Genomic DNA, 72,089 nt, shown 5'->3' on the forward strand with positions numbered 1-72,089 from the left:
ATTCAATCAATGTTCATGTCTTTAATAGTTGTATAAATGTCATAAATTATTTTTTACAGTTTGTTTAAAATCAAATCCACATAAGGTTCACACATAGTTTTTTAATTTATTTTAAAGTTTATGCTCTATAATGAGAAGACATTTTAACAACTTATTTGGTCAAATCTGTTCATCTTTTTCCTAATAACTGGCGATTTTTATTTAAAACACAACTCCTGACAGATCATTTAGTAAGAAACATCTGGCTGATATGAGAGAAGTACTTGATACAGTTAATTTTAGATCCAATTTAAGACGATGTAACTTAGAGCCTACCTCCACTCCAGCTGCAGCCAAGAGCCACCGGATGGATTCCATTCTGCCCCGTCCATCGAAGTAGTGAAGCTTGGGCTTCCCCGCCATGATAGCAGTCTCCTGGCTTCTCTAAGCCTGAATGAATGATTGAAACCATGGAATCAAAGATGTACTGTAGGATGCATGGTTGAACAGCACCAACAATACTGAAGAACTTTCTGCTTGTTTATGGCTGGGCTGGATGAGTTCCTGCAATGTTTTCCTTAGCCCAAATTGTGATCTATCAGTTATCACCCTCAGATTGCACCAAATCAGTCCTATGTCCTGATTGGTTAAAATGTGAATGTTTTTGGCAGGCTAATAGGTGAGCATACATGGTAATAATGTACATAAGGGAGTTAGTGGAAAGAGGAAGAATTAGAGAACTAATATTTATTGAAAACTTCCTACAGATCTCATCTCAATGCTAGTCCCTTTCAATATGTTATTTCTTTACTTCTCATAATAACCCCACAAACTGGTTGCAATTATCTCCATTATGAAGTTAATGAAATGAGGCTCAGAGAGTTTAGTTGCAATGCCCACAGTTAGTGATGGACATGAAAATCCACACCCAGGACTAAAAAGAAGGTAGGTCTGGAACCCAGACAACTCAAGGCCCCAGGAACATGTGAGGTGGCCTTGAAAGCAGAGGATGTTACTGACAGGGAGGAGCAGTTTGGAGCAAAGTCACTCTTCAGCTCTTTGGCTGTTGAGCTGCATTTGAACAAGAATAGAAATGAGGCCTCAGACTTGCTTCACTTAGCTCAAAGGTCCAAAATTTTTCCACAGCGAGAGGATGCTCATTCTGTGATTCTTTGGAATTCTTTATTCTACCTCTACTGGGTGCATTTGATTTTATAATCTAGAATAGGAAGTGTTGCTGCATTAACTTTACACTATGTGGAATGGAGCTAACATTTGTTCAAGGTCAGTCACACACTGCACATTCTCACAAATCTGTATTTTATCCTACAAAAATCACCAGGTGAATCTTGTTATTCTCATTTTACAATTGGGGATACTGAAGTTTCTAGTCTAACTTGCCCAAAGTATGTGGTAGGCCTGGGATTCAAACCCCCCTCTGTTCAGCTTCTGGTCAAGATGGCAGAGTAGAAAGTTCCTAGCATCACTCTCACCCACAAATCAACCAATTTGCAACTATTAAAAAGCAACAACAGGAGTCCTGAGAGCTACACCGGAACAGGCAGGAGCCACATGCTGCAGGACCCCCAGCCCAGGCCAGTGCCTGCCGCCCAGAGAGGCCTGAGAGCTGCCAGGCCCACATGCCCAAGTCAGCCATGGCAGAAGAGGCAGGTGCCATGGGACCTCCAGCCCAGGTCAGTCCCTGCTTCTTAGAGAGGCCCGAGAGCTGCCAGGCCCACACTCCCCGATTCAGCCGCACTGGAACAGGTAGGCACTGCAGGATCCCCAGCCCAGGCCAGTGCCTGCCACCCAGAGAGACCTGAGATCTACCAGGCCCACACGCCCCAAGTCAGCCACAGCAGAAGAGGCAGGTGCCATGGAACCCCCGCCCAGGTCAGTCCCTGTCACACAAAAAGGCCTGAGAGCTGCTGGGCCCACAGGCCCCAAGTCAGCTATGCTGAAACAGGCATGTGCTGTGGGACCCTCAGTCCAGGCTAGTCCCTGCTACCCAGAGAGGCCCGAGAGCCACCGGGCCCACACACCCTGAGTCAGCTGTACTGGAACAGGCAGGTGCCATGGGACCCCCAGCCCAGGCTAGTCCCTGCTGCCCAGAATTCACAGTCCCTTCTGGATCCAGGCAGGACATCAGGGTGGAACGAGTGGACCATGATACCCCCACCGCAATGACAAAACACCAAAGGTAAGACACCAGAAATATGAAAAATCAAGAATGTACATCACCGCCAAAGGAAAATAATAGCTCTCAAGCTCTAGATCCCATAGAACAGGAAGTCATTGAAATGACTTACAAGGGATTTTGAGCAACAATTCTAAGGAAACTAAATGAGATACAAGAAAACTCAGTTAGACAACACAATTAAATGAGAAAAAATATACAGGAACTGAAAGAAGAAATGTACAAAGAAATCAATACCCTGAAAAAAATGTAGCAGAGCTTGTGGAGATAAAGGATTCACTCAATGAAATAAACACAACTGAGAGTCTAACCAGCAGGCTAGAAACAAGCAGAAGAGAGAATTTCCAACCTTGAAGACAGGCTGTTTGAATTAACACAAGCAGACCAGAAAAAAGAAAAAAGAATTTAAAAACTTGAAGAAAATCTAAGAGAGAGAACAGACAACCTTAAGTGCTCAAATATCCAAATCATGGGTATTCCAGAAGGGGAGGAAAAAAGAAATGGCACTGAAAACATATTCAGTGAAATAATAACAGAAAACTTCCCAGGGATAGGGAAAGTCACAGATCTACAGATTTAGGAGGCCCAAAGATCCCCAAACATATTCAACCCACAAAGGTCCTCTCCAAGATATGTTGTAGTCAAACGGCAAAACTCAAAGACAAAGAGAGAATCTTAAAAGCTTCAAGAGAGAAGCGTCAAATCACCTCTAAGGGAGCCCCAATCAGACTAACATCAGACTTTTCATCAGAAACCTTAAAAGCAAGAAAAGAATGGGATGATATATTCAAAATACTAAAGGACAAAAATTGACAGCCAAGAATACTTTACCCAGCAAGGCTATCCTTCTGAAATGAAGGACAAATAGTATATTTCTCAGACAAACACAAGCTGTGGGAGTCCACTACCACACAAGCAGCCTTACAAGAAATTCTCAAGGGAGTACTGGGTTTGCTACCTGAAAAACAACCATCACTGCCATGAATACTCAAGAAAGAACAAAACCTACCAGTAAAACAAAAATGCCAACAAATAAAGAGAAAAAATAGTTTATCTACCACTCCAAGAAACCAACAAACATAGAAGACAAACAGAAAATCAGAAAGAAAGGAATGAAAGATACTTAAGACATCTAAACAAAAATCAATAAAATGCTAGGAGTAAAGAAACAACTTTCAATAATAACTCTAAATGTAAAAGGATTAAATTCCCCACTCAAAAAACACAGACTGACTGACTGGATTAAAAGGATGGACCCAGCAATATGCTGCCTTCAAGAGACTCACCTCACCTGTAAAGACACAATAGACTAAGAGTGAAAGGATGGGAAAAGATATACCATGCAAACAGAAATGAAAAACGAGCTGGAGTAGCTATTCTTATATCAGATAATATAGGCTTCAAACCAAAAATCATAAAAAGAGATAAAGAAGGCCACTATATAATGATAAAAGGATCTACCCATCAAGAAGACATAAGAATCATAAATATATACACACCCAACATCAGAACAGCCAGATTTATAAAGTAAATACTATTAGATTGAGAGAATGAGATAGACACTAACATCATAATAGCAGGGGACCTGAACAACCCACTCTCAACATTGGACAGATCGTCTAGGCAAAAAATCAATAGAGAAACACAAGATCTAAATAACCACTTTAGACCAATTGGATCTGGCAGATATCTACAGAACATTCCATCCGACAACCTCAGAATATTCATTCTCATCAGCTCATGGAACATTCTCCAGGATAGAACACATGTTAGGTCACAAATCGAGTCTCAACAAATTCAAAAAAATTGGAAGTATTTCATGTATTTTTTCAGATCACAATGGATTAAAATTAGAAATTAATAACAAGTGAAACTCTGGAAATTATACAAACATATGAAAATTAAACAACATTCTACTTAATGACATATGGGTCCAAGTATAAATTAAACAGGAAATCAAAAAATTTCCTGAAACTAATAAAAATAATGACACATCATACCAAAACCTGTGGGATACTGCAAAAGCAGTACCAAGGGAAATTTATCACATTAAATGCTTACTTCAGAACAATGGAAATATGGCAAATAAACAACCTAACACTTCACCTTAAAGAACTAAAAGAACAGGAACAATCCAAACCCAAAGTTAGTGGATGGAAAGAAATAATTAAGATCAGAGCCAAACTTAATGAAATTGAAACCCAAAAAACAATACAAAAGATCAATGAAACAAAAAGTTGTTTTTTTGAAAAGATAAATAAAATTGACAAACCTTAAGCAAGGCTAACTAGGAAAAGAAGAGAGAAAACCCAAATAAAAATTAGAAAAGAAAAAGGTGATATTACAAATGATACCTCAGAAATAAAAGAAATCATTAGAGACTACTATAAACAACTATATGCCAGCAAATTTGAAAATCCGAGGAAATGGATAAATTTCTGGACACACACAAACTACCAAAACTGAGCCAAGAAGATATAGAAAATCTGAACAAACCAAAAACAATAAAAGAGATTAAAGCTCTTATGAGAAGTCTCCCAACAAAGAAAAGCCCAGGACCAGACAGGTTCACTGCAGAGTTCTACCAAACCTTCAAAGAGGAACTGATACCAATTCTCTACAAACCATTCCAAAAGATTGAAACAGAGGCCATTCTCCCAAACTCATTCTGTGAGGCAAACATCACCCTGATACCAGAAGGGGACAAAGATAAATCAAAAATAGAGAACTACAGGCCAATATCCTTGATGAATATAGATGCAAAAATCTTCAATAAAATTGTAACTAACAGAATACAGCAACACATACACAAAATTATATACCATGACCAAGTGGGATTCATCCCAGGAATGCAAGGTTGGTTCAACATATGCAAATCAATAAATGTGATAAACCACATCAATAAAAGCAAAGATGAAAACCATATGATCATCGCTGTAGACGCTGAAAAAGCATTTGACAAAATTCAACATTCACTCATGATAAAGACTCTCTACAAGTTAGGTATAGATGGAAAGTATCTCAACACAATTAAAGCCATATATGATAAGCCACTGCCAGTATCATCCTAAATAGGGAAAGGCTGAAAGCATTTCCCTTAGGAACAGGAATTAGACAAGGATGCCCACTCTCACCACTCCTATTCAACATAGTGTTGGAAGTACTAACCAGAGCAATCCGAGAAGAGAAGGAAATAAACGACATCCAGATTGGAAAAGATGAAGTCAAACTATCCCTGTCTGTGGATAATATGATCTTATATATTGAACAGCCTAAAGCCTCTACAAAAAAAACTCTTAGAGTTGATAAATGATTTCAGCAAAGTTGCAGGATACAAAATCAACACAAAAAATCAGTAGCATTTCTCTACTCCAACAGTGAACATGCAGAAAAAGAAATAAAGGAAGCTAGCCCATTTACAATAGCCACCAAAAAAAAAAAAAAACTTAGGAATAAAGTTAACCAAGGATGTGAAAAATCTCTATGAAGAGAAATACAAATCACTGTTGAGAGGAATGAAAGAGGACACAAGAAGATGTAGATATTCCATGCTCTTAGATCAGAAGAATTAACATTGTGCAAATGCCCATATTACCCAAAATGATCTACAGATTCAATGCAATCCCCATTAAAATTCCAATGACATTTTTCTCAGAAATGGAAAAAACTATCCAGATATTTATATGGAATAACAAAAGACCATGCATAGCCAAAGCAATCCTGAGCAAAAAAAATAATAAAGCTGGAGGCATAACACTACCTGGCTTTAAATTATATTACAAAGCTATAATAACCAAAACAGCATGGTACTGGCATAAAAAACAGACATGTGGATCAATGGAATAGAATAGAGAATCCAGAAATCAACCCATACACCTACAGCCACCTGATCTTTGACAAAGGCAGCAAGTCTACACACTGGGGAAGAGACTGCCTCTTCAGCAAATGGTGCTGGGAAAACTGGATATTCATATGTAGGAGAATAAAACTAGACCCATACCTCTCACCATATTCCAAAATCAAGTCAAAATGGATTAAAGAAATAAATATTCATCCTGAAACAATATAACTCCTTAAAGAAAACATGGGGGAAACACTCCAGGAAGTAGGAGTGGGTACAGACTTCATGAATATGACCCCAAAAGCACAGGCAACTAAAGGAAAAATAAACAAATAGGATTATATCAAACTAAAAAGCTTCTGCACAGCAAAAGAAACAATCAACAGAGTAAAAAGACAACCAACAGAGTGGGAGAAAATATTTGCAAAATATACATCTGACAAAGGATTAATATCCAGAATATACAAGGAACTCAAACAACCTTACAGCAAAAAACAAATAACCCAATTAAAAATGGTCAAAGGAGCTGAATAGGCATTTCTCAAGGGAAGATATACGAATGGCCAACAGAAACATAAAAAAATGCTCAACATCACTCACCATTCGGGAAATGCAAATCAAAACCACACTGAGATACCATCTCACCCCAGTTAGGATGGCTAATATCCAAAAGATTGAGAATGATAAATGCTTATGAGGTTACGGAGAAAAAGGAACTCTCATACACTGTTGGTGGGACTGCAAAATGGTGCAGCCTCTATGGAAAATGGTATGGAGATTCCTCAAACAATTGCAGATAAATCTACCTTATGACCCAGCTATTCCACTGCTGGGAATGTACCCAAAGGAAGGGAAATCATCATCCCAAAGGTATATCTGTACTCCAATATTTATTGCAGCACTATTTACAATAGCTAAGAGTTGGAACCAGCCCAAATGTCCATCATCAGATGAGTGGATACGGAAAATGTGGTACATCTACACAATGGAATACTACTCAGCTATAAAAAAGAATGAAATACTACCATTCACACATGGATGGACTTAAAGAAAATTATATTAAGTGAAACAAGTCAGGCACAGAAAGAGAAATACCACATGTTCTCACTTATTGGTGGGAGCTAAAAATAAATAAATAAATTCACACACACACAAACTGGGAGTGGGAGGAAGAAGACATAACAACTACAATTCCTTGAAGTTGGTACGACAAGCAAACAGAAAGGACATTGTCGGGAGGGAGGGGGGAAAGGGAGGAGGGAGGGAGGTATCGGTAATGGGCCACAATAATCAACCACATTGTATATTGATAAAATAAAATTAAGGAAAAAAAAAAAAAACTTGCTTATCTTGGCTTCTATATAACCAGCTTGCTTTAGGCCTTGTGAAACCCCTCTCTCCCTTTCACACCAGGAGAGGATGTAACTTTGGCTGTGTGACTATGCGATTTTTTGCCTTTAAAAACCCCTCAAACTTAGGCTCGGGGCTGCTCTCTCACCAGAATATCTGGGGAAGCAGTCGCCGGCTGGCTTATAAAGACCCTGCTGTATTTTTCTTATTTTTATTTTTTTTTTATTTTTTATTTTTTAAATTTTATTTTGTCGATATACATTGTAGCTGATTATTGCTCCCCATCACCAAAACCTCCCTCCCTTCTCCCTCCCCCCTCCCCCCCAACAATGTCCTTTCTGTTTGCTTGTTGTATCAACTTCAAATAATTGTGGTTGTTATATCTTCTCCCCCCCCCCCCGGTTTGTGTGTGTGTGTGTGTGTATGTGTGTGTGTGAATTTATATATTAATTTTTAGCTCCCTCCAATAAGTGAGAACATGTGGTATTTCTCTTTCTGTGCCTGACTTGTTTCACTTAATATAATTCTCTCAAGGTCCATCCATGTTGTTGCAAATGGCAGTATTTCATTCGTTTTTATAGCTGAGTAGTATTCCATTGTGTAGATGTACCACATTTTCCGTATCCACTCATCTGATGATGGGCATTTGGGCTGGTTCCAACTCTTGGCTATTGTAAAGAGTGCTGCGATGAACATTGGGGAACAGGTATACCTTCGACTTGATGATTTCCATTCCTCTGGGTATATTCCCAACAGTGGGATGGCTGGGTCGTATGGTAGATCTATTTGCAATTGTTTAAGGAACCTCCATACCATTTTCCATAGAGGCTGCACCATTTTGCAGTCCCACCAACAATGTATGAGAGTTCCTTTTTCTCCGCAGCCTCGCCAGCATTTATCGTTCATAGTCTTTTGGATTTTAGCCATCCTAACTGGGGTTAGATGGTATCTCAATGTGGTTTTGATTTGCATTTCCCGGATGCTGAGTGATGTTGAGCATTTTTTCATATGTCTGTTGGCCATTTGGATATCTTCCTTAGAGAAATGCCTACTTAGCTCTTTTGCCCATTTTTTAATTGGGTTGCTTGTTTTCTTCTTGTAAAGTTGTTTGAGTTCCTTATATATTCTGGATATTAATCCTTTGTCAGATGTATATTTTGCAAATATTTTCTCCCACTCTGTTGGTTGTCTTTTAACTCTTTTAATTGTTTCTTTTGCTGTGCAGAAGCTTTTTAGTTTGATATAATCCCATTTGTTTATTTTTCCTTTGGTTGCCCGTGCTTTTGGGGTCGTATTCATGAAGTCTGTGCCCAGTCCTATTTCCTGAAGTGTTTCTCCTATGTTTTCTTTAAGAAGTTTTATTGTCTCAGGGTGTATATTTAAATCCTTAATCCATTTTGAGATGATTTTAGTATACGGTGAGAGGTACGGATCTAGTTTCATTCTCCTGCATATGGATATCCAGTTATCCCAGCACCACTTGCTGAAGAGGCAGTCCCTTCCCCAGTGAATAGGCTTGGTGCCTTTGTCAAAGATCAGATGGAAGTAAGTGTGTGGGTTGATTTCTGGATTCTCTATTCTATTCCATTGGTCAGTGTGTCTGTTTTTATGCCAGTACCATACTGTTTTGGTTATTATAGCTTTGTAGTATAGCTTAAAGTCAGGTAGTGTTATGCCGCCAGCTTTATTTTTTTTGCTGAGCATTGCTTTGGCTATTCGTGGTCTTTTATTGTTCCATATAAATGTCTGAATAGTTTTTTCCATTTCTGAGAAAAATGTCTTTGGAATTTTGATGGGGATTGCATTGAATTTGTATATCACTTTGGGTAGTATGGACATTTTCACTATGTTGATTCTTCCAATCCAAGAGCATGGAATATCTTTCCATCTTCTTGTATCCTCTCTAATTTCTCTCAGCAGTGGTTTGTAGTTCTCATTATAGAGATTTTTCACCTCCTTGGTTAACTCAATTCCTAAGTATTTTATTTTTTTGGTGGCTATTGTAAATGGGCAAGCTTTCTTGATTTCTCCTTCTGCATGTTCACTATTGGAGAAAAGAAATGCTACTGATTTTTGTGTGTTGATTTTGTATCCTGCTACTGTGCTGAAATCATTTATCAATTCCAACAGTTTTTTTGTAGAGGTTTTAGGCTGTTCGATATATAGGATCATGTCATCTGCAAACAGGGACAGTTTGACTTCATCTTTTCCAATCTGGATGCCCTTTATTTCCTTCTCTTCTCTGATTGCTCTGGCTAGTACTTCCAACACTATGTTGAATAGGAGTGGTGAGAGTGGGCATCCTTGTCTAGTTCCTGTTCTTAAAGGAAAAGCTTTCAGCTTTTCCCCATTCAGGATGATATTGGCAGTGGGTTTGTCATATATGGCTTTAATTATGTTGAGATACTTTCCCTCTATACCTAACTTATAGAGGGTCTTTGTCATGAATGAGTGCTGAACTTTATCAAATGCTTTTTCAGCATCTATACAGATGATCATATGGTCCTGGTGTTTGAGTTTATTAATATGGTGTATCACATTTATTGATTTGCGTATGTTGAACCAACCTTGCATCCCTGGGATGAATCCCACTTGATCGTGATGAATAATTTTTCGTATGTGTTGCTGTATTCTGTTTGCTAGTATTTTAGTGAGGATTTTTGCATCTATATTCATCAAGGATATCGGCCTGTAGTTTTCTTTTTTGGTTATATCTTTACCTGGTTTTGGTATCAGGATGATGTTTGCTTCATAGAATGAGTTTGGGAGATTTGCGTCCATTTCAATCTTTTGGAATAGTTTGTAAAGAATCGGTGTCAATTCCTCTTTGAATGTTTGGTAAAATTCCGCTGTGAATCCATCTGGTCCTGGGCTTTTCTTTGTTGGGAGCCTTCTGATAACAGCTTCAATCTCCTTTATTGTTATTGGTCTGTTCAAATTTTCTACATCTTCACGGTTCAGTTTTGGGAGCTTGTGTGTGTCCAGAAATTTATCCATTTCCTCCAGATTTTCAAATTTGTTGGCGTATAGTTGTTTATAGTAGTCTCGAATGATTCCTTGTATTTCAGATGAATCAGTTGTAATATCGCCTTTTTCATTTCTAATTTTTGTTATTTGAGTCTTCTCTCTTCTTTTTTTTGTTAGCCATGCTAATGGTTTGTCAATTTTATTTATCTTTTCAAAAAAACAACTTTTTGATTCGTTGATCTTTTGAATTGTTTTTTGGTTTTCAATTTCATTCAGTTCTGCTCTGATCTTAATGATTTCTTTCCGTCTGCTAACTTTAGGATTGGATTGTTCTTGTTTTTCTAGTTCTTTAAGGTGAAGTGTTAGGTTGTTCACTTGCCATCTTTCCATTCTTCTGAAGTGAGCATTTAATGCAATAAATTTTCCCCTCAATACTGCTTTTGCAGTATCCCACAGGTTTTGGTATGATGTATCATTGTTTTCATTAGTTTCAATAAACTTTTTGATTTCCTGCTTGATTTCTTCTTGGACCCATATGTCATTAAGTAGAATGCTGTTTAATTTCCATGTGTTTGTATAGTTTCCAGAGTTTTGTTTGTTATTAATTTCTAGTTTTAATCCATTGTGGTCTGAGAAGATACATGGGATAATTCCAATTTTTTTGAATTTATTGAGACTTGATTTGTGACCTAATATGTGATCTATCCTGGAAAATGATCCATGTGCTGATGAGAAGAATGAATATTCTGAGGTTGTTGGGTGGAATGTTCTGTAGATATCTGCCAATTCCAATTGGTCAAGAGTCTTGTTTAGATCTTGTATTTCTCTACTGATTCTTTGCCTAGATGATCTGTCTAATATTGACAGTGGAGTGTTCAGGTCCCCTGCTATTATGGTATTAGTGCCTATTTCCTTCTTTAGGTCTAATAGAGTTTGTTTTATAAATCTGGCTGCTCCAACATTGGGTGCGTACATATTTATGATTGTTATGTCTTCTTGATGGATCAGTCCTTTTATCATTAAGTAGTGTCCCTCATTGTCTCTTTTTATGGTTTTTAGTTTAAAGTCTATTTTGTCAGATATAAGAATAGCCACTCCAGCTCATTTTTCTTTTCTGTTTGCATGGTAAATCTTTTTCCATCCTTTCACTCTTAGTCTGTGTGAATCTTTATGGGTGAGGTGGGTCTCTTGTAGGCAGCATATAGTTGGGTCCTGCTTTTTGATCCAGTCAGCCAGTCTGTGTCTTTTAATTGGGGAATTTAAGCCTTTTACATTAAGAGTTGTTATTGAAAGGTGTTGATTTATTCCTAGCATTTTATTGGTTGTTTGGTTGTCTTAGGTGTCTTTTGTTCCTTGCTTTCTGATTTACTGTTTGGTTTCTTTGTTTGTTGGTTCCTTAGGTTGTAGATAGTGTTTTTGTTAGCTTGTTTTCTCTTCATGAATGCCATTTTTATTGTACTAGCGGGTTTAGATTTTTCTTAGGTTTTTATGGCAGTGGTAGTTATTTTTCAGGAACCAAACCCAGTACTCCCTTGAGGATTTCTTGTAAGGGTGGTCTTGTGGTAGTGAACTCCCGCAGTTTTTGTTTGTCTGAGAAATATACTATTTGCCCCTCATTTCGGAAGGATAGCTTTGCAGGGTAGAGTATTCTTGGCTGGCAATCTTTGTCTTTTAGTATTTTGAAAATATCATCCCATTCCTTTCTAGCTTTTAGGGTTTGTGATGAAAAGTCTGATGTTAACCTGATTGGGGCTCCCTTATAGGTGATTTGACGCTTCTCTCTTGCAGCTTTTAAGATTCTCTCTTTGTCTCTGAGTTTTGCCAATTTGACTATGACATGTCTTGGAGAAGGCCTTTTTGGGTTGAATACGTTTGGAGATCGTTGAGCTTCCTGGATCTGAAGATCTGTGATTTTTCCTATACCTGGGAAGTTTTCTGCCACTATTTTGTTGAATATGTTTTCAATGGAATCTCCATTTTCCTCCCCTTCTGGAATACCCATGACTCGGATATTTGAGCGCTTGAGGTTGTCTGATATCTCTCTCAGATTTTCTTCCATGTCCTTGATTCTTTTTTCTTTCTTTTTGTCTGCTTGTGTTATTTCAAACAGCCCATCTTCAAGTTCAGAGGTTCTCTCTTCAACTTCGACAAGCCTGCTGGTTAAACTCTCCGTTGTGTTTTTTATTTCGCTGAATAACTTCTTCAGCTCAGCAAGTTCTGCTACATTTTTTTTCAGGACATTGATTTCCTTGTATATTTCCTCTTTCAGATCCTGTATACTTTTCCTCATTTCATCATGATGTCTAGCTGAGTTTTCTTGTATCTCATTCAGTTTCCTTAGAATTATCACTCGAAATTCCTTGTCAGTTATTTCAAGGGCTTCTTGTTCTATAGGATCTAGAGTATGAGATTTATTAACTTTTGGTGGTGTACTTTCTTGATTTTTTGTATTTCTGGTGTCTTTTTTTTGGTGTTTATTCATTGTGGCAGGGGGTTTCACAGTCCACCGGTTTGAGACTAATGACTAACTAGGATGTTGCTGTGGTTGCCAATTTGGTATGGCTCCCGCCGTGACTGCTCAGTTGGCCTCTAGTGTCTTGTGTGTGTGGTTGCCTCGGGTCTTGGGCTTCTCCGGGGATCCACCTTTCTGGTCAGCTTGTACTCTGCTAGGCTGGTGGATCACGTACCACAGGGTGTGTGATCTCTGTTGAGCTTTCACTTTCTGTACAGGACTTCTCCCCGTTTCGTGTGTTCTGGCCCAGGCTGTTAGATCGTGCAGTGGCGACCCCACCGGGTGTGTGGTTTCTGTCGAGTCTCCGCCTCCCTGGCCGCACGTCTCCCCCCTCTGTGCACACTGTGCTGGGCTGGGGTGTGTCTTCTGCACCCCTCGTCTATCAGCTGGGCATTCAAGACCCTGCTCAGCACCGCCTCGCCCAGGAAGTCTACCAGGTTTCTGCTAGGCACAGACGACCGGTCTCTCTGGGTGCCTTTGTAGCACTGTGTAGATCTTTCTCGGGTCTTGTTCACCTTTGTATCCCCCCGGTATAAACCGAGTCTAGTGCCCGCCTGCAGCCTGCTCTCCGGCAGGTTCAAGCGGACCTGGGAACTCTCCTACCACACTATTCCCAACCAGAAATTCGTTAGGCTTTTTTCCAAACTGGTGGTCGCAGAGATGGTATCTGCCTCCCAGTAACAGGAAGTTTACCGGGGCCGGAGTCCAGGGTGTGGTGGAGTGACAGTCGGCCCGCCCGTACTTCCTAGCCCTCCCAACACTGGTCGGGATGCCCCACACCCCCAGTCCCACCAGAGAACCGCGGAGGGAGTGGGGGAGGGAGTGGGAGAGGAGGCCGGCCCGCAGGGTCCGGAAAGCCCCGCGCCAGGCCAAGCAAATGGGCTCAGTGATGGCCGAGCAGGGCGGAGCTGCCCGCACCTGGGAAAATGGAGGCAGCACCTGGGCAGTGAGTGGCCTGGTGGTGCAGGCGGAAGCCGCGTGGGCATCCACCCCCCGAACAGAGCTGTGCCAGGGATCACTCACAGTGCTGTGCCAGGTCGGGCGCTCGCTCTGTCTCTGGTTTGTTGCCTTCCGTGTTCTCGGCGCTGCCGCCTCGGGCTGTTCAGTCGCGGCGCCGCTCAGGCCCTCCCAGGAATCTTCTTTAATGCCGGCCTGAAACCTCGAATCCTGAATAGGGCAGCTGGCCGCCTTCAGTGCGGCCCCAGCCTCCGGGATCCTGGCTGCATCCACAGCAGCCCTGGCGCCGTGTTCCCTGTTTCAAGACTCGCTTTTGCAGCTAAGAATCAGTTCTTTTCCTGCTCCACACTTCAAAGCTGTTGCCTGTAAATGAGGCAGCCTCTCCTGCCAGGGGCAAAGTGGCGTTGAGCCCCCACGACCGGCCAGCAGCAGCAGTCCTCCCTTAAGAGATGGCCAGAGGAAGGTCCACAAGTTTCCCGGCTGCCTGAGGCCCAGTGGCCACCTTTTCCACCTCAGCTACTCCGCGCCAGCCGCCGCAGCCGCCGCCATCTTGCCCAGTCCTCCCTGCTGTATTTTTCAATCGAGTGTTTGGTTCCTTTCTTGAGCCACGACCTCACAACAAGGTGAACAGATGTGATGTAGTGGGTGGGGAGGGGAGAGAGGAAGTGGGGAAAGGAGAACGGGTAAAGGGTCATGAAAATCAACTGCAATGATATTGAGAAGTTAAAAAAAAACCAACTTGTATTTGAAACGAAAGCCTGGGCTTTATTTGCTATGTTGGTGTTTTTCAAAATAAGCATGACAATCCTTCAGTGGATTATGAAATACACTACTTTGTTAAAAGGAATAGAAAAGAACAGAAAATAGGAGAGTGCATTACATGTAGAAAGGGTAAGTAGTGTTCCATGAGTTTTTAGTCTCAGTGAGTGTATGTTGCCTACTGGACGTATCCGTGCGCATTCGGTCATTGTAGATTTTAAGAGATACATTGATTGGGTTGAGTTAAGGAAAATTTGATAGCTCTTGCTCTACCCCAGGCTGCTTGGGAGGTGGAACATAGCAGAGAACCCGGGAATGTAACAGCATGGCCCCAGGGATGAAGGTAACTAATTGTAAATAACACACAGGACTCACTAAAAAAGTAAAATTTCCAATTCCAGGATTTAGAGAGAAACAGTTGCACTTTCTCGCCAAACCCCAAACTCTGTTATAAAACATTAACATTCTTCTTGCAAAGTATTGTTGTTGAATTTTGAACAAAAATATGCTTGTCTTTACCAACAGATGAATTTCTGAAAATGTATGTATGACTTGAATTTTAAACATCAAAATGTTTTAAATACCCACATTTTTAAATGTGGAACTCTACAGTCTAACGTTTATAAAGAATCTTTTATTTATTTATTTATTTATTTTTCTAATCAATATTATTTATTGCTTCTTTGGAGGTAACATTATTTTTCTTTTTGGGGGGGTAACATGGTTGTACACATCTGTGGGGTACAGAGTTGAGTATCAATACCTGTGTACAGTATGTGACATTCAAATCAGGATAATTAGTATACTCAACAATATACAATGTAATCATTCTTTGTGGTCCTTTACCAATTCCTTCTTTCCCCTCCTCCCCCTCCCCCTTTCCCCACCTCTGATAACCTGAGTTCCATTCTCAGTTCAAGGTATTGTTGTGATTGTTGTATCTTTCTTTCTTCTTTTTCATCATGTCAAGGAGATACCTGCACTCCCATGTTTATTGCAGATCTATTTCCAATAGCAAGAGTTGGAATGAACCTAAATGCCCATGGCTGAACGGCTGGATAAAGGAAAATGTGGTATATTTACACAATGGAATGCTATTCTGCTATAAAAAAGAATGAAATACTGTCATTCGCAGCAACATGGATGAACTTGGAGAAATTCATGTTAAGTGAAATAAACCAGGCACAGAAAGAGGAATACCGCAGGTCCTCACCCATAAGTGGGAGCTAAAAAATAAACAAGTAAATATTTTTAAAAAGAGAATCTTTGAGAAACACACTTAATCAACGCATCTGTCTTATAATTGGAGATTTTGCATATTGTCCTTTCTTACCAGGGAAAGGGAGGTGGCGTGATTCAGCAGAATGAAAGGGACAGCCCAGCTCACAGCAGTGTGTGAAGTGTCCAATTATCATGGACCAGAGTTCACAGAGCCAGGAGATTCTAATCCTCATGCTAAGCTCCCTTAGCCATTGACTGAGGGTCATGTTATGTTTATCTTACTAATACTGTATTATAACTCTCTTCCTGATAGGTAACTTGCTCCAACTTCTGATTATGAGGTTTCAAAGACTGGGGTGAATGTTACCATAAAGCTCTGCTGGATCAACAGAAAAGGGAACAAGGACAACTCGATTTGCCATGGGTCATACATGTTTTCCTCATTCACAGTCAGTAGGGAGTCTGTGTACCCTCTACAACAACCCTGGGAAATAGGTCCTGCTTCCCTATTTAAAGATGAGTACACTGAAGTTCAGAGAGATACAGCAACCTCCCACACTCACACACTTTGTGAGTCTGGGCTAGTGTGGACTCCTTCTGACTTCAGGCCCAGAGCTTTTCCCCTCGGCCACATAACCCACCCTCTGAGAACCTATTATATTTTGCTATTGGGAGCCCATTAGCCAACTAAAGGCTAGAAAGGGAGGGAGAGAAGGGAACGTCTAATTCACGAGCTCCTTCCTGTTAGCAGCTTTTCACGGGCTTACAGGAAGAAAAAAGAATAAAAGTGTGCCTTCCTTTACTTGGACAAGCTAAAAAACTGAGTGAGTCAAGAACTAGTGTAACTGTAGTTATTTACTTCGATAAGAAGACAAGCTTGTTACCAAAGCAATGTAATGGCAAAATGTACCCCAAAGACAGACCAAATGGACTCACTGTAGCTAAAAGAAACATTCAAATGGTTAATCAGAACGAAACGGCCTCAACAGGAGGAAAAGGGCAGAAAAGTATTTCTCAGCCTGCAAGTATGTATCTTACTAACTGTTAAGAAGTTTTCTTTTCTGTAACTAAAGAAAGACAACTCTCAGAAGATAAGGCGAAACCAGCTATAGCTGGGGATTCCACACTGACCTTCCACAAGCCCACCCGGCACCAGCCACCGACCCCCTCCTTCTCATTCTTGGGACCCCCCCTAGGGCTCCAATTAGACAAAAATGGACTCCAAGGACATTTTTTCCTCTCGTCTCTGATAAGAGAGGCAAAACCAGCCAAGGCCAGTCTACGGAGCTTGCACAGTAACACTCACTGAGCAGGCTGCTAGCCTTCTCCATGAATATTCATAGCATTTCTCTAGGTTCACTGAATATGAATGTGAACCCTGATCCTAGGAGGCATAAACAGTAGCCTTCTCCCCTACCCAGGCAGAGTGCTTATCTTTGGACCTGCAGAGGTTGAGGTTCAAGGTCCGAGGTCCGAGGTCCGTGCTCCCAGATCTACAGATTGTTTTTTCTGGAAGATAAAGTGCCCTTTTTCTCTCTCTAGTGGATCTTGTGGGCCTCTTTTGTTAGCAATAACGTATGATAATTCCAGTAGTAAATGAAAGGAGTTATGTCCCTGAGGTGGTCCTCATTATACTATTTCTTAGCAGAGAGAAGAGAGACGTGCAGCTAAATCACAGCTCCTTCCATTAGGAGGTGCATAAACTTGGTACGTTGTTTAATCTCCGAGCCTCAATTTTCTCCTCTGAAAACGGAGATAGTTATATCTAGTTTTGAGGGCTGTTGGCAAAATTAAATGAGATAATGTACATAAAATTTATAATAGGGGCTTGGCAAATGGAAGTTCACTCTTGCCACATTCCTGGGAGATGTTTGAGTATCTGAGCACACTAGGTAGGATATAGTCCTCTCTCTTCTATCTGTCTTCTACCTGTCTCATTTTATCTATCGATTCTTCTATGTACCTATGTATCAATGTATTTTTGTATCTGATGACTTTAGCTACAGAAACAGTTCTCTAAAAAACAAATCAATTGCCTTGAATGAGGGCCTTATGACTTGGGTGAGACGTCCTGTTCCTAAGTGAAGAATCATGTAAATTCTTAAAATTGTTGATGTGACAATTAAAGTATAGCCTGCTAACTCTGAGTAAGCCACCAATTTATCGTGAAGATTAGCTGAAGCATTGTCTGGCCCATAGATGCTCCTTCCACACATAGACATTTCTTGTTTATGTGCTGTAATCTGTAACCAATGGTTGTAACTTCTCTATTTTATGCACCAATGAAAATGGGACAACTCTAGTACAGGAAGTCACCCTTCCTTTTCCAAACTTTCACATAAAATCTTTCAGCTAGTAATAGACTTTGAAGCATTTCTCAACTTTGTTGGTTTGTATTTCCTGGTTCAATCCTCATATTTGGTTCTCAAAAAACCTTCATAAAATTATTTCTGCCTTAACAGCCTTAATTTTGGTCCACATATCTATCATCTACTGTCTTCTATCCATCTCTCAGTTTTTCTCATTGAGCTCCAGTAGGAATAAGATTTGATATGTATTCAGAGTTTTTAAAAACATATCACATAATGGCTCTTTTTTTTCTTTTTTTGTACCTCCTGTGCAGAGGTTGATGATATTCACTAGTCAGTTAAACCTAGACTAGCAGGAAGTTTTCAGTGAAGGCTCAGGGAGGCTTGGCACATCATTAACACTGCCTTGCTTAGCCCAAAGATTTCAGAAAAGCCCTGGTTCCCACCCATTTTACCCTGTGTGCTGTGTCCAACAGGCCTTTCTCCTCAGGCCAGGCCCTGGCTGCCACTCAGCACTAGTTAGGGACTCAACCTTTCCTGTCCCCAGGCCACCTTTCCACGGATTCCACCCGCGCCACTGGGAGACCCACTGCCGTCTCTCTCCAGCTGTTCATAGCACTAGTACAGGGGCTCACTGTGAACATCTGATGAAAGTGTCAGATTCTCTCTGACATCCTGCTCCTTGCCTGGAAATGCAGACGTTTCATGGATCCTTCTTCCATTCCTTGTTTTGGTATACATGTAAATGTATTTCCTCCTTTTAAAAAGTTTCATTCAAACTTCCTAACTCACACTGATTGAGCAGTTTCTGTGTAACAAGCAATGGTGATGTCTGCTGGGGAAGAAGATACAAGTATAATTTGGTCCCTGCCCTAAAGGGGGTTTCGATCTAGTCAGAAAAATAGGCTTATGGAGAACAGATGGAGCAGAACGTGCCCAGAAGTGACTTCATGTTTTGGGTTCCTGGGAATCCCAACCCAAGGATCATGGCTCTCTTAGCCAAGCAAGTTAGAGCAAGGTGAGAAGGCTGCCAGACTAGGGAAACTGAGGACCCTGTCCGTTTGCCCAGGTGGAATCCGTCCTTCCAGGGTACCATCTCAGTTCTCCAGCTTTAGTGGACTTTGTACTCCCAAGTGTCTGCCCTCTTACTCTTCAGATGAGGATCGCACGTCACCCTCGTCAAAATATGAGGGCACTTCAAAGAGTTATAGAAAGATTCACATTACCTTTCCATTCTGCTTGCTCATGAACTTTATGAAGTACCCTTGTATCACTCTCTCTAGGATCTTGTGACATGATTTTCTCTATTGTCCCTTCAGTATTCTCTCCCATAAGTGCTGTATTTTTCCTTGTAAGTTCTGTTAGATCCTGGTTGCTCCAATGCCTGGATTTTCAGAGAATCTCACTGAAACTCTCAGTCTCTCTTTTATAAGAACTTTTCCTTTCTCCCAAATTAACATTTATTCCAGGGGACTGTTGACACTTATATTCTAATTCTAATGACCCCATTCATCCACGCTGGGTGACTTTAGATGCTTTTTAAAAACTAGTTACATGCTCCAGCGATTATTTAGTTGTCCCATCCCGACTTCTGAGTTTTAACACTCAGGAAGTCTTGTAGTCCAGTGATTCTTGACTAGGGGTGATTTACTCCCCCACCCCAGAGGATCTTTAGCAAAGTCTGAAGACATTTTTGGTTGTCATAACCTGGGGAAATGGACGCTACAGCCTCAAGTGGCTAGAGCCAGGGATGTCTTAAACATCGTACAATGGTCAGGACAGCCCCCCATGCAGACAATTACTCAGTCCAACAGGACAGAAGTGCCAAGGTTGAGAAACTCTGCCTTCCCATTCATTGAAACCCAGAGAGAGAATGTGACTTGTCATGTAGCTAATTAACGGCAAAGACTGAATTAGAATCTTGATCTTCTGACAGTCAGACAAGTTTATTCCTGTTAAAATACATTCTATTTTGAATTTTCACAGCCTAAGTAGTATTACGGTATCCCAATTCACAACAGTCATGTGTTTTCTACATCGATAGACAAAGCACCTTTAGCATAAACTCCCACATTCTTCTTGCAATAGACATATTCTCAGTTTGCCTAAATGCTACCATCCTTTTTTTCTCCTCATGCTAATAATTTTTCTCATACCAATGAATTATCATGCCCTAATTTTTCAAATTCCTCATTTTTACATTTCTATGGTGATGTATCCAACAGAAACTGAATAAACGAATCTTGAACTCTCATCTAACACCAAGCACACCAGGAAGGCCCAAAGTGAGTATAAAACAGAGTTTTCCTTGTGCTAAAAACATATTTTAATGTATTTTTCTAGGAACCTAGAGGAGAGCACCTGAGGAGGTGTAGGAAAGTGTATAAGATCAGAACTTACCTTGTTAAAGGCTGTCACCCTCCTGGCTCAGCAACTTAATATGAATTCCTGATTGTTTATAAGCCCTTTATCTGAATAAACCCTCCCACTAAAGTGGGCAGAGTCCAGTTAGGGAAAAGCGACTCCTGAAGGTTTCAGGACCACAGTGTTCTATACTAGATTATAAGAAAAATGATAGTTCATCCTCTTATTACAAAACCGTTGATCAACATGTTCCTTTTCAAGGTTGGAGATAAAAGTTTAAAACAAAATTTAAACAAAAAACTCTAGGTAAGTTTAACTCTCTCTGTGATTTAATGGGGACTGGCTTTCTGAAGAAACTTACTGTGAGGTTTTCATGAATTAAATGCGAGGACTAAGGCAGATGAAAAACCTCTCCTGTGAGCAAAACCACAGGAGGTGATATCTGTAAAGAGCCAGCTGATGGCACTCTGGAATGCTTTTCATATTGGGTTGTGAGAAAAATATGGGACACCCAGTTAAATGTGAATTTCTGACAAGTAATCCATACCTTTTTAGTATAAGTATGCTCCAAACATTGTATGAAACATGATTCTACTGAGAAAGTATTGATTGTTTCTCTGAACTTCACATTCACCTGGGTGTTCTATATTTTTTCTGCTAAATCTGGCAACCCTGTTTGCATACTTTTTCCTTTCTCCCTCACTCAAATTAGCCTCCCCTTCCTCTGGGCCTTTGCACAAGCTATTTGTTCTGGCTGGAATACTCTACCCTTTATACTGTTGACATTATGTATTTAATATAAATTTCCCACATATAGTCTGAGCTCCTGGGGTAAAGCTTTCATCTGGTTTAAATCAAGTCCTCATGGTCTGGCACAGACCTGGCCATAGTAGGAGCTCAATAAATAAGACAGATTTTAAATTTTTTAAATGGAAAAATTCCAAAAAGTATAAAGAACAGTATAACAAAACCTGAAGCACCCATCACTCTGCTTCAACAATTGCCAGCAGTCTTTCTTCATCTACATCCTGTAGTGAGTTAATATATGGTGGTCCCCCAAAACATAGGTCTACATCCAAATTCCTGGATCCTGTGAACATGACCTTACCTGGAAAAAGGGTCTTTGCAGGTGTAATTAAGTGAAGGAAACTGCGATGAGATCATTCTGGATTATCTGGTCAGGCCCTAAATCCAACGATGAGCATCCCCATGACAGAGAGAAGAGGTGACACTGACACACAGAGGGTGAGGTGTGGAGGACAGAGGCAGAGATTAGAGTGTTGTGGCCATGGTCCACAGATAGCGAGGGATTCCGAGAGTCACTGGAAGCTGGAAGAGGTGGGAAAGGATTCTCCCCTGGAGCTTCCAGGGTGTGTGGCGCTGCCAAAACCCTCACTGCAGACTTGGGGCCTGCACAAGGGGGATAGAATATGCTTCTGTTGTTTCAAGCCACCTAGTTTGTGGTAATCTGTTATGGGAGCCACGAGAAACTAATACACACTCCCACCTTCTCCCCACTACCACAGGATTATTTTGAAGCAAATGCCAGACACCATATAATTTCATCAAAAAATACAGAATTTATCTCTCAAAAATAAGAACTTTTCTCAACATAATCACACTAGTCTCTTATCACATTGAAATTTTATTTTATAATTTCTGGATTTCATCTTATTATTTATTAATTTCGTCAAATATTTTGCATTCTAATTCCTCTGATAGTCACATGAAGATTTCTTTGCATTTAGGTCATTTACATCAACATCCAAGCAAGGTCGATACATAGCATTGGAAGGACATGAATACACATATTTGTCGAAATGGATGAATCAAGCAGACAGGGTCAGGCAGGGGGTGTGAGGATATGTGAGGAGTGCTGAAAGCCAAGATTCCTACCCCTGGGTCCTCAAAGTGTCCATGGAGTTGTGCACTGCATCATGATCTGCTTGTGATGAAGCACTGGAGACTCAGCAGGGCCTGCCACACACCAGGAGCTCACAGGACAGTGGAGGAGACACAGTGGCTTTTAGGTGTTGTTAGAGGTTTGCTGGGGCTCTGTGGAGGGCACAGAGGAGAGAGCAGCGCTCCCTGGGAAGCGACGAGGTGGGGACTTAAGTGTGGCCAGGCGGGAAAGAGCTTGCCAGGCAGGGCTAGCAAATGTGCCCAGGCACAGAGGCAAGAGGCCCCCCCATGCTCAGGGGGTTGCTTGGGCTGGAGATCAGGGAGTGAGGTGGGGTGTGAGGGCTCTTTGAGCAGGCAATGGGGATGCACTAAAGAATTTAAAGAAAGGCAGTGATATTCAGATTTGCATTCTAGAAAAGCCACTCTGGTTGTAAGTAGAGAACTGGCTAGAGCAGAGTATAGCTACAGTCGGGGAGCACCCCCCCACCCCAGAGCCGGTCGGCTGCCTCCCACCTCCCCATCCCCCAACTGTGGGGAAGCTCACTCCGAGAGAAGGAGAACTAAATACACCAAAGCCCAGATTTCCTGAGACAGATTAACAGTGTAGGCTTTTATGCAGCTGAAGCCAGAAATCACTCCTAATCCAAGCACTCTGGCACAGTGACACACAGGGGAAAATGATTTTACCTATATTCCTTTATATATAATTCACATCTATCATCTGTATCTTGGAAGCCCAGGTCTGAGCAGCACTGAGAGAACTGAGAGCAAGGCTCATGCCAGGCCCCACAGAACGTTACGGAATGGAGTGCAGATGTGCTGGGGTGCGTGCACTGTCAGGGACACAGGGTCACCTAAGAACAGAGGTTGACTGGGTTTTGTTGTCATTAATTCACCACCTCCTAGAACACTGATGTGTCTACTCATGGTAGACATAATTGCTGTCTGAAAAATGCGTAAGAAAAAATATTTTTATTATCAGAAATAAGATAGCTCTCCAAGAAAACAAGAAAATTTCATAATGCCAGTACCCAGAAAGGTTACTATGTCCCTGTGTGTACTTGAGAATGTCAGAAGTAATTTCTACACTTGACTCTTTGATAAGCTATATGACAGATGTAAATTCTTGGAAAAGTCAAACAAACCACACAATCTACATTTTCCTTTTTTTATTAAACTTTTAATTCCAAGAAAAAGACAGGTTAAATGTGATTAGAAATTTGATTTCATATCAGATCCTAATAAAAAGGAATAGATTTTAACTAAGCCTCCTCATACGAGTTTGATTTTTTATTTAGCATATATAATTTGGAAAACATTAATTAGCTTCATAATAGCCAGTATCAACATTTAGGTGAGGCATTCTTTTGTGGTAAATCTCGACAAGTTCCATTGGCATGTGCTTGGCATCCATGCCTGTTTTATTAAAACCTGAAAATCTTCCTTGCCTCTTCTAAACCTTTTTCATCTATGGGAGGCTTCCTCTGGCTGCCAGGCTGTAGAAACTTCTTCACAGTGGGGAGGTTGCTGATTCTGGTTTTCAGAGCCTGCAATCCACAAGAACATAGCATCAGAGTGAAACTCAAAGCTCAACCCATTGTTGACATAACCCATGCGATCAGAGACCCTCCTAGAAAAAGACTCACTGAGTCCGCTCCACCAGCACCAGTACAGGGGCTGGAAAACAGACTCCGGTGAGAAATGAAGGTAGGAGGAAGAAAACATAGCTCAGTAGCATTTCCCCGGAGGGTGTCTTTCAGACATTATGCACTTCACAGTCTTCCCCTTTTTCCTTACACTATTAATCCTATTGATTCATGGCTCTTGTGCAATACAGAGAACAATGAGTCTGTCGGATATTGACACAGATAAGTCTCCAAGCAAGAGAAATGAAGATGTGGAAAAATTGAGATGGAAAAGAAGACACAAAATAAAAGGGGGGTGGGGGGTGTGGACAGTGAAGGCTGGAGAGGGCTGGGGTCAGAATGTCACCAGCCCAAGGGTCCAAATATGAGATTCCAAGATGGGAGATGTGGGGCTGCCTCTCTAGGGGCATAAAGCAGATCACCTTCAGCAGAGGGAAGTTGCTGATAAGGCTGGGGTCAAGCTCTTCTACACAGTAGAGAAGTTCAACCAGGTGAATGTCAGCCCGGCTCAGCCTGTTGCCAACAAGGTAGTCTTGTCCGTGGCTCTTCAACACCTGCCAATTCGAGGAATCAGATGGTGAACACGCACAGTCAGGCTGGGCCCTGCTTCTCCCTGAGCCTCTGCAGCCTGACTCTCCCACCTCTGCTGCCTCACCAGGAGGGTGCAGAGCTCCAGACCTTTCTCCACCAGCCCTGATTCATGAGGACAGCGTGAAATGGGTTTGCTCACTTCTCAGTTGAAGACCAGGCTACCATTTGCTGTCATTCCCACATCGCTGCGGGATCCCAGCCTCACCTGCATCTTCCACAAGTTCCTGCAGCACCAAGTGTCTGTCTACCCCACACCCTACAAGGCTGCGGCCCTGAAACTTCAGGACATGGCTTTCCACTCTGCTCTCTCTCTCCAGTCCCACTTGGGCAGCGACTCCACTTCGTGACAGCAGAGTCTGTGATTCTCCTCTCGTCTGCTCTTCTCACCTCCTGGCCTCTCTCTCTGGGATCTGAAGGAAACCTGGGTGAACCTGAATCCGTCATCTCCCTTGCAACGTTGGCTCTGCCTTCTACTTACACTGTGATAAGCTGCATGCTGGATGGCCTAGGGATGATCTGCACTGATGTCTGCAACTTTCCTTGAATGCATGAAAAATGTATGTTTAATTGATTGAGAGAAGGGCAGAGAGACGGGCATCTATGATAAAGCAAACATAATAAGATGCTAGTGTTGCTATCGGGATGGTGGGTATGCATGTGTTCATTGTACATTTCTTCCAACTTTTCTTGGTGTATAAATTTCCTCAAAAGAAAATTTTGTGGTAATATGTAATATTTATTAAAATATTCCAGCAGTGTGCAAATCATCAAGAACAAGGAGAAAAAACACAAATGGCACCACCAAGTAAAATAATATGTTGGTAAATACCTTTTTTTATAGTATAGAAGTATGGATAATTGGTTATTTGGTACAAAAACAAATATTGTTCATTTCTGTTATCATGGGGCTCTTCAATTTCACAGTATAAATTTAATTACACTGTAATAACTGTAGAGCTTGTCACCCTGTGAATGTGCCCTAAACTGTCAGAACCACAAGGGCCAGCAGGCGTAACTGAGGATCTGATTGCTCTTAAACACTTCCCTCCTTGCACAGGGCCTGACACACAAGCAATAATTTAACAATTGTTGGATGAATGAAAGAATGATCTAATACTTTAGAAAGAAGCATTAGGTATTAGTTTTTCTTTCTTTTAGCCTCCGGTATATTTTAATACCATTTTTTAGGTTTAACATTTTTAGTTAGCACAATTTCAATTAGTTTTGACCTTGAAATGGTCTCTTTTTACATTGGAAACATTAACTGAGCTAGATACTAAGTAACCAATGATGGAACTTTTTTCTTTAGTTTTCATGGCTTTCCTGTAAAGTCTGAAAGTCATGTCTCCAAATTCTGTAGATTATTTTTTTCTTAACATCTCTTCATCTAATTCTTCCTCATCATCCCTCTGCTATGATCCCTATTTACATATTTCTCATCCATTCCTGAAACACTACAATATTCTCCTGATGGGCAGCTGGTCTCGTGTCTCCATACATGTGGTGCCAGAATGTTTTCTGCTGTATTGCTTTCATCACGGTCCTCTTGAATCAAAGCCCATGGTGATCTGCAGGATCTAGCCCCACCTCTAGCGTGGCTCAGAGCCTTCCTCAACCCAACGGCTTAATATGACTCTGAAATTCTGTTGAAGAAAATGCTAGATTGAGATCAAGGTAACAAAAACTTTGCTGAAAAGTTATAACTTGGGTATCAGTGGTATGATTCTTCTTCACAGTCCATTTTTATAAAATGATTTGAGAGTCAGAGTCCTGTACTGATGTTCAGGAAGTGTCCTTGGAATGAAGGTCAATGTCCCATGAATATGCGGGCGCTATTTTGATTCTCTAAACTCAGGGCCCCAAATCATTGAACAGCTTCACTTACTTTTTCAAAGGCAGGGAAATAGCGATTTGTTGTTTTGTCTTTGGTCAGAGCAATCTTTGCATCTTTTTGATCAGGAGGACAAAAGGGCAGAAGCATGATCATTTCACTCAAATCTGCCACACCTTCTGCATACATTTCAATCCTGAAAGACAGATACAAACAGTCAAAGCCTCCTGCCTTAGACTATGGTTCAAAAACCCAAGAGAATAGAGTGTCAGGTGATAGCAAAGTAATTTGCCTCCAGCAGGTGACCTTTATATGCCAGTCATTATTCTACGATTTTTACTTATACATTAACATGTACTTCTTAGACAACCTATCAGCATATAGATATATGTTTAAAAATTTCATAAAACACATGACCAAATACAGGTAGAAAGAGCATCAGTGACTCAGCCAGAGCCCAGACATGAGAGAAATTCATGGAATCCCTTCAAGTAACCACTGACACTATACACAGGGTGTGCTATCTCTGCTGTTGTTGCTTCTGTGCATAAACTTAGAGTGGTCCCCATGACCAAAGGCCTGCCTCCTGAGCAATCTCACGTGCTACTGCCCCATTCTAGCCACGTTGGTATTTCTCAAGATCCCACCTAAAATATCCCCTTACATGGTGCAATTCTTTATAATATTACAACCAGTGCACATTACAGGAGACCTTTTTTTCCTTTTGTTTTAAACTGGGTTTTCCACAATACTTTCTAAAATAACAACTTCGTTAACACACATTCACATACCATAATTTTCACCCCTTTAATATATACTATTCAGTGGTGTTTATGCATTCACAGAATTCTGCAACTAAAACCACATTCTAGTTCCAGATGTTTTTATCACCCAAAAGAAATCCTGTACCCATTGTCAGTCACTCCTCACTTCCCCCCAACCCTCACCACCCGAGCCCCAGCCAACAACTAAATCTGCTTTCTGTCTCCCTGGATTTGAATATTCTGAACATCTCATTCAAAAGAAATCCTACAATAGGTGTCCTCCTGTGTCTGGTTTCTTTGACGTAACATAACATTTTCAAGGTTCATCCATGTTGTAGCATGCACCACTACTTCATTCCTTCTCGGGGCCGTGTAATATGCCATCGTGTGACTATTGTGTATTTTGTTCCTCCATTGATCCATCAGTGGATATCTGAGTTGTTTCCACCTTTTGAATATCATTAATAATGCTGGTATTTGCATTGTACATTGTGCACAAGATTTCATGTGGATGTGTTTTTGATTTTGGGGGGGATATACTTAGTAGAGGAATTGCTGGGTCGTATGGTAACTCTACATTTAACTTTTTAAGGAAGTGCCCAATTTCCATCCAAGATTTTATTTTCAATCACGCAATCCCATCATGACAGGGAGGAGACGCCCAAGCTTTGTGGTATTGAATATATCTGGCTGCTTCAAACCTATATCAAAATGCTCGAGGTTACCCTGGCATCCTGGGCACCAGCCTCTACTAACCCTTGCCAAATTAACCAGTCCATATATTGGCTGATAACAGGTTCTTGGCCATCAGTCTTGTAATTTTGAACTTGAGAATGAGCTCCTTTGGCTCCTTCCTTTCCAAGGCCTTCTCTGCTAGACACTCAGACACTTTGTCCCTTGTCCTGAGCTGCCAGCTGGAGTCCCCAAGCCTTTAACGGCCCGAACACCTGGAGTCATGCTTCTGGCATACTCCTGACTCATGGCTCATCAGTGTTTGGAACCCTCTGTCACATGCTATATCCACGGACTGCATCCTCTTCTAATAGCACACTTGCCTGAATCCATCCCACGTTTATTCTTCCCCCTCCCCACAGGACTCTGCGATCCTGGACCTCAGTCTACACACCCAAGGCCCAGGCCACTGCTCGTCCCGATGTCCCTGGCATGGTCCTGCTCACTCCAGGGAAGACCTAAATCATCCCTGTGTTATCTGTTGATGTCAGATCAGAAAATAGACCGTACAGGGCTCTCTCCTTCATGTCTTTCCCGTTGAGGTTGTACTTGGTGGCGATGTAGTTGAGAATGGCTCTGGTCTGCACCAGCTTCATCCCGTCAATCTCAACCATGGGCACTTGCTGGAACATCAAACTCCCATCTTTGGAAATAACGACAGAAGAAAAAGAGTGAAATGTCTATGAGTCCAAACTTTCAGGATGAAAATTGTTTGCTGAAATGACCAAAGATATAAAATGAGGAAATTTTTTTCACCTGGTAATTTTTCAGCTGAAATAGCACTTTAGTTCCAGATTCCTAGTTCTTTTTTTTTTTTTTCTGTAATAGCCCCTTTTTACTTCTTATTCTGTTATTTCATTTATGTTTTTATTTCCCACCCAGATACATGGTTGGTACCTGTAATTTTTGTGTTTAGTTTTTCTCCATGAATATTTTAGGAAGGAGTTGGGAGGGGCTGAACTGAGCCACCAGCCAGATGCCATTTAAAATGGGAAGTTCCCCAAGTCTCATGGTGTTCACGGCATCAAGGCCAGTTCTAAGAGAGAAATCTCTCTAGAGCCCTCAGTGTGCTGTGCAAATAACCCCACTACAATGGGTGTGACCCCATGGCTGCTGGCCCTTGCTCTTTATCTCTTTCCTCCCACTCTCACTTGGACTCCCAACTAAGTCAACACCACCTCATATCTAAGTCCATAGGATTGCTAGGATACCACTTTGTCAAACCCATAAAAAAAAAATGGACTCAAGGTGACTGCCACAGCTATCCTTTTGTCTGTGCATGTCTTTGTGTGTCCTGGACAGGGAGGGCACTGTGGGATCCTGAGCCGATTCTAGCTCATTCGCGCTGCAGAAACATGAGGAACCAAGGAGAGGGCATTCTTGGGGCACAGGGATGGTTCCTTTTGCAAATATTCAGAAAGGTCAACCCTGTCTAAGCTCTGAGAGAGTGGCAAGACCTGTTCAAGCGGCCTCACCGCTTACATTTTAGGCACTCTGCTCCCCCTCTACCACCCCAACTACCACCCTACAGACACATAGGCATTGCCTCGTGATAAACCTCCACTTATACCTTCCCCTGGATGCCCTCATCAGAGGCATTTGGATACTTGGTCTTACCGTTTCTTAACTTTTCCAAATCTTCTGCAGTTTTTATAAATTTCTCTTCAAACTGGAGGTAGAAACAGTAAATAAGTTCATATTAGTTGATTCCATAGCATTAAAGGCTTTTAAACTTGAGGGGGCCCCTGTCTGGTACATAATATGGAGAAGTCAGATTTCTGAGTTTGTCAGCATCCACAGGGCAGTCTGGTCATGGCCATCTGTAAATTTGGATTAGATCCGTCAAGAAAAGGGCATTTATCACTGCACATAGCTTTCTTGTAGTTCACTTCAGCTCCAACTTGACCTCACCCATGTCCATGGTTTGGTCATGGTTTGGAAGGGGATGACACTGGAGTGAAGGGACTGGGCAGTTTTCTAGTTATGGTGTTGCAATATTTAAGGAAAGCCTGTGTCTCCAAGTGAGATCAGACCACAGCCTTATATGTCTCCACCGTGAGGTTTGCCACAGGCTAAATGAACTCCCACAATTTTGCCACCAAGGGTCCTCTGGTGGCAAAATTTACATCACTTCTTTCCATTATCATAGTTTATAAGGAATTATTTTGTTGAAGAAATCACCTGGAATGGCTCTCTTTGGATTGTTTGTGTGCTTATTTCTTCATGAAATTGAGAAAGGATTAGGCTAAAGTCCCATGCACTCATGAAGGAATTGGGAAAGAGTAATCTCAAGGCTTAGGTAAACACGTTGCTATGAAGCTGAAGGGAATGTACTAAAAGTTCCCTTCACAGGTCATCACCTCAGCCTGAAACTCCCCCTTTCTGCTGCCATCTGAACTGAAAGATCTCCTGACTTTGTCCATGACTCACTCCCCAGGAAAACCCTCACACAGTTGCTGGGTGCCTCTGGTGTGGTCTGAGATGTGTTTTTCTCAGTGTCACCTCTAGAGGACAGCACTCAACCGAGTCACATAGAAACCTACCAGCATTTCCTGTTCAAACACCAGAAAAATGTCATTTTAACCCTGTGAAATGCTTGGATGTTCTTCTAGATGCTCCCACCTCTCATTTTAATCTCCTACTTACTTATCTGCATCGTCACAGGTACATGGGACTGCCCGAGGGCAAGGACCATGTCTGTTTTGTTCACTGGGTATCCCCAGAACCTGGCACAAAACCTGACCTACTAGGTGCTCAACAAGATAATTGGTGAGTGAATGTTCTCACTCTTTCACATGCAGTTTATTATAATCCACTCACTGCCCATACTCATGGTTTATATTTCACATCTAATCACATTTAGTTTCATTTATATTTTGTTTTGTTATGTAAATTTATAGCATGAATTAAAAATACACAGAAAATACTATGACCTTTGTTTCAGTCACCCAGCTTTAATAATTAACAACACGAGCCTATCTTGTTTCATCTATATGCCCAGCCTCTCTCCCCACCTGGATCTAATATGAAATAAATCTGAGGTATCATTATCTCATCCTAAATACTTCAATGTGCAACTCTAAAACATAAGAACTACTTTAAAAAATAACATCACACCTAAAATCACACACAAAATCACGCTAAAAAATTATCAATAGTAACTCTTTAATATCATCTACTATTCAGTCAGTATTCAGCTTTCTAATTGCTATATAAGTGTCATCCATTATATTTTATAGTTTGTTTAAATCCAAATCTAAATAAGGTCCATACAGTGTGATTAGTTGATTTTTCTTTTTTTTCTTTTAAAAATATCTTTTAATTGTTTATGTGCTCTTTCATGGGCAGATATTTAAAATTTTCATTTGGTCAAATCAATGCATTCTTTCCTTAATAGCTGGGGATATTTTTATTTAAGACAAGATTATTCACAGGTCATCTAGTATGGAAGTCTCCTGAATTAGAAAAGTACTTTGACTATTATATTATGACCAAAGGCAGAAACAGATGAAACAAGATTGGCTTGAATTGGTAATTATTACAGATGGGTGACTGAAACAAAGAGGATCATTGTATTTTCTGTGTATTTTTATACATGCTATAAATTCACATAATAAAAAAGTAAAATATAAATGGGTACAAAACTATGCTATCTACCCCAAGTGAATCATTGTGTAGTGTATGCATGTATTGAAACAACACACTATACCCCACAAATATGTAGAAATAAATGTTAAAATATTTAAAATTTTAAAAATACATAATAACATACAACTTTATAAAAAAGTAAAATACATATGAGACTAAATGTGTTTAAAGTTAAAATATAAACCATAAATGAGTGTTGGGAAGAAGTGGATTAACAAACGTCATGTTTAAAAGTGAGTACATTCATTCAGCAATTATCTTGTTGAGCACCTAGTAGGTACCAGGTTCTGATTAGAAAAGTATAGTCAATTTTAGATCCGAGTTAAGATGACCTAATTCAGAGCCTACCTCCACTCCAGCTGCAGCCAGGAGCCACCGGATGGATTCCATTCTGCCCCGTCCATCGAAGTAGTGAAGCTTGGGCTTCCCCGCCATGATAGCAGTCTCCTGGCTTCTCTAAAGCTGAATGAATGAATGAAACCATGGAATCAAAGATGTACTGTAGGATGCATGGTTGAACAGGACCAACAATACAGAGGGAGCGAGTATCTGCATTCTCACGGCAGAGTTGGAGGAGTCCCAGGAAGGCTTTCCTTGGCCCATATTCTCACCCATCTGTGGCCACCAGAGTAAAATTGCATGGAACAAGTCTCATGTTGCCATCTGTCCTCACCTTGAGGACCTAAATAAACCAGCCTAGATCCTACACAGGTGAAGACCTCGGGAGCTTGGGAGAGGGCCTGGAAACCAGAGGACATCACTGACAGGAGAAGACAGAGGAGGCAAAGTCACTCCGCTCTAAGGCTGTTAGGCTGTATTTGTTCATAAGCGTTAACTGGGGCTTAGTCTTGCCCTGACTGGTACCAAAACCTAAATTCTCCTCACAGAAGGTGCTCATTTCTCTTTTCTATTGGAATTTTATATTTTTCCACTGCTGGGTAAATTTTATTTTACAGTCTAGAAAAACGATTGTTTCTGCATTAACTTTTAATATAAGGAAAGAAATTAACATTGGTTTGTTGTCTATGACACAATAGGCAATTTCTCATTTTTACCCTCATTTAACCATTATAAAAATTACCTGATGTAGATCTTGTTAGTATTCTAAGTTGAGGTTACTGATATTTACAGAGGTTATGCAACATGGTGAACCTTGCATTCAAACACAAAGTTTTTGAAATTCAAAATTTCAAATCAGTCTTGGCATTTCTCTATACTAATGTTTTGCAAACTTTGGGTCATGACCTATTAGCGGGTTGTGAAATCAACCAGTAGGTTCTGAGTAGCATTTTTAAGTTGCCATATAATATCAGCATGTATAATATGTGGTAAGAGTAAGTCTTTTTTGGTGAAACTTTAATTTTAGTTACATTTATGTTGTGTGTGAGTGTGCATTTGTGACTGTGTGCTCTGGGTCATTTTAAAATATAAGAAATGCATTTAGCTAGGATAAGCCAAAGAAGTTTGACAGCTGTTGCTCTATTCCAAAGTTTTTCTGCACTATTGACATTTGGGCTGGGTAATTCTTTGTTGTGGGGGGCTGTCCTGCACTGGAGGATATTTACTAGGCAGCACCCCTGGCCTCACTGGGTGCAGTAGCACAGTGCTATGTCCCCAGACCCAATCATAACAATCAAAAACCTCTCCAGACATTGCCAAATGTCCTCTGGGGGACAAAGTCACTCCCGGCTGAGAATCGCTGCTCATTCCAAGATGCTTAGAATAGCACATTTGTGGGAGCCAAAGAGAGCACCTCACACAATGACTAGGCAGGTGCAGCAATGGTGTTAGGCAAATTTAATCAGTGGTATAAGTACAAAAGCACAGGATTCATTAAAAACCAAGGCTTCAATTGTCTCTATTTAGGGTGGGACAATTTCAGTCTCAATTTTAGTCACCAGACCACTAGTCAGAAAACATTTAAACAATTTTTTGCAAGATTTTGTGGTGGTTGACTTTTTAGCACAATGTGTTTCTCTTTACACAATAGTTATGTTTCAAAAAAGATATGTGAAACTTGAGTTTTTATTTGTCAAAATAGTTTAAATGTTCCAGGGGAACTTTTATTTATTTATTTATTTGTTTCTTTGCCACCTTATTGCTGGTGCACTTGTAAATGTATTTCTCTCTTTAAGAAGTTTTATTTGAACTTCCTAACTCACACTCATTGAGCAGTTTCTGTGTAACAAGCATTGGCGATGGCTGCCAGGGAACAAGAAACGAGTCTGATTTGGTCCCTGCCCTAAAGGGGTTTAGATCTAGTCAGAAAGACAGGCTTGTAGAGAACAGGCAGAGCAGAATGTGCCCATCCATGACTCCACAATATGGGTTCCTGGGAATCCCAACCCAAGAATCATGACTCTTAGCCAAGCAGGTCAGAGCAAGGTGGGAAGGCTGCCAGCCTAGGGAAACCGAGGACCCTGCCCCTCTGCCCTGGTGGCCTCCTGACTTCCAGGATAGCATCATCCAAACCCAGTGGATTTTCTACCTACCCCTTAGTTGTCTGCCTTCTTACCCTTAGATTATGGTTGCCCATTGAGGTTGTCGAAAAATCAGTCTGTAACATATTATAAAGTGCTCATTCTCCATTACTATTTCAATATCATCTCCCATGGTCACTATTTTTTTTTTTTTTCCTGTGTATTCATTCTGTTTTGCCTTGGACAGCTCCAACACAAATGGGACTTTTCACAGGGTCTCTTTGTGATTCTGAGGCTTTCCCATTTATGACCTTTGTTTTATTCTTTTTATGTTGGCAATTATTCCAGGGCACTACTGACTCTCATGATGTTATATCCTACCTGGTGATTTCATGTGCCTTATTATATGCACTACTGATGTATCTAGCTCTGCCCTCAGACTTCCCCACTTACAGAGCTAGAAAGGATCTGAGGAGTCATCCAGCCCTTCTTCATGTTTCTGATGATTGTGTTGAACCCCAGAGAGAGCGTGATTTGCCAGCTAGCTAGTTAGTGACAAAGCCTGGATTAGAACCTAGTTCTTCTGACATTCATACTAGCTTCTTCCTGTTATACCTTATTATTGAATTTTCACAGCCTGCAAAGGTTACCATTCTCGTGCCCGCCCCCCCAAAACTAAATTGTGAGCTCCCAGGAGGTAAAGTTGTCACAGTCTTCAAGCTCATACATTACTCAAAGTTCAGTACACAATCTATAGGCTATGACTAGGCTAGATACGTCAAGAACCTCATATTTTTAAAACTAATTTCCTTTATAGGGCTTGCGGTTTTAGAATACAGTATCATAGAGTTAGTTAATAAGACAGGATTATGGTAATAAAATAATCCTGATTACAAAACCCACCATTCTGCTGTGTAAAGATAATTATCCAAGCAATAAAACTCTCCCACGTAGTAGTATCATAGTGACTGTGCAAAAAAAAGAAAAGTGCTTTGTCAGGGTTGCCCAGGGGAATGTTTAATTTGGCAAACAAAAGGAATCCACAAATCCTTTGTTGGACTAGAAACACAACAGTTCAAGAGAAGGGCATTAATGTTCTTATGTTTGCCTAAGAAGTAAATCCAGGTCCACCTGCCTTACTATCCTAAATGTTCTGTACATTTGCAATTTTAAGACTCACTTGCAAGTTTAAGACTTTAAACCCAGCTCACCCGTTGGTCCCAGCAACACTGAATGAGGAGGAAGAGGAAGATGAAGGAGACGAAGGAGGGAGGAGGAGGAGACAGAGCGTGCTATTTGGTGCCCAGTCACAAAGTAACTCATGAACAATAAACTAATGCATGTGAAATCACTGAAGGAAGTGTACATTTAGATTCTGATTGGCGGGCATTGACAATTGCTTTCCCAGTTGGAGGTTCATGAGAGGCATGCCACCACACAGATACGTTGTGTTTTTTTCATTGCTGAAGTGGGCCCCCAAATATGTGACCCTACCAAATTTAAATCCAGTATAATTGGGCGTTGACTCCAGTATGTATCACACTAATACATCCTTTTTAGTAGAAAAAACAACTTTCGTGTGATCTCCTACACACCGCCTGGCACTGGTATGGTTCTATTTCCACATTGCCCAGAATGATACCACTTATTCTTTTTCTTATGCCATCAAATTCTCTGCCCTCCTTTTCTAAATTCTTGAATATTATCTTTCTTTCAAGGCATGTCCTTTAGGAACTAATGAACAATGCCTGAAATGTCTCCTGAGCACACAAAGAAAGCACAATAAGAACAGAGTGCTCGCACAAAGTAACGTACTTAAAAATACTTCCCCAGTGAAGTACACGTGAGAACGTTTATGAAGATTTATAAGGTCAGTACTAACCTGACGAAGTCCGAGCTCCTCTCTGCTCTCCTCAGTTCCAACTCCTGTTGTGTATGCAAGTTGCTTAAATATTGACAAGCCCAGCTCTCCCAAGGGGGTGCGGCCCGAGACAACAGCCACACCCACAACTTTTAAGACTCCAGAGTTCCATGCCAGACTAGAAGGAAAATGACAAATCAACAATGTTTCATCTCAAGTAAATAAATAAATGCATACAAACAAGGGATTAAATAATAAATGCACAAATAAATGCACACAAACAAGGGATTTCAGGCCTCTTTGGCTACCCTGGAATGTCACTGGGGACCAGGCTTCTTTGAACACTGCTTGCAGAGGGTTTCATCAAAAAGGCCGCAGGGTTTATAGCAGATGAAAAAACTTTGTGGGGGGAGGAGGAGCATGTCATTGCAGGGTGGTGTCAAGAAAGGGGACTTGATAGAGAGAATAAGAAGCAATATAAATTTGTAAAAAGTACTAAATTATGATTACCATTGCCAAATTCAATAGGAGCAAAGAATCTGACAGAGCTCCAGGATCCCATCCAGGCCTGGGTGGGAAGGTCTCAGCTGTATTACCTGGGGGCATTTGCAAATCCTTTTCTTCTTGGCAGCACTTCAGCCTTTCTCTCTAGCCCAAGGCCCTTTCATGCGTTGTTCTTCTGCTTAGAACACTCTCCTTTCCCCTACTCCAGGTGTCCTGTGCTTCCTCTACCATATCTCTCTTTCGACATTATGTGTTTAATATCTGCTTTCCCCCTGTTGACTGTGAGCTGCCTGAGGGCTGCTGGATCCTCATGGCTGACCACAGTCCCAGCACAAAGAAGGAGCTTACTAAATATATATATAATTTCTCTTTTCTAAAATACATTTTCTAACATGCATAAATGTAGAAAGAACAATATAATGGGTCTTGATCTACTCATCACCTTCCTTCAATAATTATCAACAATATTTGAAAACAAAAACAATATTTGAAGCAAATCCTACACTTTATTTCATAAATAATAAATAATTTAAGGTGTATCTTTTAAGCTTTTTTGAAGTTGTTTACATTACAGAAAAATTGCAAAACTGAGGGCCGGCCTCTGGCTCACTTGGGAGAGCACAGTGCTGACAACACCAAGTCAAGGGTTAAGATGCCCTTACCAGTCATCTTTAAAAAAAAAAAAAATTGCAGAACTGGTACAGTTTCCAAATACCCTTCACCCAGTGTCTACTTATGTTAACATTTTACATAACCACAGTTCAGTGATCAAAACTAGAAATTTAACATCAATATAATACTATCAACTGAACTCCAGACTTTACTTGGGTTTCACCAGTTTTTCATCCAATACCCATTTGCTAGTCCAGGATCCCATCCAGGACCCCACACTGTGTTTAGCTGTCATGTCTCCTTAGTCACTTCCAATCTGTGACAGTTCCTCAGTCTTTGCTTGTCTTTAGTGATCTTGGCACTTTTGGAGAGTATTGGTTGGTTATTTTGTGGAATGTACCTCAATTTTGGTCTGTCTGATTTTTTTTTATGATTCGATGGAGATTACACATTTTCCACAAAATATCACAGAAGTTATACTGTTCCCTTCTCAGGGTATCACTTCCAGACATATGCGAGACATAGTATGTCTTATTAATGGTGATGTTAACCTTGATCCCTTGATTAAAGTAGTGTCTGCAGGTTTGTCATCTATGTTACTTCTTATACCTTTGGGATTAATAAATACCTTGTGGAAGATACTTTGTGACTATGCAAATATTCTCTTTCTGAATAAGCTTCCACCCACTAACTTTAGCAACCATTATGGATCTTGCCTGCAGCAAATATTACTAGCGTTTGTCTGATGGTGATTTTCTATTTGCCTCATTCCTTCTACGTTAAATAATTGGAATTCTTCTGTAACAAAGGGCTATCCCTTCTCATTTATTTGCTTATTCAATCATTTACTTATATCAGTATGGCCTTATGAATATTTTATTCTAAGGGTTATAATTGAATACTATTAATATATATTTTGTTGCTCAAATTGTTCCAGCTTTGGCCTTGGGGAGCTCCTTCAGGTTGGCTTTTGTCTTTTATGACAAGTTTCCTCATTTTGTGAGCATTTCCAGATATTTTCTGTACCAAAGATGTTCCAGGCTTACTTTATATTTCTTGTGCCCTGGCGCTGAAGTCAGCCATTTCTTCAAGGATCCTTGTCTTCTTTTATTGTGGAAGGTATGTCAAGACTAGGACCTGGGCACTGCGTGTGTTCATTGTTTCTGGGGTTTCAATACCACTAGGCCCTTCCCAGTGAGAAATATATGTATGTTCTATTACACACACACACACCCCAATATGTTTTTCTGTATCTATCTGCATAAATGTAATCAAAAACCATGAGCTCACACAGATACCTGCTATTTCAATTCAATAGGTTCATTTAGCCATCTCCTTTCCTTGTTTGTAACTTCTTTTTCTGACAAGTGAGAAACCTAGCTCTGATTATCCAAAATAGACAGTATTTACATATTTGTTCAATCCAAGTACACATAAAATAGTTTTAGAATTGATCATTCGTACCTCTGTGAGGAACAAATTTACCAATATGAGTATGGTATTTTTCTTTTTGTCTTGTAGATTTCTTTCTGTCTTAAGCCTTACACTATCCAGTCAAAATGTTGCTTTTTAAAGTTATTTAGGTCATTTCTTTTCTTCCCCACCCCCATCAGTTTGGTTCTATTATTCATCTGAAATGCTGTTAGGTTGCTAGTTTTTGTATTCCACTTTGGATTTCCCTCACATCTCGGTTGGTGAATTCGTTTTCAGACATGCGAAACTTGACATGGTTCTTATGATGTTGGAGGCGGGGGGCGGGGGTGGGCGATAGTCGGCCTCAACCCACCCTGTCCTCTTACCAGGTTCTTGACTCTGCCCCAGGAAAGAATTCAAGAGCAAAGTCACAGTAGAAAGTGAGAACAGGTTTAATATAATGAATAAGAGATACAGATTTCACATAGAGAGTGTGGCATAGCTCCAGAGACTGAGCAGGGCCCATACCAAGTTTAATACAAAAGTAAGAAATATACACTTAAAGTCAATACGGAGTGCAGGTTGGCTCAAGAGAATGAGCAGCTGCTTGCTGAGAGTAAGTTTAACACAAAAAGGAAGAAATACACACCCCACAGGCACAGTGAAGGCTGGCTCCAGGAGAGTGAGCAACAGCCCTGCCTTCTGCTGGGATTGGGCTTTTAAAGTTTCTCTATTTAATCAATATTCAATTAAGGGGATGGTTCCCAGTTATGTAACATTAGTCTTGCACATGCTCAGTCAGCCTCTTCCTGAAGCACGCCCCTTGGTCAAATTCTATCACATGTACCAAAAACATTGAACAATATTCTGTGCTCTATAGCACTTCTAGTGGAAGGTCATTCAGAGGATAAACTCCACTTTACTGAGCATGTCTGGCCATCACTGTTACATAAACCCTCTCTACTGAGCATGCCCAGCCACTGGATTTGCATAAGCCAGCCAGGTGTTGGTGCTGCAAACTGGTCTAACTGGCAGCAGTAGCTGTCCTCTAGGGGAGGGCCCAGAGGAGGGGCCTGAGGCCTGGGTGAGTGGTTTGAAACCCAAGAGGTCTGTCCTGAAACCAGAGCCCAGGGAAACTGAGCACTTCCTGTACCACTAAGAGTCAGTTATAAAAGAGTGTCCTCACAGAAGCATCTGAACCTCCTTGTCCCTACCACACCGTTCCCATTCCTTCTTCTTTCCACCCCTTTCACCGCCCCCTGCAGCTAACCAAACTCATTCACTTCTGACTCATCCCTCCCGTTATTTGCTCAAATATTTATTTTCTCACTACCCCTCCTTTCTTATTATAGATTCTCATTTGCATTTTGTTGTTTGTTGTTGGTTTTTTCACTTACTGATAGATTCTCAAAATCACCTACATCTATGTTCACAAATATCTTCCTTATTTTTTTTTTAATTACTGCAAAGTACTCCATTGTATGAATGCATCACAGTTTGTGCAACCCCTCTTCCATGTATGGGCATTTAGGTTGTTTCCAATATTTATGGAATTACAAGCAATGCTGCAATGAACAGCACTGTGCATATGTATTTCTATATTTTGGGGTGAGAACTTTAGTATGTTTCTTTAAAATGTAATACTGTTTTTCTAGACATAACTATATAACTTCACAATAACACTAAAAATTTATAATTTCTCACTTTCATGAAATATCCTGCATCCATTTTTCCTCAATTGTCTCATGAAGATTTCTTTACAGTTCTATTTGCATTGGCATTCAAGCAAAGTCTATATATAGCATTTGAGTGATATGAATAAATATATTTTGTAGAAATGGATAAATGAATACAGAGTCAGGCAGGGTGTGTGGGGATTTGTGAGGAGTTCTCAAAGCCCAGACTCCTACCCCTAGGTCCTCGAGGTTGTGCAGTGACATTATCTGATTGTGATGAAGACCTGGGGACCCAGCAGGGCCTGCCTCACACCAGGAGCTCACAGGACAGTGGAGGAGACACGGTGGCTTTTAGGTGTTGTTAGAGGTTTGCTGGGGCTCTGTGGAGGGCACCGTGGAGAGAGCAGCGCTCCCTGGGAAGCAACAAGGTGAGGACTTGACTGTGGCCAGGCGGGAAGGAGCTGGCCAGACCCCGCCATGCTCAGGGGGTTGCTTGGGCTGGAGATCAGGGAGTGAGGTGGGGTGTGAGAGCGCTTTGAGCAGACAATGGGGATGCACTAAAGAATTTAAAGAAAGGCAGTGTCTAGCTACTATAAGAGCTACTGCGAGGCTAAGGCCTAGAATCCTCACACAGCGCCAATTGTCTAGCTCTTAATCCTTTTCATGATACCAATTGTAAAGCTAGGCGACCACGCTAGTTGTCGTGGCTCTTTTACCTGCCAGTAATCCTGCACCAACTGGGCTGGTGGTTGAGCTAGGGCTGGGTCTGGAGCTCCCAGACCCCTCAAGCCCATTTACAGACTGGGTCACCAGACTCCTTCACGCAGGTCTGTGAGCTAGGTAACCAGCCACACTGTCCTTGGAAGCTGCAGGTCTTGGAAGCTGCAGGTCTGCACGTACTCCATCCACACAATGTGTTTATGGAACCACCTTGAACTGGCTCCGAGGCAAGGGGAGCCTGACCAAATTGTTCCATTTCCCAACAGGCAGTGATATTCAGATTTGTGTTCTAGAAAAGCCACTCTGGTGGTAAGTAGAGAACTGACTAGAGCAGAGTACAGCTGCAGTCAGGTAGCCCACTGAGAGGTCATTGGGTGGTGGAGGTGAGCAGTCATGAGGTTCTGACCCCATACAGTAGAAGAGAATGGGACGAGGAGAGACACATGTGAAGTGGTTAGGAAGTAAAGTTGCCACAGCTTGTGTTCCGTTCTGTGGCAGGGCAAGGAGAGATACCCCAGAATGATTCCTGTCACTGGTCTGGACTCCTGACGCACAGGTGCATCTCACTCATGGGCGAGGCAGGTTGGTGTCAATTTCCATTCCTGGGAGCCAGCCCTGGGGAAAGCACCTCACATCCTTTCCCCTGGGACAGCATCTCCATCCATTTCTCCCTGAGGCAGAGAAAGGTTTGCATCTCCGTTTGGGCACATCAGCCGCCTCAGGAGTGGCCATAAGAATTTGGTGAAATCAGCAAGTGAACTCCAGGGCAGGTTTCTAGGAAAAGCTCTTTGCCCAAGCCTTTGTCCTGGGCACCTGACCCCTGTATATCTGCCTTCTGCATGTCCAATTGGCTGTGCTTTAGGCAACTCAAACTGAGCTTGCCCAAAACCAGAATCGGGGTTCAAATCTCAGAGACTGATGATCCACATTTTTGATACATGCAGCTACCCAGGCTGGAAACCTGCCTTCAGCCCTGTGTCACCCCCTCCCCCAAACGTCCCCGTTTCCTCCTCAGTCTCTCTCCAGCCAGCTGCTTCTCTCTGAGCCAGCCCACCTCCTACTGCAGGCTGTCCTCATCTCTGGCCCAATTTCTGGAGCATCCTGCATACTGGATGCTGTGTCACTTTCTTGCTCAAAACCCTCTAGTGAGCCATTACTGCCTTCAGGGTAAAGTCCAAACTTGAAAAGAAAATGGCTGCTGACTGTAAAACTGGCCCGAAAGCGCAAATCTTACTTGTTGGGAAGGCTCATCTCGCAAAGACCAGGAGACAGAGATTGCTGCAATCAAGCAAGAGGAGTTTTATTCCAGCGTGCTGGGGTCACTCAGTCTCCTGGACAGAAGCGACCCCGAGCCTTTAACACAAGAGCTTTTTATACAGTTTTTTTAGACAGACTTTCACAACAGGATGAGTTGTGTACTGCCTACTTGTTATCTGAGGCACCTTTAGATTTATTGGTGGGCTCTAGCGAGCTGGCACCCTGATAAGGAACAGTGCACTTCCCAATCTTTTATCTTCCAGGTGGCTTTTAGATAAGGAACTGGTCAGTCAGTTCCTGGAACCGGTGGTGTTTTACTCCCTTCTGGGAATTTAATGTGTCTGGGCCTGCCTTACTTAAAATGGTGTTAGTTATGTTTTTCTCATTTTTAGTAAGCATCAAATACAGAAGCAAATTACGCATGTTAAAGTTATATTTTTCTCTACACTGACCAGTACAGGGATCAAACCCTGGACCTTGGTGTTAGCAGCATGATGCTCTAGCCAACTGAGCTAACCAGCTAGCCCATCAAACAGACTTTACAAAGCCCTGCATCATGCACCCCCCTTTACTTGTGCAGCCTCATTTCAGCTACTCTTCCACCTTCAGCCAGACACACTCACCCTCAGAGCTTCTTCCCACCTCTGTCCCCTCCTGCCTTGGCCCAAGCTGTTGCTGTTACAACTCTCTCCTTCCATCTGCCTTCCTCGCCCTTTGTCCTGGCTATCTCCTCCTCACCTTTTGGGCTCACAGAAATGTCACTGCCTGCTGGAAGCTTTCCCTAACATGTGCAAGCAGCCAAGCCTGGGGAAGGGTCTGCTCCATGTCAGTGTGGTCTTCACAAGCCCAGCCTTTGCAGCCAGGCTGCCTGGGTTCAAATCATGGCATTGGCACCTGACAGTGTGTGGCATGGGGTGAGTTACTTCCCCTCTCTCTGTTTCAGCTGCCTCATACGTAAAACACCTACTTCATAAGGCTGCTGTGAAGATTAGAAACAGACAGTGCTTAGGTCAGGGCCTGACAGTAGAAAAGCACTATCTATAAGTCTTAATCATTACATTTCTGCCCCATCATAGTGCTACCTAAATGCCTACCTTTAGTTCCATTAGATTGTAGATTCTGTATGGGAAAATATGGAAGCACGTACATTTTCATGATCAACAATGATTATCTTTGTGTTGTGGGATTAGGGGTGTGTATGTGTGTGTGCGTTTTTTTCTTTTTTACAGGTTTTATGCATTAAGCCTGTATATGCTTAAAATTTAGGAAAAAGTTTATATAATATTTTAGATAAGCCATTAATAAAAAGAATCAGAATCCTCAATTATTCATATATTATGGTTACAAATATGAGGATGTATATGTACATGGGGAAAGACAAAGGAACACAGAACAAGAAAAATAATGTGTATTGGGGTTATGAGATTGTGGGTAGATTGATTTTCTTTTAAAATGTACTGGAATTTTAGTATAATATCATTTTTTACAGTAATAAGTGAAAATCAGGAGAACAGACATGAAGCAAAATGGAACTTCCTGTATAAAACAGAGGTAGGGAAGGAGAGAGGAAAGGAAGAATGAGGAAGTAGGAAATTAACCTTCCACAATTTTCATAGCCCAGTGTTGCCCCATGTTATACAATATGGCATTGCATTGCATTACATTGCACTAAATAATGTGTTTAGTGCTTTGCAGAACGTGCATTAGCATGACCCAGCTTGGCACAGGCTTTATCTTTGCTTTGCATGAAATTGTGTTACAATTACATAACATGTACATAAAGAATATGAACCTTTGAGTTTTAGACTCAAAATCCAGCTCAACTACTCACTGACTATGCAAACTCAATAAATTGCTTAACATCTCTGCGCCTAATTCTTCATCAGTAAAATGGAAATAATAATGCCTACCTCACCAGGTTATTGTGAGGCTTAAAGGAGATAATATGTGTAAAAGAGCTAGCACAAAATTACTCAAAATAGTCACCATTATTATTATTAAGTGTGGATAGCTTTGTATGGACAGAAAGGAGCTATGCACACAAGCAGGCCCCCAACTGCAAGCATCTCAGCCTCTGGGGCTGATGGGGGTGGGGGTGGGTGGGTAATGGGGCAAGGGGGGTGTTTAAAATTCTGAGAGAGACTTTCCAGGTGAAATTTCACAAAAGGAGTATCTGGGCCAAGAAAAAGAAACATTCTGTTAACAGAAGTGCAATCCAAAACAAGTTCCAGAATAAATAAACAAACACAAGATTAGAGATCATTTGGGTTGATAAAAAAAGGACCCAGTTATAGGGAGGTTGTGCAAGGCAGCGGGAGATCAATATGCAGCTGCTAGGACTGGGGCCTTAACGGGACAGGCGGCTACCTGAAAGCACTGGCTCAAAGAGTAAATGGAGTCCCAGGTTTTCACTAGAATGTGGTCCTCAAAACTGTCCTAAAGCAGGGTTTATAAATTAGAGCATAGTTCCCCATTGGAACCATGTTATATTTGTAGCTTTTATTCCTGACCAAGGACTTATCATCAAACAATGCCTACCTATAGCTTTAAAAAAAAAAGGTGTCATAAAAGGACAGATGAAGCAACTATGAATCTTCAAAATAATTTACTGAGCTTCAACGTGTATAAAATGTAAACCTGCCAGCATCCCTGACTGCTCTCATAGACATGGTTGAACACGAGTGATATTTTGCTGGAAGTCTAAGGACTTGGTGGCTCACTGGGAGTCATGGGCTTCCCTTGTCTCTACCTCACTCCCACACCCAGTCATCCATCAAGTTTGCTGATTTTCTTCAATGTTTTTGAATCAATCTCTTCCTCTCCATCCTAATTCCTCTGTCCTACTTCTGCCCAGATCATCACTCATCTGGGTTCTTGTAAAAGCCTCCTAACCAGATTCCCTGACCACTGTTTTTCTCACTGTATGTAGCAGGTAAGATACTTTCAACTTCAAGTAACAGAAAACTCAGAAGTATATTAGCAATCAGAAAGATGACATCTCAGCAAGAAATATGGAAGCAACTGCAGAGATGATTAGCTTGGCAATGCAACACAATCAAGGATCCTGCAAGCCCATTGGCTGCTTCATCAGGGTTGTGCCCTATGCCACACAACAACCGCCACAGCCCTCACATCCAATGGCAGGAAAGGAAGTTTCTCTTGCACATTTGTTTTTGTCAGGAAATACAACTTTTGGAACTCCTCAGCTGGCTTCTCCTTTTGGGTCCTTAGACAAGGTTTCATGCTAACACATAGACTATTTAATAAGCAAGATAAGGAAGTGAAGGGATGGGAAGAAAGAATGGAGAGACTCAGAGGCCCAACCCCCACACCAGTGTGCAGAGGATGCCAGACATGGAGTCAAGGTATTGGAGTGAGCAGGACTGAAGGCATGTTGGAATCTAAAAAGGACAGTTTTTTTTATCTCTGCACTCTTTCTTCCCAACCCCTGACTTTCTACCCTGCTTGCTAAATATGAAAACAAGGCTGAGAAGATAATCAGTACTTTACAAAGCTAAGAGTTCTTTCTTTGAGATTTGTAGAGTTTTGAGAAGTGATCACGGCCAATCAACTGGAAGCTGACCTTGGCACCAGCCAAGTCAACCAGAGCTCTGTGAAGCCAAACTGTGCAAAAGACTTTGCAGAAGAGTTGATTCTACTCCAGAGCAAATCAAAATCATGCAGGGCCCTGAGATAACAGTGAAGATGAGAACAGAAGCCAGGCGAAGCCTTGGCAAGACCTTGTACCCGACTCATAGACACAGACCCCTCATAGTTCACATCCCCTTCTCTCCTGCTTTTCACCTCCCATGTTCCATTCCCTCAACCCCACCTTTAAAAATTCCTCAGTAAATCTGAGTCTCTGATGTGGGATAGCCTACCATCTCCTTCAGCTGAATGCATCTACTTTTCTAACATCAACCATTTGACTTCTGAGTCTTGTTTTCTTTCCTTCTCTGTGGAATATACTATAAAGCATATGTACTTCACAGGGCCTGGGTTTCCAAAGCCTTGCAGTTTCAAATATTGACCTTGTGGAGGACTGGAAATTTTCCTCAGGCTATAAGTCTCTGGTGTGAGATAAAGATTTGTGGCACAGCAAGGTTGCTGGCTCAAGGACAGACTAGTTACTGATTGAAATGTAAAGATACTGGAAAATTACTGGAGGGAGAAGGAATGTTTGCTAAGACCAAGCCTTTGTTGGTGGATCACTTAATTGCCTTACTGGAATGTCACCCGACTTGTTTCACTGAAAGTTACCAGCCTATATTGTTAAACTATAATCCCACCTATGTTCTCTTCCTGTAACTTCCTGGTCTGGAAAATAAATGCAGGAGGAGAACCCCAATTCAGGGTTAATTTCCAAAGGAAGGGTTGCCTCTCACTGGAGGGTTCCAGGGAAGTTAACCACTTTGGGGCCTCTCACTGCTCAGCAGAGATGGGCTTTGAGTAATCCTTTGCATTTCCATCACCCAGGGGAAGAAGGGTGACAAATCCGTGGGAGGTGAAGCAACACAAAGCAACACTTCTCAAGGGGTGGACAGCCAGACGCGAGTTCCATAACAAAGGGAGATTGTTCTCCAGCTTTAAGATTTAATGCCTGCCCTGCTGGGTTTCTGACATGCTTAGAACCTCTTACCCCTTTCTTTTGGCTTATTTCTCCCTTTTTGAATGGGAATGTGTACTCTATGCTTGTCCCATCCCTGTATCTTAGAAGTAGGTAAAACTTGTTTTGATTTCATAGATGAGAGACATAGGACTTTTTGAGTTGGTTCTGGGACAAGTTAAGACTCTTGGGCTATGGAGATACAATAAATGTATTTGTATGTGAGAAGAACATGAGCTTTGCAGGGCCAGGGGTGGAATACTGTGGTGTGAATGTCTCCCAAGCTTATGTTGGAGCTCAACACCCAATATGGGGTGGAAGGTATGGCCTTTAAGAGACGATTGTATCACAAGGACTGTGCCCTCATGAATGGATTGATCCACTCATAGAGTAATGTGTTGATGATTTAATGGGTTGTCATGGGTGAGGTTCTGAATGCTTTTTAAGGAGAGCAAGTGAGAAGGTTAGCTCTCTCTCATTCTTGCATATGATATCATATCTCATCATATGATACCCTGCATTGCCCCAGGACTCTGTAGGGTGTCCCCACCCAGAATAAGGCCCTTGCCAGATGTGCCACTGGACAGTGGACTTCCCAGCACCCAAAACTGGAAGAAATAAATTTTGTTCCTTTATAAATTACCCAGTTTCAGGTATTCTGTTAGAAACAACAGAAAATGAACTAATACACAGAGTTTCAGTTTTGCAAAATGAAAATAGTTCTGGAGATGGATGGAGGTGATGGTTGCACGACATTGTGAATGTATTTAATGCCACTGAACTGTGCACTTAAAAATGGTTGAGCTGGTAAAGTTGATGTGATGTGTATTTTATTACAATTAAAATTAAGAATAGTTAAAAAAAAAATGGAATTCTAACAAGCTCCCTGGGGATGCTGAGGCTGCTGGTCTATGAGCCACATGTTGAGTTGCACTGCTTTAGGGGACTCCAGCAACCATAAAAACCTTGGCACTGTAAGCCAATTAGCTCTTAGAGACAACTTCCTTCTTTTGAGTGAAGGGTGAAGTGGCATCTGAGTCACAAGCGTCCCTCACACTGTACCAGAAGTTGGGAGACCTTGGTTGCACTTCTGACTTTATCACTGAGTCACTTGGTGTTCTCAACTGGGCAGAGCTCTTAACCTTCCTAGGTGCTCATTTTCACATCCATAAAATGAGCGTTGGAAGAGATTTTGAACCAGACGATCCCTAAATTTCCTCTGGGCTAGGGGAATGCGTAATTTGAATCTGAAAGGGATTCCAAGAGAGAGCCAAGGCTAGCCCGTGAAATGACTATGTTGTGTGGGTTGTGCAGGTCTACGGCTGTCAGACTTTTTCAGTTCTGGAGGAAAATTAGATCTTTTCTGCGGGCAAATTGGATTCATTCAGGATGGTTCTGAAGGTCTTGAATCAGTGTTTAGCAGGCACGAAATCTGACAAACGATCATTTGAATCTCTGATTTCTATGTTTGGTCGTTTCCAGAAATGTGGGAGTCTAGTGGAGAGAGAAAGCTACAAAATCACCACAAAGACTTCTTGCCAACATTTTTAGAGACACACGCCAAGCCAAAAGCAAACAATGGCCTGGTTTGATCACTTTTGCCTGTTGTGCTTAAAACCCAACTAGTTTTCTCACATTACAACTGGGAACTAAAAATTCCAAATTTACTTCAACAAAGTATTATTCTAAAGAGAGTGTTTATCTCAATATATCCCCCTTCCACTGCATAGTTCTACTTTGAAAACAAATCACCTTAAACTCTTTCATGATTAAGTTGGTATCTCTGTTAAGGCCAACCCCAGATGGCTTTATGTTGAGATTAACATATCTCTCCCATACCCATATTGGAAAAGGGTATAATCACTGTGGACAGAAACTCTGTCCCTCCTTAGAAAATATGCTTAAAACTACACAGAGGATTAAAGAGACCTACTAGCACTAAAGGAATGAGTTGGCAAAGTCTAGGAATGTGAATTCCTGGATTAAAATATCTATGTTAACAAAAATAGAACAAGCTAAAAACCAAAATGCTTTGACTGAGAAAAAGCAAGCAGATGTAATTTTTAAATCCAACTCCTCCATCTTATTATTTTGAAATATTGTTTCCCTAACTGGAACTCTGACCCTTAAACTGTATGTGTAACATTAGTGGTTGGTGCTGAGACTTGCTGCTAATTCAATTTTTAAATCAAATTAAACCTTAAAAAATAACACACTTCAAAACTGACACTTCTGGGCCGGCCCGTGGCTCACTAGGGAGAGTGCGGCGCTGATAACACAAGGCCATGGGTTCGGATCCCATATAGGGATGGCCGGTTTGCTCACTGGCTGAGCATGGTGCTGACAACACCAAGCCAAGGGTTAAGATCCCCTTACCGGTCATCTTTAAAAAAAAAAAAAAAAAAAAAAAAAAGACACTTCTTTTAACTTTTTGACTATTCGGCTATTATAAAATATATAGCTTGTATAAAATACCTATTGAAAATAAAGATTAAGCGTATAAATCAATTTCTGCTTTTTTTTTCCTATTTGGGAAAAAAAATACTACAGAAAAATTCAACTTCCTCTTGCACTGAGTTACCAACAAGCAAAAATCATTTGAATAGAATGTGTTTTCTAGCCTCTGCTGACCTCTAGTGGTGCAGCAATAGTGCTTACAAGGAGCAAAGAAAACAAGTAGAAACAAGAGTGAACAAAGGTACATGCTTTTTGTGGAACACATGAATTTATAGTACCCCAAATGTGTTTTAATTAAAAATGCACTTTAAACCACCCAAACTAAAACTTGTTGATTGGCGATGGTAATAAACAGTGTCTTCTCAAACAAAAGTTTGCTATAGTTGCAAAAATAAGAACCATATATCATCACCCCATTTTGCTTGGAAGCAACTTGAGTAAAGGACCGCATCCTAATTTTGCAACCCAGGAACTGCCTAAATCAGAGCTGCATTCATAGCAGACCAGTAAGAGATGCTATTTAAAGAAAGCACTGGTTTGCACCAGAAGTGCTGTCCCCATCTAATTCTCTGGAGCCAATACTGGAAAAGGGTATGAACCCAAGGACCACGGGGCCATGTCTGCCAGGGCCACCTAAGATCCAGTTATCAAGAGAGAACCAAGGGGAACCAGGAAGTTTGAGCAAGTGGATGAATTATGTGCTGGGTGTAATCTACATGGCATTGAAAGTACTAATAGCTCCATCTTACAGATAAGGACACAGAGGCTCACAAAGATAAAGTCTTGCTTAGTCACCCAGTGTAAGTGACAGAGCCAGATCCCAGGTCTTTCTGATGCCAAAGATCATGCTTTTTTCACCATGTCACATGCCTCTCACCCAATGTGGAAGGGAAGAAGCAAACATGATCCAAGGCTTGAAAAGAACATGAACGAAAGCACCACCCCTGGAAGCAAGTGAGCAAGAAGAGGACGCATAAAGCAGGCAGAGGTGGGAGAGGGGTCCTATGGTATACGCAGCAAGTAGGAGATGAAAGGTAACAGAACATTCTCACACCTGGAAAGGATGACATTCTGCTTGGGGAGCCCAGACCGTGTGTTTGGAAAGATGAGTGGTAATACAAGGCAGTGTTGCAAACTTTGTAAAAATCACCTGGGGACCTTGTAAAAATGCAGATTCAATAGGTCTGGGGTGGGGCCCGAAGCTCTGCATTTCTAACAAGTTCCCAGGTGCCTCCAGTGCTTCTGGTCAGGGCCACACTATGAATAGTGAGTGTAAACCACATAAGCCAAATGGGTATTTTGGACACAAGTGCTCTCTGCAGATGAAGCCCTCCACTCCTGGGAGGAGGCCAGAAGGCACTTGTGGACAGCAGCTGAGGAATCGCCAGCATCGGTGCCTCAGGCACAACAGTCTGCGCGGTGTCTGCTGTTCTCTGCTGCTATTACAGTCCAGCTGCCAGTCTTAATGGCTCACTTGGCCAAAGACATACAAGGGTACTGTTTGGCCAGAATTGTTGACCTGGGAGTGTTACCTCTTTTCTATTAGCAGAACTGTTTCTTAATTTCTGCAGTGGTTGGACTGGCCGTGGGGCTACAGAGCATTTATATTCTTGCAGACATTTGTCTTGAAAGATGGGGAGGATCTCTGCCTTCCTTTTCTCCAAAGTAAAAGAACTCTTTCCCACAATCCCACTTTTCAAAGCATAATTCTTTCTGAATTACAGAGAGCAGGACTCAACAGTGGTACTGCCTCTGGGTCTGGCAAAGAATAAATCCTACCTGCTGCCCTGGGCCTCTGAGCAGGCATTTGGGAAGAGGGAGGCTTTCCTGCCCAGAATCAGCAATCAGGCATCTAGTGAACTCATCTCTGTTCCTGGTTTCAAGGCCTCTGACATCCTATTTGACTAAGAGGCAGATGTTGTCTTCAGGGTCATCAGCAAAAATCTCTGCTCACTCTTTCTAGGTTTGGAAAGAAAGAGGAAAGCTGCAGTTTACTGAGCGTCTGCTATGTGCCAGGCACTGTACCTAAATCCATCACTTGATTCATAGGCACATGTGCACACACACACAATCAATGTCGAAGCAAGTCAGAAAGCAGCCTCTGATTTTTTTATTTTTGTTGAATTCATTTCATTTATGGGAATGGATGTCTACCTTTACAGTCAGTCTACAGCCAATCCAGACACTTCAAGGATATCTTTTTGGTTTTTTTTTTTCTTTTTGATGGCTAGCCATTAGGGGGATCTGAACCCTTGACCTTGCTATTATCAACACTGTGCTCTAACTGAGCTAAACTGCCAGCCCACATTTGGTTTGTTTTGTTTGATGTGGATGCCTTGAGTAAATAGAAGATGATTTTGGAAATTGCTCAGAGAGGATGTAATCTTATACGTGGAAAAGCCTTTGTGATTCCATTCCCTAGAAGAGACCTGGGCTGCTGCTCCCCTTCAGCGGTCATGTCTCTTGGGTATCACCTGATTCCATTAGCTTGGCATCTCTTCCTATCTGTGCACACTTGACAGAACGCTTAAACATCCCATAGAGCTATTCTCTATGGATGCCCTCTGGGAATAAGAAAAGCAACTAAATTATAGCTTTAAATTTGACCACAAAGACTTGAAAAGAAAAACAATTGAATTAACTTGATTATCGGATTCTTTTGCAATTGTAAAGGAAAAATGGGGACATTTAGGACTAGTGGGAAAATAGCAGTTACTTCTAGGTGTACATTACAGCACTGTGAATAAGTGGTCAGCTTAAAGTAAAACTTGAGAATTCTCCACGCTGCCTTCCACTGTGCTGGTTTCCTTGTTATGCACAGTCTATTAAAAATGCAGTCCCCTCCCCCCATCACGGACGTGATTGACAACAGGCACTCAGGGCCAGGCAGATCTGTGCTAAAACTTCCTTTCAAGCACTTTCTAGCTCTGTGATCATGGAAAATTACTTGACTTCTCTGGGACCAACCCTAAAAGATGGTTGTGAAGATTAAGTAGGAGGTATAAACTGCCTAGCAAAAAGCTAGGCACACAGCAGCCACTCAAAAACAGTAGCTATTAGGCTTATTGTTAACAATAGAAGAGTCCATGGAAAGAGACTTTACGACTACTGAAGAATAAAAATAGAAAGTGTGAATGAAAGAGGTAAGTCAGTTGCCTCCACCCCTCTGTGGCATGGCTAATGTCTCAGGTGGTCAGAGGTCTGGCCAGGAAGGTGACCTGAGTCCATCAAGCAGGTGCTTGGGGATGCTACGAGAGAAATTGGGGCCACACAGATCTACCACCTGAGGACTCTTGCAGTTATCCACCACCACTACCAGGAAGGCAAACGGCCCCTCTGGCCCCTTTCTGGTGACTGGCCTGGTGGGCCTGGCTTGTTAGAATGCAATGGTGGGCCTGGAGGCTGGGCCAGTAAGGAGGTCCCTGCAGGACTGGCTTCCTTAATTCTATCAGAGACCACACTGGGAAACAAGATGAAATATTCTTTCTCCAACCAGTGTCTGGATCTCTTGTGTTTTACAAGTATTTGCTGTCAACTCTGCAACGGGAGATGCCTGGGGCCTGGCATGAGTAGGCCTGGCTTCTAGCCCTAGTCCTGTTGTCACCTCTGGGAACCTAAGTCTCCCGGCTTCTCAAGGCCTCAATCTCCTCACCTGTATAAGCACAAATGATCATATGTCTCTTGGAGGGTTGAAATGATTAAATCATGTAATGGATGTAGAGTACCCGGAAGAGACCCTGGTCCACAGAAAGTGCCCAGCTTTACTTTTCTCCCATGACCTTTGTCTAAATCAAATCTATGTGGTGTAGCTTCAGGATGAGGGGCCCGTGATCCCTGACATAGCTGTCCCTACTTCCTGCTACCCGAAATTCCTTTTAGAAGGGACAAAGCTTTTCACCACAATTTAATATGAGGTATAAAGTACACATTGTGCAGAGAGCTTACAGAAGTCTGAGAACCAACTGTGAAGGAGAAGAGGGCTACAGATAGAGAAGCCAGAAAGAACAGGATCCCAGTTGGCCTCTCAGACAAAAATGGTGGCATCTTGTTGAGTCATCCAGCGCAGGGTTTTAGTGTCAGCTCTGCAGGTCCTAAAACACAATTGTGTAAAGTGCCCCTGGAGGTAACACAATGGGAGAAAACTTACTTCCATTAAAAGCACACAAGACATCTTTTTAAAAATATATAAATTTACTAATTATTTTTTTTACATTCTAAGATGCTGTGGAGCAGTTGGGGGGTAGGGGTAGAATGGAAAGGGGAGGGGGAGGGGGTGGAAAGAGAAGGAAGGAGAGAGGCCCATGCCATCCCCCTCATTCTGGCAGGGGAGCCCACGGGGCTTCCAGTGGCAGCTTGGTTGTGACTGGGCTGGATGTGCACTTCAGGGAGGGCATGGCTGAGGCCCTCAGCCCCCCACCATCCTGGCTTGGGAGCCCAGGGTGCTTCTTGCAGCAGCTTGGTGGTCATTGCTGGGGTGGATGCAGACATCAGGGGGCATGGCTCAGGCCCTCGGTCCCCCTCCCCCCGCCCTGGCTTGGGAGCCCAGGGCACTTCTGGCAATGACCTGGTGGTTATAGCTGGCCTGAAGCAAATGTCAGGGGGGCATGGCTGAGGCCTTCAGCTCTCACCTTCCTGCCTCACTTGGCAGTCTGGAGGCCTTCTGTTCCTTCTAGGTTTTATAGGTGTTCTTTGATGGTGCTAGACCTTTACTGGATAATGTCAAAACTTTGTCTCTGACCTATGGGTTTTTTGTTTTTTCTTTCAGTTCTGTGTTGGATTATTCTCTATTTCTACTACTTAAACTCTGCACTGGAACTAATTTGTTGTCCTTTGGTTAATTCTAAAATGGGGGAACTTCCTGTGGGAACCAACACTTGAGCTCTGTATTTGAGCTAAATTGCTGCTTTGCTGCTGATTTCCTAGGGAAGGCGTTTTGTGCAGCTCAGATTTTAATTGTTGACCTTGTAAGCACTTCTGGGTCTTGTGAGATCTGGTACACCTGGGTTGTGTGGAAACTCTGGTCTGGGCATGAGTGTTTTCAGCAAACTGTACCTCCTGCAGTTCTATATTCCTGACCAGTCTCCACTGAGTGGGCCTGTGCTATTGTTGGGCAGATCAGCTGTTCATGCTGTGCCCCAGTGTTCCCCTGTCACTATCCCCCAGTCCGCACATTCCAAACACTTCCCATGGGACAGACTGTGCACTGGTCCCTTTCAATGACTCACCAGCCTCTGAGTGGCTCCTTTTTTTCACTTGTTGTGGCCCCTCATTCCTAGGTGGGTCCACAGGAACCCTGTTAGTGGTCTTGCTGGCCTGGGGGCCATCAAGGCCCTCTTCTCCCCTGCAGCCTCCAAGAAACTTCATACAAAAGGCACAGCTGAGGCTTTTGACAGCTTTTGCTCCATGTGCTCACAAGGGCCAGCTTGAAGTAGTCAGGGCTCGAAACCATCAGGGCAGTCCTTTCTTTTTCTCATTGTGGCTTCTCCTGCCTTCATGAACTCTGTAGGTCTCTTCTCTTCCACTGAGCTCTAGCGGCCCCAGCTTGGCAGTCATTGCTTTTTAATAGTTGTAAACTGGTTTGTCTGTGGGAGAGAGTGATGCTGGGGACCATCTATTCTGCCATCTTTTTATTTATTTATTTATTTATTTATTTATTTTTTTGGCGTCCCTGGGTGGGATATTCTGCCATCTTGAAGACAGCTTTAAAAAGGGAAGAAATTCTGGTACATGCTACAACATGGATGAACCTTGAAAACATTATGTTAGCTGAAATAAGCCAAACACAAAAGGCCAAATACTGAATGACTCCACTTATATGAAGTACCCACGATAGGCAAACACTCATAAAAACTAAAAGTAGAATGGTGGTCATCAGGGTCTGGGGGAGGAAGGAATCGGGAGCTGTTGTTTAATGGGTACAGAGTCTCAGCTTGACATGATGGCTCCAGGTTCTGGTCCAGCTGCTCACTAGCTTGTGATCTTAGAAAAATTTGCCTCCTCTCTCTGGGTCTAATTTTTTCTTTCTTTCTTTTTTTTTAAAATAAGATGACTGGTAAGGGGATCTTAACCCTTGACTTGGTGTTGTCAGCACCACGCTCTTCTAATTGAGCTAACCGGCCATCCCTATACAGGGATCCAAACCCGTGGCTTTGGTGTTATCAGCACCACACTCTCCCAAGTGAGCCACGGGCCAGCCCTTTTCTGGGTCTAATTTTTCCCATCCCTAAAACCAGGATGTAATTCCCGCTGGTAACACAGTATAGTAGTAGCATGGCTCATGGAGTAAGGGACTTGCTGAGCCTCACTTTCCTTATCTGTAAACTGGGGAGATACAGATCTTGGTGGTCCGTTTGCCCAGCCTCTCTCCCCCTCTTCTCCTGGTAATACCAGCCCCACTTGTCCGAGGAACTTCCTCTGCCTCCTCTACCTGATTCCATTTTGTCTGCATCAGTACTCACTGGCAGTGACAGGGCCACCCAGGGTAAGGGAGAGCCAATAACCGGGCCACGGAAGGACCTGGGGGCAACACAAAGATCAGCATGAGATATGGCGATCCTTACTGTCTGAAAGCCCCTGAATTCACACTTGTCCTTTCAAATGTGTGTATCAATCCACCCCTTTCTTTGCTTAAAAGCAATGACTATAACTCCCCTCTCCCATAAAAAAGAGTATCACAGACCAATATCAAAAACTAGCCCCTTTTTCTCAATTTTGCTCAGTCCAGTGGGAGCAAACCATCTCAGACCTGATCTTAACTTCGCTCCCTCTAGCCCTATGCCGAGAAACTCATGCAGTAGTCACGTTATAAAGTGTAGACAGGAGTTTAAATGGAGGATTAATTACCAGCATCAAGTTAGGAGGGGTCATTATTGGGACTACTGTCCAGGTTTTAATTCTTTTTTTTTTAAAGATGACTGGTAAAGGGATCTTAACTCTTGGCTTGGTGTTGTCAGCACCACGCTCAGCAAGGGAGCCAACCGGCCATCCCTATATAGGGATCCAAACCTGTGGCCTTGGTGTTATCAGCACCATGCTCTCCCAAGTGAGCCACGGGCCAGCCCCAGGTTTTAATTCTTTGTACACTCAGGTCCCAAAAAATTTTTTTAAAAAGGTAGGCTTTGACTGTAACAGGGGAGATGTATAGCCAGCAAGAAAAGCAATTCTCATTTGCTACAGTGCTAAATGGGGAACTTAGGCTAGTAACAGTCTCCATACCAATATCTTCTAGAACAGAGGACCAAGGATGTCCCATATCCCAAACCCTCCATTTCTGTGGGTATAATGAGCTATACGCCTTTGCTTGACCGTCTTTCTCTGTCCAAAAGTAAGACTATCTGGTGACGGGGAGCAGTAGTAGGGCCTTGAAAATTGCTGCATGCTATTGGGTTCTTTGAGGCTTACCTTTCCTTGGGCACCTGTAGTTACCTCTACTAGCTTGGGTGAGACCCCACCCAAGAACCTAGGCAGTGGGCCCCAAAAGAACTACACAAGGAAGAATGAAGAGATGAAGACGAATACAAGAAAGACATTGATTGTACTTACAAGATTATTGGACAATGAAACATGTTTCTGGCATTGACTGGCTGGCTGTGTCTGTTGTCAGGTGACTTTGGGGTGTTCTGAGAAAACACGCCAGCATGCCAGGTTGAGGTGATCCCTAAGGGCTTGTTTCCAATACCCACAAAGTAGAACCCAGGTAAGACTGACTTGGAGCTTTGAGAACTCAACCACAGAGCACTCAGCTACTCAAGGCAGGCACCAGGGCAAGGTGTAAGGGCCCAGGAGGCCCTATTTTAATAACAATTCAGAGAAGGGAGGATTTTATTTTTCATTGTATAGACTTTAAAACTGTTTGGATTATTTCTCAAGACCATGTAATTATAACAGAAAAATTGGTTTACCAGTTTTTAATCATTAAAAAAATCATTTCTTTTTCTTTTTCCACTTAATTTCTATAAGGTCAGACACTTGGCTTTGGTGGAAGTCAGAGGAAAAAGTCATCCCACACGGAGAGGGACAGTGTTTCCTCTGAGAAGCCTTTGTCCCCCTCTATCTTACTGTCCTTTTCATAATCCAGGAGCTGGCTGGAAATGGCTTTCGCAGGGTGAGGAAGAGATGGCACAATTAGCTGCATGCTAATCCCCAGGTTGGGATTTGACCACACTGGGAGCAGGAGCTCAGGCCCACACGGGCTGGGGAGGGAGGATGCAGAGTGGCCCAGGTTATCATAACTCTGTTGGTCAGTCCGTCATCTGAGGAAGAGAGGAAGAATGGATGGGGCAGGGTGTAAGGCAGGACTAACATGCCCTGAGGAAATGGCATGAAGTCTGGTGAGTCATTAATTCATTTCACAAGTAAGGGCGTGCACCTGGATACACTCAGAAATTGATAAAGTATGCAGTACACGACGTCCCAGCAGAAGTTTGGAGCTGGTAGTCATGTACCCCAGACCGTTGGCAGGAGCCCTCATCCAGACCAGAGACCACCAGGAGCCGCAGATGTGCCTGTAACATCACCCTGAATTCCATCACCAAGTCAGCTCCTCCAATCCCCCATCAAATAAGCCTCATGTATTGCTGAGCTCCAAATGATATGACTTGGGAACATATAATTGCCCTTAAAGAAAGTACAGTGTATTAAGGCTGGGAAATCTTGTGGTCAATTTGTATAAAGAAATATTATTTGTTATATCTTAATCTCAGTGTCACTTGGAATTGTTTTGTCAAAGCAAAACCCAGTCATGGGGTGACAATTATAGGTGGAAGAAGGTCATCTAGTTATCCAAGTTTTTTTTCATGTTTCAGAATGGTGTTCCCTGGTCATTCTCCATCCCCCACACGTCGTCTTAGGATTTACTACCATCAGCCACTGTCTTACTTCCAATTTGTTATTTGCCACTTTTTTTCTTTCCCAAGTACTCAGCAATCAGCATGGGTGTTGGAGAGATCTTGCCCGCCAAATCTCTGGTCGCTCTTCCCCCAAAGGAACTAACCTCAATGCAGACAGCAAGAACAGTGCCCAATGTAGACCACTAGACCACTGACCTGAATATATCTGTCTCCCACTTATTTATATGGAACATCAGTCTCATAAAAGTTGTAGACCATCATTCACAATCGACAAGCTTAAAAAAAACAAAAACAAAAAACTTCACACATCAGAACAGTTTTAATACTGCATTTAATCGGCATTTGTTGTTACTGGCAGTATGACTTTGTTATTTTCAGACACTTTGCCCTAGAATCTACTGTTTGCTGCTGTTATATCCACTATAGATGGCATGTACCAATGTTGTGACTGGATTTATTATTCTTGCCATCATGAGACCTGCTGCCATCAGAACTACAGAATGTTCCTGACCAGTGTAACAAAGTGGTCATCCGGGGGTGGATTCCTCTGACTCCCAGGCTGCAAGGACTTCCTAATAGTAGGGATGTTGCTGATTCTTGTTGTAAATGCCTGAAATGAGAAACGGTAAGATCAGGACCTCAACAGCAGCCACAATCTTTAAGAAAAATCAGAACTTTGTTATGAGTAGAGAGTGTTGAGTGGAGCTCAGTGTGTTGAATCTGAGTTAATCCTTCAACACTGGATGATATTCCTGGCAAGGGCAGTATGATTGTCAGCATATTTAGCATGAGTTAAATTATCTTATTAAAAAGTCACTGTCACAATCAGTCAGTTCATATAAAAAACTCTAAAATATTCATATTCTTTGAGTTCTTGTGCTAGGAATTTATTATAAAGGGTGTGAGCAAAGAAATAGCTATAAGCTTGTTAACTCAGAGAAAGATTGGAGAAAACTTATGTTTTCAGGAAAAGGAAACTGATTATACAAGGGGTCTTCAAAAGTTCATGGAAAATTTTGTATTATCTTCTAATTCTATTTTTCCACAAATTTTTTGAAGTACTCTTGTATTAATTATGGTATATTTCTACAAGGAATATAAGCCAGTAACTTAAAATGATATGTATAAAAGGAAAAAAGAAGGTCTTGAATCGACAGGGAATAGAGTGCATTGTTTAGTAAAAAAGCCCAGGGAAGAAGAGAATATATACTTATTTTCTGTTTTGTGTAAGAAAGTGGGAAGGGAGGGATGCAAATATATATTTGTATTTGCTTGTGTTTGCATAGAAACACTGGAAGGAAACACAGGAAACTACTAAAAGTGATTATGGAAGCATGAAGGTGAGAGGGCAGTGTTGGGAAGAGACTTCTCAATTCATGCTTTTTAAATATAGCTTTGACTTTTCAAAAAGATGTGATTCTATTGCCTAATGAAAATAAAATAAAATACATGATATTGCAGAAGAATATTTGTTGACATGTAAATATATTTATGATAATTGAAAAGAGTGTTAAAAGCAGGCCACAAAACACTAGTCTAATCCTATTTTGGGGACAGTGAAAAATAATAGGTTGGGAAGTCTCATGTGGTAACATTTGGCTGGTGAGATTATAGGTCATTTTTAAAAATTTCTTTTGATTTATACAAATGTCTACTATAGTCACATGAACTTGCATTTCTTTTGTAATAAGAAAAAAAATGCTCTTCTTAAAGGACAGAATCCATGGTCACCTATTAAATAAAATGTGTCTGAGGAATTGGAGCAGAGGCCGGTAAGGCCTGGCAGTGGCAGAGTTCTGTCTGAGGCTGGGGCAATGTCACAGGAGACCGGCAGTGCCACCTGAGCAGAAGCTCTAAGCCATGGAGACTCCAGCTTCAGGGGGATGAAAAGTGGACATGATTGTCTGGTAGGAGCTGGAGAAAGAAGCAGCAAAGACACAGTAATCAGCCTTGCTTTGTCAGGAAAAAACACTCACAGCACTAAAAAAAAAAAAAAAGAAGGAAAGTGCTAAACATTTATGCTAAAAATCAGACAAATCTATTCTTTCTCCCTTCATAAGTTTTTATTTCCTAACAGATCCTAAAATATAAGCAAGAGAAAATAATCAAAATGAATAAAATGATGATTTTTTAAAAGCTGCGTTAAGTTTCTTTTGAGTTTGACCTGGAGGCACATTTTGTTCAGTCTTTGTTTCTGGTCATTTTTTCCTGGGCTTTGTGTGGATGTTCATACACTACCTTTAGCAGAGGGAAGTCAGAAAGAATAGAAGCATTGGGTTCTTCCACCATTAAAACAGCTTCTAGCAGTTGTATGTCTGACCAACTGAATTTGTTGCCAATGAGAAAATCCTCTCCACGGTTTTCAAAATCTACGGTAAGGAAAATAACAAAGAATATTGAATGGAAGTAAAGACTATTTTGTCTGGCTAACCACCTACAAAAGCATGAAATCTTTTGTACCTATCAGATTTACTGAAGAATCTTTTCTTGATAATATGCTGGCAAGGATAGGATGAAACCACCACTCTTACACATGCTATAAATTAGCACAATCTTCTTGGGAATTTGTCAGTGATAATTAAGACCCCTTGGGTGGTGAAGTGTTGGTACTGGGCTCCTGTTACAAGCCTGGGGATGGGTAAGTAAAATTGTACCCACCATTACAGGGAGACACAAAAGCTTCAATTAGCTAGAGCCTGGCTGCTATACTCATATTTCTATGAGTAGAAATAAGTCACCAATGGTATACCAGAAGTCCAATCCTGAGCCATATAAAAGGCTAATTTTTCACTATCCAGTGACAAGTGAATATAAAAATTCTCTCATGCAGCTTTGAATAGCCGATGCACAAAGTATGGGCTTACTCAATAAATAAGAACCAAAGGTAAATTCAGGCACCATGTCTCTTCCTGTGATACATACACAATAAAAATAAATGTTAGCATGGATGAAAAATTGCCTAGAATCTGTGAATTTTAGAGTACCCCAGACAGGGAAAAGATGAAAACACTTGATAGAATATATCAAATACTGTATGTCACATTTATGAAATGTGATTCCTGCTGAAGATAAGCTCACAGCTAAAAATTACACAGCATGTGAGGAAACCCTAGTCATGCATGAGATAGAAGCAACAGACTCACAAAAAAGGAGAATTTTGAGCCACAGAAAATAAAAGTGAATTCTTTAAGGGGTTAAAAATGTTTAAAGTGTTCAAAGAGATAATAAAAAGAAAGACATGTACAAAAAAAGAGTGTATGAATTTGGAAAAGATATCAATAAAATTTTGAAATAAAAACATAAACATCAATATAATAAAAACTCAATGGAGAAATTGAAAAACAAAAGAATCAGTAATTTGTCATAGAGATCCAAGGAACCCACAGAGATAAAGAGACTGAAAATATAAAAGAGAAGCTAAGAAACACGAAAGACGGGACTTCTGGTCAAGATGGCAGAATAGACAATCCCCAGTGTCACTCCCTCCTACAAATCAACCAATTTACAACTATAAGAAAGCAACTGCAGCCAAGCTAGGGCTGCTAGCACTGAGGGGAAGAGGAGGAGAGACCTATGGAGTGCGTGAAGGTGGGAGAAGCCACAATGACAGAAAGAAAAAACCACTCTGACATTTTGAATGCTGCCTGCTTACAGGCTGGAGTGGCTCAATGCACCGAGAAGGAGCTGGCAAATGCCACAGCTGTGCCCTTCAGATGAAGTTGCTTGGAGGCAGCAGGGGAGAAGAGGGCCTTGGTGGCCCCAAGGCCAGCAAGACCACTAACAGGGTTCCCACGGACCCACATAGGAGCAAGGAGCCACAACAAGTGAAAAAAAGGAGCCACTCAGAGGCCAGTGAGTTATTGAAAGGGACCGGTGCACAGCCTGTCCCATGGGAAGTGTTTGGAGCATGGGCAGTGGGTGAGACGGGCCCACCAGGGGAACACTGGGGCACAGCAAGGACAGCTGATCTACCTCCAGTCAGCACAGGACCACTCAGAGGAGACTGGTCAGGAATATAGAATTGTTTGGGGTGCAGTTTGCTGAAAAGACTCAGGCCCAGACCAGAGTTTCTACACAACCAAGGTACACTGCATCTCACGAGACCGGGAAGTACCTACAAAGTCAACCATTAAAACCCGAGCTGCCCAAAAAGCCTTCCCTAGGGAATCAGCAGCGAAGCAGCAACTTAGCTCAACCACACAGCTGAAGTACTGGTCCCCACAGGAAGATCCCCCATTTTAGAAGTAAGCAAAGGACAACAAATTAGTTCCAGTGCAAATTTAAGTGGTGGGAACAGCAAATAATCCAATACAGAACTGAAAGAAATAGCAAAGTATTCACAACGAGAGATGAAGTTTGATATTAACTAGTAAAGGTCTCATTTCACCAAAGAACACCTATAACACCTAGAAAGACCAGAAGTTCCCTGGGCTACCAAGCCAGAAAGGGGGGAGGGCCGGGGGCCTCAGTCATGCCCTCCAACACCCACAACCAGTCCTGAGGGTGGGGGCCAAGAGCTTTGGCCACACTCCCCCAACACTTGCAGGCAGCCCAGCAATGACCACTGAGCCTCTGCAGGAAGCGCCCCGGGCTCTTCTGAGTCAGGGTGGTGGGGGGCCTTGGGCCTCAGTCACCCCAACACTGACCTGAGCAACCAGCCCAGCAATGACCACCAAGCCACAGCAAGACAGGCCCCAGATTCCTGAGCTGGGGTGGTGGTGGCAAGGGCTTTTGCCACACACCCCCAACATCTGCACCCAACCTGGCAATGACCAAGCCATTGTTGGAAGTCCCCATTCTCCCCTGTGGGTTTAAGGGCGGTGCCACAATCCTCAATCCCACCTCTTCTCCTTCCTCCTTCTTCCATCACATTTCCTTCCCCTTTCCTCTCTCCCCCTCCCTTGCAATTGCTCTGCAACAACATCCTAGAATGCAAAAAAATATATATATATATTAATAAAATTACATTTTCTTTAAAAAAAAAAAAAGAAACACAAAAGACAGAATGAAGCTCCAACATATATCTAGCAAGGGCCCAGAAGGACAGAATAGAGAGAACGGGGAAGAAACCATTTTCAATGCTATTTGGTAGGGAATTTTCCAGAATGTGTAAAAAAAAAAAAAAAAAAAAGAATCCTCAGACTGAAAAAGAACACCAAGCAGAAAAACAAAACAAATTCATAAGCAAACACAGTTATTGAAAGTATATCAGATAAAGAGAAAAATCTAAAATAAATAAAGAGAAAAATATGGTACCATCAAAGGAAAAATAACCATACTAGTAGCAGACTTCTAAATAACAACAGTCAAGGTCAGAAGACATTGTAACAATATCTTCAGTGTTTTGAGGGAAAATGATTATTAATCTAGAAATCTGTAACCATCTAAATAATTATTTTAGAGTTAAGGTAAAATGAAGATATTTTCTGACAAAGACTGAAAGAGCTAACCACTTACAGCTCCTCCCTGAAAGAACTACAGAAAATGCTCTTTGTGTAGAAGGAAAAAGCACCCAAAAGAAAGGCACGAGAAGCAGGAGCAATGGTGAGCAAAGAAATCAGCCAACCATGTTGCCAAGTCCACATGAGTGACTGTTTAAAAAATGAACTACTTAGGAGAAGTTTAAAAACCAGTTGGGTCTAAAATATTATTCAGGGCCAGCCCGTGGCTCACTCGGGAGAGTGCGGTGCTGATAAAATATTATTCAACAAAAACATAAAAATAAGAAAGAAGTTTGGAGGAAAGATGAAGCTTTGTTTTATTGAGAAGATAGTGACTAATAGTTTAGAAAAGAAGTAAATGTGTGTCTTCCAAAACATTAGAAGGAAAGTAAGAAATACAGAAAACTTCATCAATCTAATAGCACTTAGAAAAGAGGGGGGAAGGTAAAGAAAAGTTTTGTATTTATAAATAGAAAACAACATAGACTAAAAGGAGTAAATACAAATTTATTAGTAATGGCAAGATATTTGTCTGTATGGCTCCAAACACAGAATTGACTGAACAAACTTATAGTATGGTTCTGTGTGCATAAAAATACTTTAAGATCCACCGATGTTTTTTATAAGATTTTTTAACAACCCAAAGACAGGACTCTATTTTTGAAAATGAACAGGAAGAACTTACATCAAATTCTTGGTGTAAATTCAGGTTGTCTCTGGGGAGGGAGAGAGGACGGGATGGAAGAGTTGAGTGCAGTCCAAAGGAGACTTTAACTATCTGTATAGATTTGTTTTAGGGAGAAAGAAAAAATTCATAAGCAAGAAAATAAAAGTATCGACATTGCCAAGTCATAGGTACACAGCAGTTCTGCTTTTGAAAATATTTTAAATAATAGAATAACAGGTGTAATTATCTTCAGCCTAAGTACAATTATCTAAAAATCTAAAACAAACTATTTATAGTCGAATGGAAGGAAATACACCAAGATAGTACCGACATTTATCTTTTAGTGGTGAGGGTGGAAGTGACTTTTTTCTTTCTACATTCTACATTTCTGTATTATCCAATTTTTTATGATGAGTATCTACTTCTCATAAAATAAGTTTTAAAACTCACTTTATTTTAGGAAATAAAGTTCAATCTCTGAATGCAAAAACTTGGACTTACACATTTCAAAATATGGCATCTGTTTTAGAGAGCTAACGTAGACAATAGTCTTTGATTTGGCAAAGCAATTTAGTTACCTAGGAGAATCAGAGAAGCAGGGTTTGTTTTCTTCTCAGGACTGTGGTCTTTGCACAGAGAAAAGCTCTGTCCCCAAGCCCCAAAGAGAATGCTTTACTTGGACTAGCAGCCTCCAGAATATATGCTCTGGATCAGATGGGATATCAAGAGAGATTGTTTGGTAACTAAATCAAAACACAAGCCCAAGTCCCAATGACATGTCATGGTGACAAATCATTTTAAAATAGTTCCTAGTTCTTTAACTCAACATAAGGAAATTAGTAACTGTATTTAATTTAAAACACAATTAAAATTATTTAGTATATCCTGTCTTACAGAGTAGAAATGACACAGTCCAGCCAAAGACTAGACTCAAGAAGTATTTAGGGTCTACTAATTTCAGAAAGAATAACTAGGATGTAAATGAATCACGTAGTTCCATTTTGCTAAAAGAGAAACAAACTAGACACTAAAGTACATTTTAAAAAACACTATTACACCCAACTCTAAATTGAATATGACAGTTTTAAGTAAGTGTTCTGAATTAATGCAACATCTGATTAAAGAGGTTGGATAGGCCAGAATGCCTCAACCAGGGTGTCATCCTTCACTGCTGTGCATAAATATCTGAGAATTTGAACCCCAAATTCTTGAAGTTGTGGAGCAGGGGTTGGAATAATGAAGCCCCTAAAGCAGTCTCCTCCAGCTGCCAGCTGCTTTGTCTGTTTGCCCTAAAGCCACACAAATGTCATCACTCTCTATGAGTACTGTGACATGAGAAAGTTAAGAAACACAACAGTAACCAGAGCTCCTTAGAGAAATGGCTGATTGCAGATCTGCAGAAGGGAATGTACAAGATGAACCTGGAGTATCCTGTTGTATCAGGGAGCAAGGAAGATGGCTGGGGTCATGTCAAAAATTCCAGCAGCAGGGCCGAGCCCGTGGTGCACTCGGGAGAGTGCAGCACTGGGAGCGCTGCGACGCTCCTGCCTCGGGTTCGGATCCTATATAGGAATGGCCGGTGCACTCACTGGCTGAGTGCTGGTCACGAATAAAGACAAAAATAAATAAATAAAATAAAAATTCCAGCAGCAAACTTGAAGAAACTACCACTGGCCAAAAGATAGGATGCTTGAGCCCCATTAAGAACAAGAGCTTTGAAACTAATTAAAACACAATAAATATGCTTAAATACACGATGACAAAAGTATCATTATGTTACTTAAAGGACAAAAATAAGAATGAAGTAATAATAATAATAATAAATTCATTGTTCTCCTTTGAATATACTAAGTAACTAACTCATTTTTAAATAAAAATTTAAAACTCATTTTGAATAAAGAGTCAAGCATTTATCTTCCTTGTTTACCTAAACCATACTCCAGAATAACCAAATATATTACAAGGGAGAGATTCTTTTTAGAGAAAATATTCCAGCTCCTAAGTGAAGAGAGACTGACAGGATTGAGATGCCAACATTTTGCATCCACTAATACATCAATGTATCTAGACATTGATCATCAATCACATTAATGTCATAAGAAAGGCAACAACCAAAAATTTGTGCTTCCTGATGACCTACATAACACCACCTACGAAGTAATAATCAAGCCTGAACCTGATCAAGCTTCTAATCCTAACTCCCAATTTACAAGAAATCTAGGAACAAAGAGGTATTTTACAATGGGTGAAATCCAGACCGAGAGTAACTCTACAAGACAAATGCAAGATGAAAAAGGAGAGAAAGAGAGAGAGGAGACTGAAGAAATGCATCGACTGATTACAATTAACAAAGTTGAGTTTGATCCTGGTTTGAACAAATAAATTATTTTAAAATGTTTTGGGAAGTACTGGATTAGGCCACACACTGATTTCAAAGTCTGTAGTATGATAAAGCACAGGGAATACTACAACTCAAATAATAATATTACTTATTTTTAATGGAAGATATTTCAACAACACTGTACATTATCCCTGGATAAACAGGAGCTTGTTTGTCTAGTACTGTGAGGTACTGAGAGAATTCTTCATTCTAGTTTAATCAACAGTAAATCATTCTTTACCAAGGCTAGGACTGAGGATATATACCACACAATTCTTTTGTCCAGCGAACCCTATAGAACTTTATGCTAATGTGTCTTGCTTATCATTTCTAGTGCTGTCCTCTAAGTTTGGAACCTTGTTAGAGGTACTGTGAGTACATTTCTCACCCGTATTCATTCCAAAACGACTTCAGAAAAGTTGTGATTTTAAAAGACTTTGTATTTTGATTGAGGCAGGATTAGCTGCCAGTATTAGACCTAAAAAAAATACCTGACAGTGAATTCAAGATAGTGACACCTTGGGCTGATGGCTTATTTTTAAAAATCATAGCAGAAATGCTGTATACTTTCATTGCACTTGGTTAATTCCAATTCTGTTTTGTTGGAGGCTCCATAATTTTACCTGTTATTTGTTCTGGAATCCTTATTAAAGTTTTGATCCCAAAGCAGTAAAGCTCTCTCATTGCTTCTGTCTTTTCAGATATTCACTCTAAATATTCTAAGTGACAGGAAACGTAAAAGCCCTGGATCTCTGCAGCTTACCTTTTCAAAGATGGGGAAGTATCTGGTTTTAGCTTTCTTCACAATTAAAACAGGGTTCTTCTCTTTTTCCTCAGGGTGTTTGAACACAGCCAACACCACCATTATCATTAGGCCCAGGGTGCCATCAACATACACATCAATCCTGACAAGACATCCTTTGGCTGTTAGTCTGAGAGGAACCTTCAAGTATAGGGATTTATAATCTGATACTTGCATAGTATAAACAGATGTTGGAGCAAATGATTTTTGCTCTTTCTCTTAAGTTTCCACTCTCATGTATGATTTCTGGTACCAGAACCAGCCAAGTGACCAGGATATAGTAGGGTCTCTGGAAATGTTTATTGAATAAAAGGATGTATGAAAGAATTAATGAATGCCTCTAGATTGAAATCTGCCATAAACAAATGATTGGATTATTATGGTTTTAAAAACTGAACTCAATGAAGTTGACCAAAAGTGCAAAACTATTAGTACCAGAACATTTTCACTTATTTAGAGAAGATACAGAATTTGTTAAATTAACAAAGATATGTAATTTGTTAAATTACAGGTCTTCTGTTGACCTGGCAACTGAAAAAGAAAAGTTTAGTTTCCTAGTCAGGTAGGACAAACAGCTGTATTTCATTCCCTTTAAAGTTTTCCTTTCATTTACAAATGCTAAAAAAATAAAAGAAGTAAAAAGTTATTAAAACAACTAATAATGGTGTAACGGTAGATATATTACTATTATTTACTGGCCTATTGGTACATTCATGCTGAGCTAGTTCTCTCTACAAGTGTGTCTTTGAATCCCCCTCTATGTGCTAATTTATGTGCAAATTTAGTTTAATGATTGCTATGGTTTAAATGCCCAAAGCTCCTGTTGAAATTTGATCTCCAATGTGGGAGTGTTGGGCCTAGTGAAAGATGTTTGGGTCATGGAGGCAGATCCCTCATGAATAGATTAATGCCCTTCCACACGAGTCAGTGAGTTCTCACTCTCAACAGAATGGATTAGTTCCCATGACAGCAGGCTGTTAAAAAGAGTCTGAGTTCCTCAGTTTCTCTCTTGCCATGAGATCTCTCTGTGCATGCCCACTCCCCTTCCAATTTCTGCCTTGAGTGGGAGCTACCTGAGGCCCTTACCACATGCAGCTGCCCAATCTTGGACTTTCCAGCCACCAGAATCATGAGCCAAATAAACCACTTTTCTTTATAAAATACCCAGTCTCAGGTATTCTGTTATAGCAACACAAAATAGACTGAGACAATGGTCTTCTGTAGACTTTGTCTTTCTTTTTAAGGACATGTAAAAGAATAACATACTCTCATTGTCCTATCTGAATTGCACATCATTCTTCTTCCATGTTAGATTGTCACCTGGCTCACTTGCTTTAGTCTATTACTGTTTATGCCTAACCTAGAGGAAAGAATATTAACAATATTACCTATAATTTCGGATGCATATCGTGGAAAAAACCATGGAAACCTTGGAAAAACCACAAAAACCAACTAAAAATATGCTCCCAAACAATGAGAGACTGCTTTTGCATATCAGCACTTACATTGTTACAAAAGGATTTTATTCACACACTGTTTGAAATTGCTTCTCTTGTCATATACCTTTGGGATTACGGGTTGGAATGACTAAGTCTGTTTTAAAAATGGAGATATGTGCAAGTTGGGTTGGCTGTTACTTTTTATGGACTTTGCTCATGTCTGTCTTAGCCCTCTTTCTTCTTTTTTTAAACAATTGAGCTAGGGGCTTTCTTCTACCATGTCTTGGATGTATACTGACCATCTCCACTGTGTCCATGTTTATAGTGATGAGATTTTAGGGACCACTGAAAAGACTCCTCTACCCCAAGTCCAGATACAATTTTGTAGTTGCAAATCTTTGTTTTGTCTTAATTCTACTATCTCCTGTGAAACTAATCTGTCTCTGGGGAGTAATAACCCAGTTGTCCTCAGCCAGGCTTAGCACAGTGCACAGCACAGAGTAGATGCTTGTGGTATATAAGTGCAAAAAAATGGCCACAAACCCTCACCCTCCAGTATTTCCAATGACATTTGGCAGCTCCTTCCATCAATAGATGGGGTCTATTTCTAAGACTGACCTTGTCACTTGCTCTGACTAACAGAATCAGGTGGAAATGATGAAGTACCAGTTCTGTGCCCAGAACTTAAGAGGCCTGCATGCTTTCATGCTCACTCTTAGAACCCTCCCTAGATGCCATGAGAAGAAGCTCAGGAAGACAGGATGAGAGACACATGGCCCATTTGTCCCCTAATTGATAGTCAGCCAACACCCAAAACAATATTTGCATGCTAACTACTGGTTGACTACAGACATATGAGTAAGTCCAGCTGAGAGAAGTCAAGCCAGATAGGCCAGCCACACAGATGACCCACGGACTGTTAAGCAATAATAAATGCTTGCTGATTTCAGTCACTGTGTTTCAATGCGATGTGTTCTACAGCATTATTTACAGTAAATAGATAGTGATGCAAAGCTCAGTATTTGTTTGCTGAGTCAGTCATTTCCACTTCCATGTGGAATAGTTTACCAGGTTATTTTCCAAGAGCATGTTTTGTTAGGAGTGGGGGTAGAATATGAGACTGCACAAAAACGGGAGACATGGAGCATTATCCATAGTTCTGCACCAGGCACACCAGGTCTAGCAAGACTGCTCCACTTTGTTCCTCTTGCCTTCTCCTCCCAGTCCAGGCTGAAAAGTACACCTGAACCAGGTTTCAGTTGGTGCTGAACTACAGAAGCTTAGACAAGAATCAAGTATAGACATGAACACTGTGGTACCTGACTCTCTCCTTTAGGTCCTCCCCATACAGGTTGTATTTGGCAGCGAGATAGCTAAGGATGGCTCTAGTCTGCATCAGCACCATTCCATCAATTTCAACCATAGGCACTTGGCCAAAAAGCAGGTGTCCATCTGTGGTTTGAGCAAAGAGATATTAGGATACTCTTTTTCAATAGTTGCAGCAAGACTATAGGATGGTTCACTTCTAATTTCACTGAGTGATTTTTAGTTTTCATCCAAAGTGATGAGTTAAAGACCCCAGTTGTTGAGGAAATGCCTAGCATTTGCTTCATGTAAAATTTGAGATTTGTTTGGTGGTTTCATGCATTTTTTTGCATGCTGGTTAATCATGATTATTTGATTTTCCACATTTACTATTCCTATGTTAAGGAAGTCCTTCTGGGTCTTAAAGTTCAAGGTGTATAAGAACCACCTGGGGTGAGGGTTATTGAAAATACCCACCCCACGTCCCAGACACTGATTCAGGGTAGAGTCTGGGGGTCTGCATTCTTTATAAAGCACATCTGGTATCACTCCAGGTGTGCACAGCAGCAGAATGGATGTGACAGCAAGAGCCCAGGCAGTCCTGAGTTCACTTGTCAGCCTTAGCCCTTTCTAACCATGTGACTTTGAGCAAATTACTTACCTGAGCTTCAGTTTCCTTTCTGAAAAATAGCAACCATATCTATCTGGCAGGAATTTGAAAGGATGAAATGAGAGAATATAAGTAAAACACTAATACCGTCAGTAATCAATGTTCAGTAAAATCAAGTTCTCTTTTTTGCAAGTGACTACTTATATAAATAATATATTTAAAGAAATATTACAAATGGTGTCATTTTCATGATGTCTTGAAGAAATGAACAGCTTTTAAATTTCCATTAATACCTGCACATTGTCGAGAATAAGGAAATTTACCCAGAATAGGAACCAGACTTCACCAGCGCAATGGCAAAGGCCACAGTTAATTCCCCCAGCTTCTAATACTGTCCCTGCTTGATTTAATGAGAGGCAGTAGAAGACAGCGGGGAGGACATCTCCTCAAGAATCAGTGACAGCTCTCTAGAGAGCCAGTGTCCCTGCCTAGTTGCATGACTTTAGGCAAGTGTCTATCTGCTCTGCAACAGTATCTGTCCTACCCATCTCACCTGGTTTCTTTGAGTAGGAATAAGAGTACACTTTGGAAATATCAGTATTATTATTAATGGAGAAGCTGCAAAACCTCCATTTAGTAAAGGTATTTCTATGTTCATTCAGTATTGACAAGCATCTGAAAGCCAGGCACTGCACTGCTGCTTATGAGTCAAACAAACATCAGTTAGAAGTGATACCTACTTCTAGGAGTTGACCATCTTTTTCAGAAGGATTTTTAAAATTTCACCTCAAGAGTGCAGGATTTTTATATCATTTTGTTCAATTTTCTCATATTATAGATGAAGGCACTGCAGAGGCCAAGGGAGATGAACATGATTTGCCCAAACTCACAGGGTCAGGGGACAGCTAAGCCAACAGAGTGGGCCTCCTGACTCCCAGTGCAGTGCTCTTCCTGCTGTCCCTCTCTTCCTCCTGTTCACAAATAACAGTAATGCCCAGGAGGGTGCCCTCAGAGCAGCAGCAGCATCACAGAGTCAGGGAGGACTGGAGGATTTCAGAGGCTGTTAGGGATCACTCCCGGCTGAATGCTCTTGGAAGAGTTTATGGAGATGCATTCACTTATTCAATAGTTCTGTATTTAACCCCTACTATGTACCAAGGACTGTCCTCATTCGGGGTGGAGAGGGGCAGAAATAAAGAGGAAGGGGAGCTTCAAGGGGATTCCAGATAATAACGTTTCTGGACAAGAATTGGGGAAGGAATACCCAGGCCCTTTTCACTCAATAAGATCTACTGGCACATTGTAATCTGTGACCGTAGAGATTATTTTTATTTTAGTATCAGGAGACAGGAACGCAGAGAAGTTAAAGGCCTTGCCCAAAGTCATACAGTTTATAAGTGGCAGTTCTGCTGCTAGTTGAGTGTCCTGCTTAAAAAGCAGTTTGTGTTAATTTCATGATTGTTTATCAGCAAAAATGGGGACACCCAGGTTTCCTTAGAT

The 72,089-nt window shown here is 41.4% G+C and overlaps 3 protein-coding genes across 3 annotated transcripts in view; all 3 read right to left on the bottom strand.

The window, feature by feature from the left end:
• LOC134377965 (glutathione S-transferase A1-like) overlaps positions 1-414 on the bottom strand; it is a 9,485-nt gene extending 9,071 nt beyond the window's left edge. Inside the window, exon 1 of the mRNA XM_063096796.1 lies at positions 316-414. Coding sequence (XP_062952866.1) covers positions 316-402 — 87 coding nt within the window. The 5' untranslated portion in view covers positions 403-414. The remainder of the gene's footprint in view (positions 1-315) is intronic.
• Positions 415-23,700: 23,286 nt separating this feature from the next.
• LOC134377834 (glutathione S-transferase A1) lies at positions 23,701-35,925 on the bottom strand. The gene is made up of 7 exons (XM_063096562.1): positions 35,873-35,925; positions 31,919-32,032; positions 29,540-29,591; positions 28,433-28,565; positions 26,481-26,622; positions 24,427-24,558; positions 23,701-23,905 (listed from the first exon to the last, which is right to left on the bottom strand). Exons 2-7 carry the CDS (start codon positions 32,003-32,005, stop codon positions 23,783-23,785), a joined length of 669 nt encoding a protein of 222 aa, XP_062952632.1. The 5' UTR covers positions 32,006-32,032; positions 35,873-35,925; the 3' UTR covers positions 23,701-23,782.
• Positions 35,926-58,438: 22,513 nt separating this feature from the next.
• LOC134377819 (glutathione S-transferase A4-like) overlaps positions 58,439-72,089 on the bottom strand; it is a 15,358-nt gene continuing 1,707 nt past the window's right edge. Inside the window, 4 exon segments of the mRNA XM_063096548.1 lie at positions 58,439-58,555; positions 60,184-60,314; positions 67,193-67,338; positions 69,994-70,126. Coding sequence (XP_062952618.1) covers positions 58,439-58,555; positions 60,184-60,314; positions 67,193-67,338; positions 69,994-70,126 — 527 coding nt within the window.

Source organism: Cynocephalus volans, chromosome 5, assembly GCF_027409185.1.
Source record: "Cynocephalus volans isolate mCynVol1 chromosome 5, mCynVol1.pri, whole genome shotgun sequence".
In the NCBI taxonomy this organism is placed as follows: Eukaryota; Metazoa; Chordata; class Mammalia; order Dermoptera; family Cynocephalidae; genus Cynocephalus; species Cynocephalus volans.

Coding starts and splice junctions, on each gene's coding strand:
- LOC134377834 (XM_063096562.1), bottom strand. CDS start 32,005: ATGGCGGGGAAGCCCAAGCTTCACTACTTCGATGGACGGGGCAGAATG. Junction 29,592..31,918: donor TGGCTGCAGCTGGAGTGGAG/GTAGGCTCTGAA, acceptor TTCTACCTCCAG/TTTGAAGAGAAATTTATAAA. Junction 26,623..28,432: donor GACATGAAGGAGAGAGCCCT/GTACGGTCTATT, acceptor TCTGTCTTTCAG/GATTGAAATGTATGCAGAAG.